This window comes from Lotus japonicus, chromosome 5 (assembly GCF_012489685.1).
Source record: "Lotus japonicus ecotype B-129 chromosome 5, LjGifu_v1.2".
NCBI classification, from domain to species: domain Eukaryota; kingdom Viridiplantae; phylum Streptophyta; class Magnoliopsida; order Fabales; family Fabaceae; genus Lotus; species Lotus japonicus.
This window is the reverse complement of record NC_080045.1, coordinates 22,105,394-22,166,341: the sequence shown is the minus strand read 5'-3', so window position 1 is coordinate 22,166,341 and position 60,948 is coordinate 22,105,394. Positions and strand designations below refer to the sequence as shown.

Below are 60,948 nucleotides of genomic sequence, written 5' to 3'. Positions count from 1 at the left end.
GAATGCATACTCAGCCATCATTCAGCTCTCTCACTTACAAATGGTCCTCATTCCTTGTTGTCAATTCTTTACTTGCTTCTAATTCCTGAAAAATCATATTTCACTGTTTTGCATTTCTCATCCTTCCCAAAAAGTTATTTAAGAATTATTACATACCTTTTCTCTGGTTCTATATCATGAATGCTGCTTGTTTGAAATCTAAGTTTCCAGTACCTCAATGCTAAGCTGCTATTGAGATATTTTGTGTAGTAAGAATTTCATGGTCTCAGTGAGAATAGATTTTGTATAAAACTACAATTGTTTGATTAAATCTGCATTTAAGGTGGGCACATCTAGAGCTTCTTAGCATATGATACATAATCAAAAGGTATGATTTCCTAATCTGCTAGCCAACGTGCTGCTAGACCCCAAACACTTGTGGCTGTTTTCTAGAACATAAGAAATAAGTAAAGAGCATGCAGTAAATTAAATAGTGGTCATACTTTTCTAATAAGTCATACTTTTATTTATTGAAACATAGTACAAAAATTTCCCCTCTTTAAAATGTATAGTTAGAAAAGAAAGTCATATGTATCAAACATTTAATAATTTTCAAATACACTGAGGATATATAACTGAATTGGAACTTCAATTCATATATATGTCACTAGAGGGGCAATATTCTCGTTCACCCACTATGTGACCTGATATATCATATTCTGTAAGAGTAAATATTAACTCAAAGATCAACATCAATATTAACTTAAAGTTCAACCACATGATGTTGTTAATATTAGGACTAACATAGATGACATTAGTGATATTCTGATTAAATGACAAAATCTTCAGACTTTAAGAAGTCCTTGTTGAATCTCTCCCAACAACTACAACTCTCCCCAAAAAGAAGTTTTTGAGCGGTCGAAGCTTAACAAAACTAAGCATTGCAATCTAATAATAAATGAATTGTAGCAGTAGAGAAACCTAAATTCAATTTTCTAACTACTTTACCATGTTCCAACATCAGCTAAGACCAAATTGACCAAGTACAATAACACTGAAAGGGATAAAGAAGTTACTTGTACTTCCTAACCTCGACCAGAACAGCCATAACCTCCGGTGAGCGGTGAAGATCGGTTGACTCCGAACCTCATCAGGCGTCTCCCAAGGAGAGAGAAAGAGAACATAACACCTTCCATTGCCTTCAAAACTCGTCCACGATCGACGGCACAAGGAAGGTTCGCGAGAGGGTTTGAAAGGACGACACAAGGGTTCGTTGACGGTGAGGGATGGAGAGGACGCAGACAGCTTCGCTGACGGAAAGGGATGGAGACGACGACCAAGAGTTTGTCGATCTGAGAGAAGAAAAGGAACGGTGGAGTGTTACGTTTGTGCGTGGGGCAGTGGGGCTGGCTTTCACGAATTGCTTCCAGTGAGTGATTGAGGGTTAGGTTAAGTTTCTGATTCTGAGTGAGTAAGGAGGTTTCTGCTTCTAAAACATAAAAAATAAAAAAAACTTCTAACTTTTTTTAAAAAATTAAAAATAATAGGCTTTGCCCACGCTTTAATTTAAAGATCCTACGGACGCGGTTGGATGAGGGTGGAAAAAAGGGTCCACGAGTGGCAAAGCGCAGTTACAATATATCCAGGGGTACCAAACCGTGGATTGTAGAGTATGGGCCACGGGTTCATATGCTAAGATTTTGAGTTATGTAAAATAATTCAACGGTTCAGAAACCGTGGCATAAACCGATTTAAAGCCACGGTTTTTTGTCTGTTGAACAAAACAGCGTCGCCTTAAGTCAAAAATGTTGTAGTGTACTCAAATCAAGACGCTAGAACATAACAGTTACTTAAAAGAGTATACTAGGATTACCTAGGTTCCCTAAGGTGGTCGCGGCACCGCCGGCGCCGTTGTGTGCGGTAGCAACCCGCCGTCCGATCTAGCCTTCCGTTTTAGCCCCTTTCTCCTTTTTCTCTGACCTTTTTGAGATCCGACGACCTTGGCTTCTGCGGCTTATGGCCTCTCGTTTTGGTTCTGCCTTCAAATAAAGCATTATTAGTCGTCCTCTATTGCTCCTCCTTCCTCTCTAGGCGGCAGTTCTCCCGGTCTGGCTTCATCTCCCCGCAGGGTTCCGTCTTTCCATGGGCAGATGTGGCGTCGTTGTGCCTTCTTCGATGCGTTGCTTCAGCAAGTTCAGTTGGAGTGCCGGCGTTCGAGATTTGGGGAGCCTGTTATGGCATCGTAGAGGTGTTCAGGGGAGGTGGCTTGGCTGGTGGTCTTAACCTGTCGCTCTTTGCTCTTCTTGTTTCGTGGGTTTCCTCGACTTCAAATGTGCCGTCAAGGGTCTCTTCTGGCTCTGTCCGTCGTTGCTGGCTCGCTTCTTCTTCACAAGTGTGGTGGATCTGGTGGTTTTGGGGTTTTGTGGTGTTTCAGGTTTTTGATCACGACGCTTGATGTTGGGTTGTTGTGCTGTTACGGTGGCAGTGCATGTGGATTGAGATTGAAGGTGGTGGCTGTTGGCGTCGGTTGGGATTTTCGCTCCTCGGTTTGTTCATCTTCGTTTGGATATGGTATTTTGGGTTCTATTGCAAGTCTTGACGGTGGTGTATCGGTGGAGTACTGGTTTGAACACTTCCTTTGCTGTGCGAGTCAAGTCAAGGGTGTTAAGCTACGGTTCCCTTCCGGCCTCAATGTTCTTCTTGCTTATGCAGCTATGGCGTTGGGTCACTTGTGGAGGTGGATTGTGTAACATCCCGATCTGACGACTGGCCTCACGGTAACAACACGAGTCTTTTCAGCGCGCTTTGTCCTCACTTACGCGCTTCCCGGGAAACTTCCCAGGAGGTCACCCATCCCAATATTTCTCCAAGTCAAGAACACTTACTATGGAATTTTTATGAGTTGGGCTCCCGAAAAGAAGATGCATCTTGTTGTTATGAGTAGTACCAATCAAATCCTTTATGCCCTCCTTGACTGTATAGTCCCATACCTATACAACCTCGGAATACCTCTTGTTCGGGTGCGAGATCGGTTCCACTACCAGAAATTCGCTGTTTAGCGACGGATTTAGCGACCGAAATATTTCAGTCACAAATAGCGACCGATTTTGCGACGGAATCCATGCTATTTTGGTCATATTTCAAAATTGACTTATTAGCGACCGAAATTTCCGTAGCAAAAAAGTAGAATAAAAATAATAAAGTAAAGTAGCGACTGTTATAGCGACGAGTTATTTAACGACTGACATATCCGTCGCTAGTAGCGACCGATTTTGCGACGGCATAATTAGCGACCGAAATTTTCGTCGCTAAGAAATAGAGTAAAAATAATAAGGCAAAGTAGTGACTGTTTTAGCGACGGGCTATTTAGCGACCGACATATCCGTCGCTAGTAGCGACTGATTTTGCGATGGAATAATTAGCGACCGTTGTTTCCGTCGCTAAGAGTAGAGTAAAACTAACGAAGCAAAGTTGCGATTGTATCAACGACGGATTACTTAGCGACCGATATATCCGTCGCTATTAGCGACTGATTTAGCGATGGATATAGTAGCGACTGAAATTTCCGTCGCTAATTCGGTCGCTAAGTTGCTTATAGTCACATAACCCTAATTTTATCAAAACTCATAATGTCAATCTAAATTCTATACCTCTGCTTCTAGACTCTCTCTCTCGCTCTCGCTCTCTTCTCTGCGCCGCGCAAGATGGTTCTTCAGTTGCACCTTGAAGTCCACCTTGAGTTGATGGGTTGAAGGATTTCCATTGTTAGGGTTCTTGCTTTCTTGGTATGACTTCAATTTGTTGCTCTCTTTACTCTCATGAATCTTTCTCCCCTCCTCTGTGTTCCTTCCTTCCCTCTCTCTCTCTCTCTCACTCCCTTTCTTTTGCGTGGGAGGTGGTGGCGTGGGAGGTGTGATTCTTGCTGCTGTGCTTTTGTACAAATCTTTCTTTGATGTCTTGGGTATTTATTTCATGTTATATGGTTTGTGAGTTGATTTTGTGGATAGTAAACCAGGTTGCACAATCTTTTAGGGGGAGTTTTTTTTTTTGTTCCAGTAAGGGGTGTTCTACTTGGTTGGGTGTTTGTCTTGGCTGGGGGTTTCGTTGGCTATTTAAAAGTGTCCTCAATTGGGTTTGGATAATGGTTGTGGCTAAATGGTTTGTTTGGAAGCTTAGTGCTCTTTAGATTCTAGTTTAATGTATCTATGGATTTTTTTCCCTAGCTGTTCTTGGAAAACTAACCATTCAAATACATTAAAGAAGTGCTAGTTTTGTTCAAGGGATGGTGACTTAAGATTTGAAAGACTGAGCTTCATTAGTTTCTTGCAGGGATGAAAAATATTTGACCCAGTATAGAGCAGTATTTGTTGTCAACTGCAAGATTAAGGATGACAAAGTTGTGAAGCAAAATATACCAAAATCAAGAAAAAGAAATAGAAGGACTGAAGGCAATGATGCACATTCGACTAACACTGAAACATTCAAGCAAGTCTGCTGCTATGTTTACTTGACAGAGGTAGGTTCCCTTGATGGAGATGAGGTTTATCATTTCTTCAATGTTCTCCCTAGTGAGTCCTGACTGATTCAGATGTATCTGCTCGGTCAAATTTGTAAGATCAAGATTTGGTCATGTGGTACAACTCTATGTTTTGATGATAACAAGTATTTATTTGTGGATGAACAACTATGATACTCTAATGTTTGTCTTGAGTGTTTTGACAAACAGGTTCTGATTCTGACACCAGAAGATATATTCGTCAGAAGATCAGAGGATCTGAAGATCAGAAGATCAGAGGATCAGAAGATCTGAGGATCAGAGGATGAGAAGATCAGAGGATCTGAAGATCAGAAGATCTGAGGATCAGAGGATCAAAAGATCAGAGGATCTGAAGATCAGAGGATCTGAGGATCAGAGGATCAGAGGATCAGAGGATCAGAAGATCAGAGGATCAGAAGATCTGAGGATCAGAAGATCTGAAGACCAGAAGCTTTGAGGGACCAGAGGCTCTGAAGGTTCAGAAGCTCTGAAGGTCCAGAAGCAGAAGTTACGAAGGTCAGAGGATCCAAGCATCCCTCTGACTCTGATCACCAAGCTTCACAAGTTCCAACACGAAGCATTCCTCTGATCAGAAGTCATTGGTTAAAGGCAAATGTCTCTATCAAGAAGTACAAGAGCAGTGTACTATTCTGAAAAGCCTACCTACCAAGGTTCAGCCACAGCAGGTTCTGGAAGTTCCAGAAATGCCCTCCAACGGTCATATTCTCTCAACAGAAATATCCTTTGCACCTTGGACTATAAAAGGCTGAAGAAAAGAAGAAAGAAGTGCAAGAGAAAAATCAAGAGCTGCAATACAAGAAAAGATTCAGCCTCTACTTTCTTCATCTGTTCTTATTTAGTTTACACTCAGCTTATTTAGAAGCAAACCTTTGTAAACACCAACCTCAAACAGTTGTTTGATTTTCCTTAAGGGACCGGGTAGGTCAGTATCCTTAAGAAGACTAAGAGAGTGAATCTTAGTGGTGATTCCTTTAGGAGATCAAGGTTGATCGGATCCTAGAGAAGACTAAGAGAGTGAATCTTAGTGATAGCTAAGTCAGTGTATTGTTAGTCACTTGTAGGTTTCAAGTGCAGTTGTAACAATTATCTGATTAATGGATTGCCTTCATTCTAAGAAGGAAGAAATCACCTTAACGGGTGGACTGGATTAGCTTGAGGGATTTATCAAGTGAACCAGGATAAAATACTTGTGTGCTTTTCTCTTCTCTCTATCTTTATCCGCTGCACCATCTATCTTAGAGAAACCGAAAAGATTTACTTTAAATCTTAAGGGGAAAGTTTTTATATTGAAAACGCTATTCAACCCCCCCCCCTTCTAGTCGTTTTTTCACACCTTCAAAATTATTTGAGTCTATCATTGTGTTGGTCTCTGATTTTTACTATCTTGCAAAATATCAAGTCAGAACTAGTTGGCCTTAGCATCTATATGTCTTAGATCCAAGAGAACACAATTTATCCACTCTGAATATTCAACAATCAGCATATATCAAAATGCATCATGTATTTCACTTGATCCTGAGTAAACTTGCCACTTATAATAACCAATAGAATTTTTACATTGATTTCTTTCTTTTAATAACCAGTAGACCTTCCTTCTTCCAGAGGTGTCTATCACAGAAATGGGAACTTGTTTTTTCGTACAACCATTCATGCAGCAACAACATTGGAGCAGAAACAACTTGATTCAGCAAAAGCCAAGCTAAAAAGTCTGAATTCCTCTTCATAGTTATATGCTAGAACTGAACTCTGGTGGTTTGGGAGTAATGCAGCATTTTCCAGTGCGTTAAGGGCAATGAATCAAGGTGACATGTTATGTCCTAGATACTCTGTATGTTATTATTAATGCATTCACACTAATGACATCATTGTAGGCTGCAAAATGAAAGTCTCATGAATACGTTGAGATTTGAGATACTTTACCAATATGAAATTTTCCTTTAATGATCAAAAAAATAACCAGTAGACCTTTTCTTTCTTTTTTTCTTTTTTTCTTTGTGTGTGTGGGTTGTATGCTGGGAGGTGTGTGATGTCCTAACAACTACATGTTCTCCACTAGACATGTTTTCCAGTGCGTTAAGGGCAATGAATCAAGGTGACATGTTATGTCCTAGATACTCTGTATGTTATTATTAATGCATTCACACTAATGACATCATTCTAGGCTGCAAAATGAAAGTCTCATGAATACTTGAGATTTGAGATACTTTACCAATATGAAATTTTCCTTTAATGATCAAAAAAATAACCAGTAGACCTTTTCTTTCTTTTTTTTCTTTTTTTCTTTGTGTGTGTGGGTTGTATGCTGGGAGGTGTGTGATGTCCTAACAACTACATGTTCTCCACTAGACTTGTGGACAACAAATCAGAGCATGTAGATGTATGATATGCTAAACTCTTCTTTAATTTAGTATACATGAATTGCATTGGACTAGTCTATAGGACAAATATTTATGGATTGGTTGGGCTCTTGTGACATTTTTAGTGTTTTTGTCTTTGTTTCTCATACAAGGTTGTGCTTGAAATTATGGTAAATGTAGGTTAGGTATTGTAAATGAGAATTCATGGTTGATTTTATTGTAACTAATTCTTGCTAACAGGGTGCATATGTGCGTGAAATGGAAGATAGGACGCAAAGAGCATCTGAGCAAAATCTTCCTCCGCCAAATGAGCTAGATGTGTGGCGTGATGTGGCTGGCATGAAAAAAGTAGAATATATGGGTTGGGATTGGAGTCCACTGTTATCAATAAACAGTATCATGGCTCATGTTCTTCATCATCTGAATGGGTAAGAAGATCATAATTTGATCAATTGAGAAACACTATTATGGAGGAGACTCAAAGAATGGTAAAACAAATGATGGAAGAAAGGATGCAACAACCACCAATGCCAACCCCAAATCAAGAGGAGTTAGAAACTGATGAGTCAGAGAATGAGGAGGATCTTGGTGCTTTTCCATGAAAACTTTGTCAAGCTTTGTTTCTATATTTAATGTAATAGACTATGTTTAATGTAATAGTAATCTACTAGACTAGTTTAAGTAGCTCATGGTTTACTTTTTGTGATGATTCAGTGATGAATTTAGGTGGATATGTTAAGATTGTGTGTTTTGTGATGATTCAATGATGATTATGGTTATATTCATATTTTTAACACTAAAAAAATTTGTCACAAAACTGATTATTTTTGTTAATTTTATATTTATTACCGTCACTGAACTCATCACTAACTTTTTAAATCTGTCGCTAATTTCGTCGCTATATTATAGCTGAAACCGTCGCTAAATTCCGTCGCTAATGCAGTCGCCAAATTCCGTCACTAATGCAGTCGCTAAATTCCGTCGCTAATGCAGTCGCTAAATTCTGTCGCTAATTCAGTCGCTAAATTCCGTCGCTACATCGGTTGCTACAAGTCCGTCGCTATATCGGTCGCTAAATCGGTCGCAACATTTAGCGACGAGTGAAATACCAACCAGCAAAAATCAGTCGCAAAATTGGCCGCTAACGGTTTTAGCGACCGATTTAGCCCATTTAGCGACCGATTTGGTCCGTCGCTAAATGACTGTTTTCTGGTAGTGTTTATTCATGTGCCCCTCCGCCTAGAAGCCTGCCAGGAGCCGCTCCTTGTCCGTGCCTCACTACACTGGCGATCACTCCCCGCCCTTGTCAGCCCCGGGTGTCACAGATCGCTGGCTTTGTCGGGGCTGCTGGCTGCTACTTGCTGTTATTTTATCTTTCCCCTTTTTTCCCTATTGGTTGTTTTGGGTCTCAGCTCTGTGACATTTGTTGGGTTTTGCAGTTGGGTGTTTTAGTCTGTTCAGCTGGATTGGGTCTTTGTTTCTCAAACGAGGACCTACCCTTGCCAGGTAGACAACAAGTTTATGGTTTGACGTTTTTGTATGGGGTTTAGTGGTTTCTTTGAGGTTTTTGTTGTAATGGCTGAGTTGGTCAGTGCACTCATATTGACTCATGTTGAGAGGAGATATTTCTCATTTTATTTAAAAAAAAAGAGTATACTAGGATTTCAAAGTTTATACAATTTTATTTAGTTTTAAAAATGATTATATGGTCCACTAGAAAGGATTAAATTAATTACATGATCAATTGAGATAATAAAGTAAAACTAAAGCTTTTTTAAAGTGTTTTAAAGAGTTCAATCATAAACATTAAAAGAGTACATACATTTATATACACCCTATTCTTATCTCTATCTTTTTTTCTTAAGAGATAAGATCATATATATCATTACTATTATTTCTCTTGTCATCACACTAGCTAGCTAGGTGTGTCCTATAGACCAAACATTTTCCATATTAATAGCCCATATTGAAGATCAAAATTCCTTCATTGAGGAATGAGGAACCACCTAAACGAAGAATCAGCTGTGTGTTGATTGTTGAAATTCTTTTTTTATTTAGAGTAGAGCTAGAAAGACAAAAGTTTATTTCTCTCGATACATGCGTTATTAGTTACAAATTATATAAACCATCAACCTATAGAAAACAACATGAAAATACTTAATTCATCCATCACAAGGCGTGCTAGCTTAAACATAAACGCTGATTTGGTTACTTCTTTTTATGGTCCTCCTCTTGTGGTTTCACAATGAGGATCGGTGCTTTTGCATGATGTGCACAATAGTCACTCACACTACCAAGAAATGTCCTGTTACACACCAAATGTATTATTAGGTTAAGAATCATCCAGGTTAAATTGAAATCAAAATGATATCAATAATATTGAAGATTACAATAAAAGTATAAAAATTGCAAAACACTAAATATATAAACGAAGAGTAGAATATTGGGCTAGAATCGTCTTAAAACCAACACAAACCTTTTGATCTTGCCAAGGCCTCGGCTACCCATGATTAAAAGATCAACTTGCATTTGCTCTACGGCCTGACAAATCATTTCCCTTGGGTCTCCATTAAGAATTACACTTTGTGCTTTTATCTGCGTTTTCATAGCATGTTCTCATTGGATGAATTTGATGGATAAGGTACAAGATTTTGATTACGATTGCTGGCAAACACTTACTTTAACACACGTACTGTTTTTCAAGACTCTGTCATTAATTAATTAAAATTTATTTGCGTATTATTAAATTGAAAGTATGACTTATATATATATTTTTCTTAGACCTAACATGAAACAACCAATCAATGAAAGATTGTTCTATAAAAAATGTTTTGCTAACTTTTTTATAAATGAAATGATGTGTACACTAAAATAGTAACGAGCACCATATCAAACTGCAATACTTTGCAAAGTTTATAAATGCAATTTATAATTTTAAAAACTGTCACAAATTGCTAGCATATAATATCCGACTTTAGTGTAAATTGACAAGTGCTGTTTTTTATAACTACTTTCTTGATAAGGTGGATATGATATAGAAGAAGTGCATAAGGAATTTACCTGCTTATCCTTGCACATATGCAATGCCCGTGAAACAATAGATACAGATTTTTCTTGTTGGGCCTTCTTCACGGAGCCCTCCACCACAGACGGAGGATAGTAAACTGTTGAAGGGGGCATATTAGAGGTCACATTTATTTAGTAGAAAGCGCATAAGCTTTACATTCTAATAACCACATTGAAAATATACATACTATACAAAGGAAAGGTTCCATTCATCACACTCAACAGGGAGTGAAAATGGAACAGAGTAATCAGAGCGGCGGACTTGAAGAATATTTTTGGGAGTGGTGAAATAAGGCTCATACATGATACATAAACTAAACTAGTTTTACCAATTCACACTTATATTCATACACAAAAAATAAAGATTAAATTATTTTACTTGCTTTTGCATCCATATAAATTTCTCAATTACTTGTTGTTTCCTTAAATAATAAGGTAAGGTTATGAAGCCCCTTATTCTCTCTGCTCCTTGCTCCTTACCATGTCCCGCCTTGGTTATTGGACAAGGACAAGTTCTTGGTTACGATAGCAAACCCGCTTGCTTTGCATAGTGAAAAATTATTATAAGTTTGATTTTTTTTAATTTATGTTTATATTCACGGAACATGATAATAATAATCATATGAGTAATTTTAAGTTGAGGTAACATAATTCTATTGATGAGACATAGAAAAACCATGAAACAGGGACACAAGATGTAGGTACATACTACATAGCACCGTATCATAAGAAGAAAGAAGGATATATTTTGATGACGTTGTAAAATCACTATGGACTTGAGTGACTCATTATTGACCCATGCCATAAGCGGAATTTTTTAAATGTTTAAATATTACTAATGTCATTAGTGAGCAGCGAAAAACATCTCAAATACTAGTTCTTAGAGGTGAATTCTTAAGTTAAGAACTTAGATCAAATTCTTAAGCATTGAAAATGGTTGATGTAGAGTTATTAATTCTTAAAAAAAAAACTAGTTCTTATATAAACAACCTTGCTTTATGAATTCTTAACATAAAAAAAATAATTTTAGTGCTAAGAAAACTCAAAGTAAATAACGTGTGATTGGTGCGAAATATGTAAAAAATACTTAAGAATTACTTAAACATATGTGGGAGTCCGAGCCACTACAAATAGTGCATAAGAACTCACTCCTAAGAATTAGTATTGGATATACTCTAAGATAAAGTGATGTTAACTCATAGTATTAATTATGAAGATTGAGACAATATTTAGAAATAAAAAATATAGCTATAATAAGGGGTAAAGATCTTCTATCCCCATTTTGTAAATAGAACCATATATCACAAGAAGAAAGAAGGATATGTACAAACCAGCTCCGGCAGATCCAATGGGATACACAGCGTGGTGGAAAACGGGCTCAATGTGAACCAGAAACACCATGCCGCCGCCACCGCCGCCTTCAATATTCTCATCTGGTGTTGCAGTAGTTGCCATGGTGTTTAAGACGTTGTCAAGAGCCCACTTAAGAGCATGGAAACTCAATTCACTTTCATCAATAGCCACCATCACCTTCATCTTCATCCTGCGCTCCCCTGCACCACCGCTCACTTGCACATCACCGCCTCCACTTGCTTCCATTATTGCTTGCAACTCGATCTTATGCTGTGTCCGTATGAAATAATGACCCTGATCAGCGTAGCTTTTATAGCTTCCATTCTTAAAAAGTAACAACACTATTTAATTTATATATAAAATGAAAACTTTAATCTTTTCTTTCATCTACATCTTATCTTATCTTAATCTTAATCACTTACATCACTTGGCATGCAGCTCGATCTTGTGCTGTGTCTATCTGATCCTCAACCTAGCTTTTATTGCTTTTATTCAAAAAAAAGTAATAACACTATTTAAAGTGAAAACTTTAGCCGACTTCAAAAAAAAAGAAAACTTTAGCCTTATCTTTCTTCCACACTACTTTTATATGTTTTCTTTTTCTGGCTTTGCACTTGGCAGCCGTAGGCGCTACGTTTTTGCATGATGAGTAAATACGTGTACACCTTTCATGTCAATATTACAAAAGGCTCATGCACAAAAGTACAAATACAAATATAAAGTATAAAAATAAATAGGTAAAACAAGTATCACATCCTTGAATTTTGAACGAGTTTTGATTTTTTCATCCATCGTCGAAAAATCTTCAAAAATACATTCTTAGACTTTGGGAAATATTTGGGATTGGTCCTCAGCGAAAAAATAAACTCGGATGGCTTGTTAGGTGTACAGCGACACTGACGTGACATGTCACATGTTTCATTGAAGGACCAAAACCATTTCTTTTAAAAGGGGACCCAACCTCAATTTATTAATAAAAAATTATATATAATAAAATTTTTTAATCTTCAATCTCTCATCATTTATGTTATTCTTTCATCTTTATTAACTCATAAAAACCAAAAGATTGTGACAACCAAACAATGCTACGAAAAGCAAAAAAAATCAAGACTAAAATACCAAAAACACAAAGTTATGATCAAATACAAGGTAAGTATGGAAGTTTCTATGTAGTATGCAACGACACAAGAATTGAGACTTAGGGCTTTGAATATTGTGTTCTTCATCTTTATTTCTCCTGCTTAGTATGGAAGTGTGGTCATTTCACCATAGACACTACCTTTTCAGAAAAACATCCACGACCACCAACAAACCCACAGCCACCAAATAGCCCTCCCTTTGGATGATCAAAGGATTGAATTTTTAGATCTGAATCTCGCGCGAGAGAAAGAAGGGAACTACTATCAATGGGTCACTATCTAGATCTTAAGTGCGGCGTCATTCAAACCCATAAACCTCCGAACTAAAAGAGGCAAAGATTGAAGCTTTTCTGCTTCTCACACTCTTTGATCCTTGCAGAGGAAGAAAGAAGGAAGAGTGATAGAAGAAGACAAGGAAAAGTACAAGAAGAAGACACAAGATCTCACATTCCATATCTTACAGAAAAAACTCATAAATAAACTACAATGAAGCTTCAAATTTGAGAGTTTTGAGAGAGAGAAGCATTTGATTTGAATTTGAGGTGGGATTTAATCAGTGATATGCATAGGTTTCCCTATCATAACTACATCCATTGTTGTCGTGATTCGTTTGCTGGGTTTTTGGGATTAAAAGGTAGAAGGAATTTTGGGATGAGAAGGTCTAAAGAATTGAATTGGGCATTTCAGAAAGTTTGAGTTTTTAACTTATTTTGGTGTTAAGTTATGTTAATTTGAGTTTTTTTTTTTATCGGCAATTAATTTGGGGTAAATTAGTGTTAGTAGTTAGTAATTGAATTGAGATGTTGAAGAAGAAGATCAATTATGTTGAAAAAATGTTGTTGAAGAATTTAGATGATAAAGTTATGGGTAATTCTGGATTGATGAAGATGATGTTGATGAACATGGGAGAGATTAACAATTAATTTTTTGATTAAAATTTTTTAAGTAAGAAACTTAGATTAGGTCCCCCATTTTTTTTTTTATAAATTTCTTTATAAAAATTGGTTTTGATCTCTGAAGGAAACATGTGGCATTCTACATCAGCACTGTCGTACACCTGGCAAGTCACCGGAGTTCGTTTTTTCGGCGAGGACCAATCTCAGCTATTTTCCAAAGTCAGAGGGTGTATTTAAGAAGATTTTCCGACGAAAGACGAAAATCAAAACTTGCTCAAAGTTCGGGGATGAAAAACTTACTGAACCCAAATATAAAACAAATGGAAGCAATTACAGAAATAGTTTTTCTTTCTTTCTCTGGTGTGGTATCCAAAATGAGTTGACTCCAATAATAAGACTTATTTGTAAGATGAGTTAGTATTAATATTATACCAATATTGTTTTTAATAATAAATTTATTTATAAATATATACTCAATATTGTTTACAAAGTGAAGATACTATCAATCTTCCCTCCCAAGTGTAACACAGTTCATAAATTCTGTTCTCCATCCCCTTCTTTAAGACCTTCATCAACGTAACGATGAAAGAACTTGGTTACATGATTAAAATAGTTGTTCTTGTTCATGATTGAAATAAGGTTTATCTATATAACTGTTGATGATTGAAACTGTCACCACCTCTACCTAAATTATCATTTAAATTAAATAAGAGACTTACAGATTAGTTTGAGTTATACGAACTAGTTGAATCAAGTTAGACGACAGAGCAGCGACGACGAAGCAGCGACAACGTCGATGAAGCACCTCCTCCTAATGTTGTCGTTCAAATAGCGTCGATGTGCCTAACAATTGAAACCTATGAACCCTAATCCTAAAAACTTCAAACACTTAAACTAAAATTGAATAATTACTCACTTATTGGTTTACTCATTTACCATGGTAGCTATTAATTTATTTTATTTTAGGCTAAAAAGCATTTTTGGCTCATGATGTTTCAAGTTTGTGCATATTCTGCCCCTACTCTATTTTTGTCGACGTTTCTACCCCTCATGTTTTCAAACAGTGCACCATCTACCCCTCCGTCAGTCACGCTTTCTCAGAAGAGTTTCCTGAGTGGATTGGAGAGATGAAGAGGAGTATATGAAGTTGATGATGATCAAGAAAATGATATAAATTAAATTTGCTTGATGTATATATCAATTATGTATGTAATTGAACTGGTTAAATGCATGTTTTGCAACTTACAGGTCTTGAGTTTGAATCTCCCATGCCTCATTTTTCCAATTTCACTTGTAATTTCCACGTGGCAGATCCAAAAAAGAAAAGCCAAATCAGCTCATTCAGTTAGTTTTTTAACGTTTGACTGACGGAGGGGTAGACAGTGCACTGTTTGAAAACATGAGGGGTACAAACATCGAAAAAAATAAATTAGGGGCAGAATTTGCACAAACTTAAAACGTCAAGGGCCAAAAGTGCTTTTTTAGCCTTTATTTTATTAAGGTCCCTAGCCTTTTAACTAAATATTTCACCAAAAAATCTCTTCGCCTCTTTAAATATGAGGCTTAATTGCACTTTTGGTCCCCCAACTATTGCCTTCCTGCGAAAATCGTCCCCAAACTTCAAAATTAGCAAAACACGTCCTCCAACTATACACCCGGTTGCAAAATTGGTTTTCCGTTAACTTCCGTCAAAAAACTAATAGAATATTCCGTTAAAAATGAATTAAAAAATAAAAGAAAAATTCTTCTTCTTCCTGTTCCAGCATCACCTTCTTCTTTCTGTTCCAACTTCTTCAATTGGGCCATGCTCTCTTCTTCTTCGTTACACCGCCAAGCTCCTGTTATGCAGGTGATGGCGGCGTTTTCCAAGCTCCTGTTTCGTCGCCATCACTGACCCCTTTCCACCATCAACTCGCCTTCTTCCTTCGATTTCGATCTGAGCTCGCCTTCTCCTTATGGAAGTTGGGGTTTTCGTTCGGTATGGATTTGGGGTTTTTGAGATTCAAACCTCACCCTCATCACCTGCAAAATCTCATATCTGAATCGTTGGGCTGGTAGCGAGATTGGTGCCTTTGTGAGGGGTGGGTTTCAGGGGTGGGTTGCGGGTGACGGTGGGGATGGGGTTGGGTTGCAGGTGAGGTGCGGTGGGTTGCGATGGGTTTTGGGTGGGGATGGGTTTCATGGGTAGGTTGCAGGTGAAAGAGGGGACGACAGAGACAGAGGGAGGAAAAGGGACAAGGATGGGATAGAATCGATGGTGATTTTTTATTTTATTTTCCAGCAATATGTTAAGTTTTGGACGGAAGTTAACGGAAAACCAATTTTGCAACCGGGTGTATAGTTGGAGGACGTGTTTTGCTAATTTTGAAGTTTGGGGACGATTTTCGCAGGAAGGTAATAGTTGGGGGACCAAAAGTGCAATTAAGCCTAAATATGAAGATTATAACTTAAATTACCACATGACAATAATCTATTGACCACATAATTCAGGTATCACACCCAAGACTAACGTTGGGTGAAAGCACTTTCATAGAAAGACTCATGTTGGGTGAAAGCAATATGAAAACACTTTTATAGAAAGACTCACGTCACCCGATACTGGTATTCTGTCATATCCCAATATGAAAGCACTTTTGTAGAAAGACTCACGTTAGGTGAAAACACTTTCAAACTGAAAACCAATCAGACACCTACAAGTTCTCCCATACAACCACCACCCTCCTACTACCCCCACATTCATTTTGATCATCATTTCCTCTTGAAGCACCATGAAAAAAACCCGATTGATAGGAGGAAAAACAATCATGATGAGAAGAATTCGAATCCTGACTTGATTGTATGAATTATTCAAACTCATCAAGAACTTCATAACCTGCTGTTCCTTAGGAAAGTAATCCAAAAGTACACGACTACCGCCACCACATTGGCAATTATCCTGGGGCAGATAATTGTGAATTTCATTCCAAATAGAGTCATGCGAGTTTAAAATTGACTCATAAGAGATAAGACATGTTATCCCGATGAAGAAGGATAAGCTTCTTCTTGAGCTGAAAAATCCGTGTCCCATTAGGCTGAAGGAACCTTCAACGTAGATCTTGCAAAATTTCATGAGCAGATTGGCAAAAGATGACACTAAAAATGATATCCATGGAGACCGAATTCAAAATCCAAGACACATGACTACATGATCATTTCAAATCCAAGCCTACAAATTTGGAATTGTCATAAGCAGGTTTGGGAATTGATAGAATATTATGTCATTATGATTTTCCTGTAATTAGGCTTAGATTTCTCTGTAATTACTAGCCTAGGTCAACTCTATTGTATCTATATATACAATGCATTTTATCAATGAAAATCACCAATTGAAATTATCTTACATGGTATCAGATTTATCAAGATCCTAACCTCATTTTTTTCCGCCACAGCCGTCGCCGTGCATCCTTCCTTGCACCACCACCGCTGCCTCCTACGCCAGCCGCCGCCGTGCACAACTCCAGCACCGCCGCCGCCGTTCGCGCCCTCTCCTCCCCCGCCCAGCCGCCGCCGCCGCCTGTGCTCTTCCTTTCAGCCCACCGCCGCCGCTGGGCCCTTTCTCTCCCTCACTGCTGCTCTCTCTCCCTGTGCAAATCTACCAGGCGCCTATATCTCTAGCTCTCGCGCGTCTCCTCCTCTGCCACGATTCCTCCGCCGCGCCGCCGCACAACCAGGTGCAGCCCGCCGCCTCCAAGCCGCCCCTCCTACACTCCAGGCTCTGTCTTCTTCACGTTTGTTGTGCAGAAACCACAACCAGCAACCCGACCCGCTAGTTAGTGGATCAAGTCCCCCCGGTTCGCCCAGCCTTCAACCCGGTTTGACTAACCTGGTTGAACCGCCCAGACCCGGTTCAACAAACAGGCAGGCCAAAGTTCTCAAAAAAAAAAAAAAACAGCAGCATGTCTTCCACTTCCGATGACGGTAGCAATGCGACTCCTCCTCCTCCCAAGGCCGATCTTGCCCCACCTACTCCAACATCTGCCAAGGCGGATTTTCATCCTGCTCTTGTCGTTTCCAACATTAAGAATCACATTCCTCTTGTCCTTGATATGGAAACTGATCGCTATGGCACGTGGGCGGAACTTTTTCACATTCATGCCCGTTCTCATCGGGTTCTGCATCATATTGTTCCCTCCACAGACAAACCCCCACCAGCCGTCACTGACCCCACCTATGATCAGTGGGCTACTTTGGATTCCATCGTCCTACAGTGGATCTATTCCACCATTTCCCTTGACTTGCTGTCCACAGTCATGGAACCCAATTCCACAGCTTTGGCCGCTTGGGAGCGTTTGGCTGATATCTTCCATGACAATCAGAATGCGCGTGCAGTTGCTTTGGAGCAGGAATTCTCTAGTGTCCGTATGGAGACCTTTCCGAATGTCACTACTTACTGTCAGCGTCTGAAGACGCTTTCTGACTAGCTCCGGGATGTGGGTGCTCCTGTGAACAATCACGGTCTCGTTTTGCAACTTATTTCTGGTCTAACTGATGCCTACAAGGGCGTTGCAACATTGATCCGCCAGAGCAATCCGCTCCCCACTTTTCATCATGCTCGCTCCATGCTTACCCTAGAGGAAGCAGGTTTGGCTAAGATGAAGCCTGTTGAGCCTCCTACTGCCTATGTTACTACTCAGTCGCGTGCCTTTGATGTCTCCTCCCATAGCACTGATCGTCGGTCCTCCAACCGTTCTCGTTCCCACAATTCTAAGGGTCGTGGTGGGAATCGCGGAAACGGTGGCGGATCCCGTCGTGGCACCTCTTAGGGCTCCTCTCCTCCGATGCCACCTCAGCCACAGTACTTCCCATACCAGCATTGGGGATGGGCCCCGCCTCCATGGGCTGTGCCTCCGTGCCCATACCCAACCTCTCAGTGGACTCGTCCCTCAGCTCCTCCACGCCAACCAGGCATTCAGGGCCAGCGTCCTCAGGCTTATGCTGCTTCGGCCTCACCCGTGCCCACTGACATTGCCACTGCCATGCACACTATGACGCTTGCTCCTCCCGACAGCACATGGTATATGGACACAGGAGCATCATCTCATGTAGCAGCTTCACAAGGTAATCTCACGTCTTATTCTAATTTGAGTCATCTTAATCAGAAATTGTATGTCGGTAGCGGACAGGGTATTCCAATTCAGGGTTCTGGACACACCACCCTACCCACCTCCCAGAAACGCAAGCCTTTAAATCTTTTCCATGTCTTGCACACACCACAAATTGTTAAAAACTTGATTTCTGTGCGACAACTTACTACTGATAACAATGTTTCTGTTTGTTTTGACCCATTTGGCTTCTCGGTTAATGATTTTCAGACGGGGATTCCACTCATGAGATGTAACAGTTTTGGCGACCTATACCCAGTCACTCCGTCCTTTCCATTTGCTGGTCTAGCTCAGAGTCTCTGGCACAGTCGTCTTGGTCATCCCAGTTCTTCTGCTTTACACCCTCTTCGTAGTAATAAGTTCATTAGTTATGAGCATTTTAATTCTAGCGCAGTTTGTGAGTCTTGTGTGTATGGCAAACATGTTAGGTTGCCATTTGTGTCTTCTAATAATGTTACTGTGATGCCTTTTGACATTTTACACAGTGACTTATGGACTTCGCCTGTTTTATCTTCTGCCGGTCATCGGTACTATGTTTTATTTTTGGATGACTTTACAGATTTCTTGTGGACGTTTCCTTTAAGTAATAAATCTCAAGTTCTTGAAATGTTCACCTCTCTGTCAAATCAAATCCGCACACATTTTTCTCAATCTGTAAAATGCCTTCAATGTAATAATGGGCGAGAATTTGACAATAAATCTTTTCATGATTATTGTGCTGCTCATGGTCTTATTTTTCGCTTCTCCTGCCCGCATACATCATCTCAAAATGGTAAGGCGGAGCGCAAAATATGCACCATTAACAACATGATTCGTATTCTTCTCGCTCATGCGTCTGTTCCTCCGTCTTTTTGGCATCATGCCCTTCAAATGGCTACCTATCTCCTTAATATCATTCCTCAGAAATCTCTGTCTAATCTCTCTCCCACTCAACTTCTGTATCGTCGTGACCCGTCTTACACACATCTGCGAGTTTTTGGTTGTCTTTGTTACCCTTTAGTTCCTTCCACTACCATTAACAAATTACAACCCCGCTCCTCCTCGTGTGTCTTCCTAGGGTACCCACTTCATCACAGAGGTTATAAGGGTTTTGATTTGTCGCACAGAAAAATCATTATCTCTCGACATGTCCTCTTTGATGAGACTCAGTTTCCCTTTGCCACCATGCCTACCCCTCCTCCCTCCACATATGACTGCTTCTCCGATACTATACATCCCTCTTTTCTTCACCAGTGGACTCATCCATCCACCTTACCTGCGCCTAGCCCTACTCCTGCAGTCCCTTCTCCCGTGACCACACCCCCACCCCATACGTCCTCTTCCTCCTCTTCTGACTCCCTACCACCCTCTCCTTCACCACCTTTGCCGACTCTACCTGTACCCCCTATCCGTACCATGGCCACTCGCAACATGCGAGGTATCTACAAACCCAGAAAGCTCTTCAACCTTTCTGTCACCATTGATGATCCCACCATCTCACCTCTTCCCAAAAACCCGAAGCTAGCTCTATCAGATCCAAATTGGAAATCCTCCATGCAGTCTGAATTTGATGCTTTAATTAGAAATAATACTTGGGATTTGGTATCTCGTCCTCATGATGTTAATATCATTCGCTGCATGTGGATTTTTCGTCATAAGACGAAAGCTAATGGTTGTTTTGAGCGTTATAAAGCTCGTCTTGTAGGTGATGGTAGGTCACAGATTGCAGGTGTTGATTGTGATGAGACTTTCAGTCCTGTGGTGAAACCAGCGACCATTCGCACAGTTCTCACCATTGCCCTCTCCAGGTCTTGGCCCATTCACCAACTAGATGTTCAGAATGCCTTCCTCCATGGTGATCTACATGAGACAGTTTATATGCATCAGCCATTGGGTTTCCGTGACCGTACTCATCCTGATTCTGTGTGTCGCCTGCGGAAATCTCTTTATGGGTTGAAGCAAGCGCCTCGCGCTTGGTACCAGCGTTTTGCAGATTATGTCTCCACCATTGGGTTTCAGCATAGCACCTCTGATCACTCTCTTTTCATCTACAGACGAGGCTCTGACATGGCTTACCTCCTGCTTTATGTTGATGACATCATCCTCATCAGCTCCTCTCATGACCTTCGTAAATCTATTATGGCCCTTCTTGCCTCTGAATTTGCTATGAAGGATTTGGGACCGTTGAGCTATTTTCTGGGCATTGCCGTCACCAGACATGCAGGTGGACTTTTTCTTAGTCAGAGTACATATGCACGTGACATTATTGCTCGCGCCGGTATGGCATCGTGCAATCCTTCTGCCACTCCAGTTGACACCAAGCAGAAACTCAGTACTTCTGCTGGTACTCTGTGTGATGATCCTACTTTATATAGGAGTCTTGCTGGAGCTTTGCAGTATCTTACATTCACCCGTCCTGACATCTCTTATGCCGTTTAGCAGGTGTGTCTTCATATGCATGCCCCCCGCTCAGAGCATTTGTTTGCACTGAAGCGCATCCTACGCTATGTTCAGGGCACCTTACAGTTTGGCTTGCATCTCTATCCTTCTCCTATCGAGAAGCTTATTTCCTACACTGATACAGATTGGGGTGGTTGTTCCGACACCCGTCGGTCTACTTCTGGTTACTGTGTATTTCTCGACGACAATCTCATTTCCTGGTCGTCCAAGAGACAACCTACGCTTTCCCGGTCCAGTGCTGAAGCTGAGTATCGAGGCGTGGCTAATGTGGTTTCCGAATCTTGTTGGCTACGCAACCTACTTTTACAGCTTCACTTTCCTCTTTCTCAGGCTACCTTAGTCTACTGTGATAATGTTAGTGCCATCTACTTATCCGACAATCTTGTCCAGCATCAGTGCACTAAACACATTGAGATGGACATTCACTTTGTTCGAGAGAAGGTCGCCCGTGGTCAGGCACGCATCATTCATGTTCCTTCTCGTCACCAGATTGCAGACATCTTCACTAAAGGCCTCCCTCGAGTTCTCTTTGATGATTTTCGGTCCAGTCTCAGCGTCAGTGAACCTCCCGCTTCGACTGCGGGGGTGTGATAAAATATTATGTCATTATGATTTTCCTGTAATTAGGCTTAGATTTCTCTGTAATTACTAGCCTAGGTCAACTCTATTGTATCTATATATACAATGCATTTTATCAATGAAAATCACCCATTGAAATTATCTTACAGGAATAAAAGTACTTACAAACCTGATCTTCTTCTTGACACTTAGAGCAATCGACATGGCACGATTTCTGTTAGGAAATCGCCATAGAAAAATAAAAACAGTGACACAATCACAACACAAGGATTTAACATGGAAACTCCAGAATTGGAGAAAAACCACGGTCGTTGTCTAAACTGTCAACCAGAGAATAAACACTATGTGAAAATTGTTACAACACACAGATATTTCTCTCAACCACCCCACAACCCCAGTACACCCACACTCTCCAAAGCTATTATCTTATCAAACCTCACAACACTCTAAAACAACAAGAGTATAAGAAAAGGAGCAAATAAAAGCTTAAGTGTTTGTACTACATAATACTTCAGTTTGTTGGGATGCAAAGAACTGATGCAGCGGATGGTATTTATAGGAGTTGATGTCAGGCCAATGTGTATGCATTATGTGTGTATGCATACCACCATTCTCAACAAGAGCTGCACCGTCTTTTTACCTATGCCAATGTATTTAATTTCCTTGACTTTCCAATTCTGCAATGTTGGTGGGTGGCATACTGTAGCATAGTGATTTTGACTTACAATTTCCCACTTGAATATTGACTTCAGTCGGTCTTCACACCTCAATCATGCAGCAACCATGTTTGACAATCTCCCACTTAAAGTCACTTTTTGCGTACTTGAAAATGTTTTCCATCTTCTCAGTTCCATGCACTACAAGAAAACAGTCTTGTAGTGACCGCAAAATCGGTCACTAAATGGGTAAAATCGGTCACTAAAATATTTAGTGACCGATTTAGTAACCGAATTATATCAGTGGTTAAAATGTTGGTCGCTACGGTTAGTGACCGAAATAGTGACCGAATTAGTGACTGAATTTAGCGACCGATTTAGTGACCGAATTAGCGACTGATTTAGTGACCGAATTTAGCGACTGATTTTGCAACCGTTTTAGTGACCGAATTAGTGACTGAATTAGTAACCGATTTAGTGGCCGATTTAGTGACTGATTTAGTGACTGAATTTGTTCCATCCTCTACTACCACGGTTGCACATAAAACCGTCGTAATAGATATAATTTTTTTGTTGTTTCCAACATGGCATGCAGTCTAGTATTAGCCGGCTAGTTCAGTAGCATTGATGATATCAAATCTAATACACACTATCATTTTAGGTCCAACAACTTATCTAAGCACATAGACATGATACAATTCATGAATTATCTAAGCACCTACACATAATAGTATAATACCTTTCAAGGATCAAACTCAAACCAATCTTTCCTGTTATTCAAAGACTATCTCATGAAATTATGTCTTGTAGAAAGTATGTGATAGAACTAAATTAATCTACAAAATATAGCTAGAAACCTAACTGGTATGCTCCAAATGCCAAGCTCCATGATCACCCCTGTTGTACATCTATATCAAAAGCAAACCAAACCAAGACCTATTATAATCTTTAACTAGAAAACGTTAGTTTCCAACAGCATCCATAACAGTATCAATAAAAAGGAAACAAAATACCTTAAATTTACTTGCTTTGGATGAAATAATTTACTTCAAACAGTTTTACAACAGCTTTAATTACCTATTTCTAGAGGTATAAGACAACAGAAAACACTCACCTTTATTATTGTTAAAACAGCTTCAGCCCAGCTTGTCTTCAAGGGTTTGAGTGCTTGGTTAGGATTGAAAATACAAATGAAGTCAACACCACAGATATTTCCTCTAGGATTTTGATGACTAACCTACTGCAGATTTAGGAAAATAAAAATCCATGGAAAATAAAAATCAGTTAACCTTGTGCTTTTAATAATTTGAAAGCAAAGCATACGTACAATTTTATTTAGGAAAATAAAAATCCATGGAAAATAAAAATCAGTTAACCTTGTGCTTTTAACAATTTGAAAGCAAAGCATACGTACAATTTTATGTACTAGTGAGAATGTGAGATAATTTACCTTGTGAGCATCTGCATAATTGTCAATGTATTTATTAGCAATATCATAGGATGAATCAAACCTCTGGGACCTAAGAAACTTGTAAACATGTCCAAGCTTGCTTCCATTCCAGTCACTGCATTATATTGAAACATGGAGTTCAAACTATAAGGACATCTGATTCCAGTAGAAATTCAAATATCACTAGTAATTCAAACAATAGACTCACTCAGAGTACAATAGACATGGATTTGAACCTATTTTCTTTCTGATATGATTCCACATACTGCAATATTTGGTAAGCCTACAAGTAGACAAAGAGAGAAGAGTTTTAGGATAGAAGGCATGATGGCTACAAAAATCATAAATGAAATAAGAAGAAACAAGGTTTTTGGGGACTGATTTAGATACACTCCCTCCCAACAACTTGCTGGTATTTTAAGGGTCAAACAGAAAATTCAATCCATATCATGCAAAAAAGTAGAGATGTTATTATTTACTATATTCCTCAGAAAAGAGCAAAATATATAATCAGAGCTTCTTGTTCAGGGGAGAGTGGACCGAGATTTCTCTGCTAAAGAATCTTTACAACCTGTCCTAAAAGTATTATTGAGTTCTGATGGAGAAGTGCTCAGGACTCTTGTTATCAAAGAGGTTGTTCGTGTCACTGAAGCTTTTACTCTTAGCACAATTTCTGATTCATTCAAGTCAGTTCCTGATTTTATGAGGACTCTTGTTTTCAATGGCAATGCGAATGCACCCCTTATGATGTCAGAAGCTGAATTACAATACATGATAGAGCTTAGAGATCAAGTATTCAGGATATGGAGACTTCTGCAGTCCTCTAATGATTTTGATCCAGCACTTTTGCTACCTATACTACAGGTCCTTCAGCAACCTGAGGCACGAAGACTTGGGGGGAGTGTTATGGGTGGCATCACTCAGCGTCTTGCAGCACGCTTTCTGCAACAAGTACTTCGTGTTCCAGCAACAGCTTCTACATAAATATCGTTTCACTGTCAACAAATGTAGTCTAGATAAGGTTATTCTGAGCAGGGAAAGAGGAGTTACATTACATTCTTAACACAGAAGGAAAATTTATGAAGTTGATTCTTCCAAATTTGTATATCTCATTCCTTTTGGATCCTATAATTTGTTGCAAATGACTGTATATTATTGTATATATTATTTACCCTGTATTATTGATGCTGCTCTCATGATGATCAACATCAACAGATAAGAATAATGTAATATATAAAATGGAAAGGCATTTCTCTTGCAAAAAAAAAAATATATAATCAGGGATAAGGGGAAACCATTTTAACTTGTAAGACCTTCCTAAAATTACACATAAGATCTTTTAACAACCCCCTGCCCCTCTCCCCCTGCCGAAAACAAAGGTCTTTTGATCTGTTAATGAAGAAAGGAGACACAAAGGGGGGAGAGCAGCAAGAGAACCATTGCAGGTGACATAAATACGTGAAATTTGACTATAATCAATTCAGTGGGTTAAGGGAAAAAAATTTATTCTCAATTTTATAATCTCCACTTAGCCTCATTCTTCTCCTCCCCCAAACCCATTAAACTAAATAAACATAAAAACTCCACAAACTGAGTATTCAACTCTGCATCACTTAATCAAATCACATATAGCTGGGTGATAGAGCTGCTATATCACTATAAAGCAATGATTTATCACTACACAGACCATGAATAACAAAGACTTATACTATGCTCAAAACTAACTAACTACACATCTCCTAAATCTAACTAGATTCAAGGGTGGAAAACAAAATAAAAACCATGAGATTTTTGTATACCATCCACGATCTCCTTCAACGGAGACATGGTGGGGTTCCGACGAAATCGAGAAGGGGGAAAAGGGGGACTTACTTCGGCGAGATCATCGCTGAGAGAGTCTAGGGTTCCGACCCGGAGATTGGGGATGTTGAACTGCGAAATCAATGTGAAATTGTGAATCAATAAAAGTAGTGAATTGAAGAAGAAGAAGAAGATGAGGTAGTTGGTTACTCTGTAAAGAGGGGTATCGAAGGAATGCTTAGAGACATTTTGCTGCAACTGGTTCCATAACTCAGATGCAGAGTTGTGAACTGGAAGAGAGACTACCCACCACACCACCGCACCACCTAACTAACAACCAAACCCAACCAGCCACGAACCACCACGATCCTCCCTTCCTCGGCACTAGAACCCTTCCAGAACAACCCCACGAACCCAGAACCTCCAGCGAGCCACCCAGATCCAAACCATCTCCCCTCCTCCATTCGACGGAGGACGGTGCAGCCGCGGCGGAGAGCAAAGGAGCGACAGCGTTGAGTTTGAGAGAAAGAGTCGAAGATGTACTGAGAAAGAAACTATCAGGGTTCGAGTGTTTAGTAAGATTGAGGATTTTGTTTCCAGTGTTTTATAAAACACTTAACAAAAACAAACGCGTTACACAGGTTAGAAGAGATTTCAGTCCAGTTGGCAAGTGGAAGCAAGGTTAGTACACCTATTCAAAGGAGGCCAAGGATCGAATCCCCAACTGAGAGACTTTTGTATTATATTCTAATTTTACAAAGAATTTTAACGTGAATTTGTGACGGAAAAGTTGGTCACAAAAATAGCGACGAATTATCAATTGATGAATTACTTAAAATAGCGACGAAATAGTCCGTCACAAACTTTTCCGTTACAAAATCAGTCACTAATCGTTCATATTTGGAGGTAGTGAAAAAAAACCTTAATTCGGTCACAAAATCGGTCACAACTGTGACCGAATTAATTCGGTCACTAAATCAGTCACTAAACAGCGAATTTCTGGTAGTGATGCCGCTCAAGCTCAAGTGAGTCAACCCCACATCACATTGTGCTCCCACTCAACATGCATCTTCCGCTTCCATTGTCTTCATCGACAATCATTGTCTATACCGACAATCATAACTTCCATTGTCTACCCCCAATCATTATTCAAAAGAACTATCATACTCTACCATAAAGAGTATATTTCACTTGGAACTAAACCATTCAAAGAATTTCTTTATGTCGAAACCATGCTGAAAAATTATGGTGCAACTTCCATGTTGGCTTTCTCCGGAAGTTCTTTAGCAATTGACATAACTTCACCATACACCTTGTATCAATGTCAACCAATGCCTGTGTGCTATTCTGAATCTGCTAGCAATAGCACATCCTTTACCATGACAGTGCGGTAATGCCATGAGGATACACTTGTCATTTTAGAGAGCATCATCCTCTCCCAAAATGAGAGAGATATTGCTAACATTTGCCTTAGAGTCATTTTCTGATGCTGTTGCACCTGGACAATTTTTCTTTACATGCCCAGACCTTCCACATTTCCAGCATGTAATATTCCTTTCCTGGTTCTTCTTACCATAAGACCCACCTCTGACTACCAGCGCTGAGCTTGATGAAGTGCTATCTTCACATTTCACTCTTCTTTCTTCAGAAGTAATTTTGCTGACAACATCCTCAAAGCTCAAAGTTTCCTTCCCATATATCAAAAGAGGTTTGATATGCTCATAGGGAGATGGAAGAGACCATATGAGTCTTAGTGTTTTATCTTCATCATCCATATCAACTCCAATAGCTTCTAATTCGGAGATAATTCCACTTAGAGCACTAAGATGATCAGGGACTTACATATTATTCTCCATGCGTAAATTGTGGAACTGCTGTTTCAGCAGCAATCGGTTTGAAGTGCCTTTTGTCTGATATAACCCTTCGAGTTTCTCCCAAAGTTCATTGGCTAATGAAATACTCTGCACATTTGCAAGAATATTCTTAACTAAACATAGGCGGATTGCACTTGCGACTCTCAGATCTAGTTTCTCCCACTTCTCATTCTTCATGTTGGAAGTGTTTCCTTTCAATGCCTTGTGAAGTCCTACTTGTATTAACACATCATTAACTTGTATTTTCCACAAGCCAAAATTGATTCTTCCATCAAACTTCCCTATGTCACTCTTCACAGCATTTGAATAACTTGACATTGTGGCTGCGTGCGAACTGTAAATCATACACCAGGTTGGTTCCCAGGAAAGAGAGGTGAGTCACAATGGACACACTTAATTACCAAGTCTTTCCTAGCCAGAACCTTTTGAAACAACACTTTCACAGTATCACACAACACTGCAACCACAAAACATTGTAAGAATAGTCCCACCGAACCAATTGCTCTGATACCAGTTGTTAGGAAATCGTCATAGAGAAATAAAAACAGTGACACAATCACTACACAAGGATTTAACGTGGAAACTCCAGAACCAGAGAAAAACCACGACCGTTGTCTAAACTTTCAACCAGAGAATAAACACTGTGAAAATTGTTACAATACACAAATATTTCTATCAACTATCCCACAATCCCGGTACACCCACACTCTCCAAAGCTATTATCTGGTCAAACCTCACAACACTCTAAAACAACAAGAGTTTAAGAAAATGAGCAAATAAAAGCTTAAGTATTTGTACTACATGATACTTCAGTTTGTTGGGATGCAAAGAACTGATGCAGCGGATGGTATTTATAGGAGTTGATGCCAAGTCAATGTGTATGCATGCATTATGTGTGTATGCATACCACCATTCTCAACAAGAGCTGCACCGTCTTTTTACCTTGACTTTCCAATCCTGCAATGTTGGTGGGTGGCATAGTGTCGCATAGTGTCGCATAGTGAGTTTGACTTGAAATTTTAATTATCTCAAGTAAATAGTAAGTAAATGAGAGACTAATACAAGACCTGAATTATCAATAATGTAGAAAAAATAAATTTGCAAGATCCTCCATTGAAGCAGTGATGGAAGAACACGAGTGGAAGAAGAAAAAGAACTCAGATGAAAACCGAGTTCAGAGCGCAGAAGAGATAAATAATTCTAGTACCATATTCAAAGTTGACTAGCAAGAATTGGAGAAGGAAATAACTAAAATCGAGTAGTTCAGTTATAACTGCTACTTGAACCACACTAAACCAGAATGTTAACTAACTCTAACTGACAAGTAGCTAACTAACAGTTTGTAACTAATCTGCTGAACTAATTCTTAGCTAAGTAACCAAGCTTATTTACAATGTGCCTATACTTTAATACTGATTAATGCACAATAGATTACATTTTACTTACATGCATAAAAGAAAGGAAAATAACATGTATGTCTTGATTATAATGTTACACACACAAGCTATAGTTTGTCCATAATTTGTGCGGAAAAAAGCTCCTTCACCAAAAGTATCAGGTATCATGCATAGTACAATTAATTAAAACATAGCATAACCTATTGGAGCATCTACATTCATTGCTTGGAAACCATTTCTTACTTCTGACAAGCCTCTCTTTGCAACCTTAAACTCCTCTTCTGCAGCAGCTAGTTCTCCCCTCTGCTTCCTCATTTTAAGCTCCAAAGCAATCACCTTGTCAGTTAGTTTCCTCAGCTGTTGTAACTTTTTCAAATTTGCTTTCACGCCCAATGCGGATTGAACATACGGCTCCAACCAAGCCAAGTCAAATCCTGAGGACTTGACAAGTTCCTCCCATAATCCTTGAAGGTACTTGCAGTCATCTTCACTTATGTCCTTCACTTTCTTCGTCTTAAGGAAATGTAGAACTCGGCCCAAAGATGTGAATGCCCATTGTCTGAACAAACGAGAGCTCTTCGTCTGGCTCTGAATCAGGGAAGGGCGCCGTTTGCATACCCCTTCCAACAGTGGGAAAAGGGCTTGTTCTTCTGGCTTTAAACTCTCCAAATCCATTAGTTCTGTTAGTGTTGCCAAATCTGAACTACCTTGAATTTCCCCTTCCCTTCGACTAGATCCTGATGAGGTTTTGGGACTAGGTGTGGTGTCCCTCTCATCCGAGGGACGTTGATTTGTTGCTTGATCAAATTTGGAACCATTGGTTGGAGTTGAATTTGGAAGATTCAGGGAGTAGATGTCTTGAATCTTAGTAAATCCAAAAGCAGAGACACAAATATTAACTTCAATAATGCATGTGTCACTCACAAGATACCCTTGTTTACGGTCATACAAGTCATCCAGATTCAGGAAAAATGAACCCCAGCAACGATGTCCTCCATTGAACTTCTGTTTAGTCTCTGAAAAAGTATACATATATGAGATTAATGGATATGCATTTTTAATATAAAGAAGTTTTACTGGGACATTCAATCATTATGCCCAGCAGAAATGCATGTGTAAAAGAAGTATACATTGACAGGGGTGCATCAACCATTGAAGAAAATGAACTCCAAATATACATATCAAGAATCTTAGTACCATTTTATGTTAAAATTTGGATTTGACTAATTCTATGTCAAACATTTATATATGAGAGTTGCTCTACTAATCATAAGACTTGATCATATTAATAGTTAATGTGAGACTTCGCAACATACTCAAACAACAAAAACGATACAGAGAAAAGTAAGATCTGGTTGGAACCTTTCACAATGGAGTTCTTCCTGTCCACCTGATTAATTAGAACTAAATTGAAAAACGTGTTTCTGCTCCATCCAAACGGGGGCAAAGAATCAACAACCATCAAGTACAATGAAAAATGCTTCACATCCCTCCTGAGTGGACACACGAGGATCCTCCTGGGACAACAAACAACATCATCAGTTAAAGTACTTACAATAATGAACAAATACACCAGATTGGGGAAATTTGGTTTCTCAGAAGTGCATATACTCCTTTTTCTTTTATCAGCTGCACAATTTATCAGGATTTGCTATCCGAAAATAAACAAATTCTTCATGAATATAAACTCATATTTTCAGTTAAGTACCATGTGTAACCGCGGATTACGAATTTCTTGGAGCTCAATTTCAAGGTATCCTGTTTTGAGAAATCTTCAATCCTCCATGTGAATTTCTCAAAATTAACATCCGTAGCCAGCTCATTCACCATTCTTTTATGAACATCTATCTGGCGCACAACCATGAAGAAAAGAAAAGAAAAGAGAGAAAAGAGAGAAAATAAATTATCTCTCCAATATAATAATAAATCAAAATAACAAGCATGTAATGGAATCAATGTGTTTATACCAGTCCAAATGTGCTGTTTGCAGCCGCCAAGGAGAGAAAGATAGGCTCTAAAAGAGCATAGAATGGAAGTAAAACAGAGAGAGTAATGAATATGGAAGTAAAGTCAAGTCAAGAAGATTCATTTGGAATGACATCAAAGCAAGCTAGTATATTTAATGATCAGTGGAAAATGTCAAACTGATGATATACCTGTGTTAGGCAATTGCAAGGAAAGAAACTTGCGCAGGTTTTGGATGTGAGGTAATTACTTGCAACAAAAGTAGTCTTTAACGGTTTATTCCTCCTTTGAAAAAAAAAACTTGCCTAGTTTTATATAACTTAGTTCAGAGCATGAATCGTGCAAAAGAATATTAAATTAAAACTAGTAAAATTTAATTAGTTCAGGGAAGTGACAACTGAGTGTAGGTGATCTCAGAGTTTTTGTGCTGTCTCCATCGCATGAAGTATATGCATGTTGATGATATGATTTTTTAGAAAGATGTCAACGTGTTTTGCAAGCAAACTATCCAATTTCAGTAATTTGTGATTTGGAAACAGATACGACTATTCATTCAATGGACATTTCATATTGGTATTTAATCAAGTATGACCGGCCAACATGGTTGGTGGGGTGGGTTCGATTTAGACAAAATGTGAACTTGTCAACTTATCAAAAAAATTTCTTTGACACCTCTCCACTTCCACCTCGTGCAGAGAGACAAGGAAGAAAGGAGAGAGCATTGAGATATATGACATGTGATGTGATAGAAAAAAAAAAGATAGAATAAGAATATAAATGAGAATGAGATAGGAAAGAATATGAGCATATCATAACTCCTCGACTTATGTAGAGTTCTTTTCATTTGTCTTAGTTTGAATTGAGAGATTTAATGGATTTTTAAAATAAATTCGACAAAAGGCACAAATTTTTTAAAAAGGGACACAAGAGGTCGTGGCAAAGGGAGGGTTGGTTTCAGACCAAAAGGAAATTATCAGGTGCCGAAGAGCATAAATCGACAAGTTTCAATCGGTGAAGATGCCTCGGCGCTAGGTAAACATGAGTAATCCAAATCATGCTAAGTGTTGGCACCGGAAAATGTCTGCACTAGCGTGAAAAATCTAAGCCATAAAGAAGTTTCACCAAGATCTTTCATCTCAAAATTCTTATCTAGAAATCTCTTGGTTTCATGCAATAAACTTATATTGATACTAGCAAACCAAGCAAGATCTCATATGTTGTTCCATTGTCTTGGATTGTCTACATTTTAGCTAAGTGTTTATGTGGCAAGATGTGGGACACGATGTTGCAGCATCTTGGATGTAACATTTGTCCTTGTGGGCCTGCTGTGTGTGGTTAAGTGTTTTATCTCAGAAGCGTTGGATTGATCAAGTGGTCAACAAGCTAGGGTTGTTATAAGGCTTCTGCGTGTTGTATAATGGATATGCTAAGTGTGATCAAATTGATTCCAGCAGATTTGATCTAACGGTTGTTTGTGGAAGGTTTATCTTTTGTTAAAATCTTAGTAATTAGAGCTTTGTTGCTGCTTTAAAAAGATAGACTTCATGTTTGTGTTATGGACTCTTTGTTGCTCAAGCCCATCAAAGACAAGGCCTGAGGAACTGCTATATATGAAGACCAAGACCTAGCTGATAGGTCACGAATTTTGAAGCAGAGAAAAGATTACGTTTTCTTGTGAGTTCATACTGTGTACTTTGTTGTAACTCTCTTAGCAGCGTTTACTGAATCTGGTTAGACTGAGAGTGGTGTGTGTGGTATGTCTGATCGTGTGATCTGTATTTACTCTGATTGTAAGGAATCAATTAATGTGGTAGTGATTGTGTGAGAAAGTGAGAGGGGCTCTCATACACAGGGGGAGGACTAAGTAATAAGACACTATAGAAATAGGAAAAGGGGCTATGAATATGCGATATTCATCTAAGACCTTGTGTACTTGATTATTTGATATAGTGGATTATCTTTCTCGGGTGAAAACCCTTCAGACGTAAGTGATTTTGCACCGAACTGGGTTAACAATTATGTGTGTTCTTTTGCAGTTAAATTACATTCTGTCAAATTTGTTTTTCTGATTGTAATATGTTATACAAGATGTCTTAGACATTGTGTAAAACATTTGTCCTTACGTGTGCCAGAATTTCATCATCGACATATGAAACCTTAAAAATATGCTAACTCCAACAGAACTTGTGGTATATATAATCATCAATAATATTGATCTCAAAGGCAAACGAGATCACTTGAAAAAAAATTGAAATACCATAGTCGAGATGCTTGTTTGAGCCCATAGATGGATCTCTTAAGTTTACAATCCAAAATCTCTAAGTCTCTTCACACAAAGTTATCTAGTTGTGCCATTGATTTGATAAGTGCCGAATTTACGTGATTTTCCATATTAGAATCGTCACTTATTTGATCTTAACATATGATTTATTCCCCAAACTATCTCTCATTTGCATAAGTTGTAAATATTTAGATTTTAGTAGTATTTTGTCTTAAATATAATCTTAACTATAATTAAACTTACTTTTTGATTTTAGGAGAAATATTGATGAAGAACCAAGCAATTAAGTGAAAGTTGAAGATCTAGAAAAAGGGTGGCACTTAGCCCCATTTCTGGCGCTTAGCACCATTTGGACAGGGGAAAACCCATCTTTGAAGGTAGCCTGCGCTTAGCGCCATTTAAGGTGGTTCAGATTATTTTAAAGTGGCGCTTAGCACCAAAAGTGGCGCTTGGCGTCAATTGCTCGATCTGCTTCATTTAAAAGCTCGAATTGAACAGAGAAAAAGGACCTTTTGCCATTCTTCAGATTTCAAGAGAGGGAACTCGACCAGAACAGAGAAGAGACTTAGGTGCACAGGTTCTTGATCATCCGACGAGCTAGGAATGGTTCTAGGACGTCACGGGTCACCGCTTTCACTTTAGTTTCCCTCTGGTAATCTTTGTAAGCAATCCATGGCTATGGGTTGCTAAGTTTCGTTTGTTGGATTTGGATGTAGCCTTTCACTATGATGTGTTCCTCTTGATTTCTACATGTAATATAGTTTCTATCACATGATTCAATGGTTGTCTCTTGTTCTTAATGTTACTAGGATTTATCCCGTGCGATGCACGGTCGCCCGATTTTTATTTTGTTAACATACATTAAACAAATTCATGAATGGCTTATTTATAGATGGGGTCAACAACGTTAGGGGTCTTACGCATCTAAAAATAATGAAATCAGCTTGCGGTTTATTTAGTGGATTCATTGTGATCTGCTATATCTACAAATATTTGCATCCTTTTAGTGAGCACATAATCTACAACTTGTGTGGAAAATATATCAAGCTTAAATTGTCTATGCTTCTTATTTAGTGATTTTCTACTCTGTCACGTAAATTTTGTTGTGGTGAGCTCTAGCAACAATGATTTTGTTGTAATTAATCACATTATCTAAATTTTTTCAAAGCTTGGAGTATAAATTTTTTCCAGCACTCTTTTAACTGAGGTTAGGCATATGGGTATGTACAATTTCAATAAGGTAGAAGGTTGAGGTCTATATTAGGCATACAACATAATGTAAAAGACGACATTATTGACTGAAATTTAAGTAAATCCGCCAAATCTAAACACAACTTTATGACTAATAAGCTGGGTGGACAACATGTTGTGCATAATTGCATTTGTTTATGGAGTAACATGTTGTGTATGATTTCAAAGAAAAAACGAAACCTGGTGGAAACTCGGCCATTGAATGAGTTGCAGTTTGAATCGAGCCTTGGTCAGACAACTGCCATTGAACCACTGGTGCATTTCAAAGACAAAAAATCACTTTCAGCTGGAACATGTATGTGATCAATAAGATAAGAGAAAAAAAACTCACTGGAATCAACTCTTCTGCGCGATTGTTTTCCCTTCAATTGGGTATGTGGACCAGTAGCTCGATCCCTCTTTCTTGTTCTTCCAGCTATACCAATATGAGATGAAGATATAATAATTGAATTGAATGCTAATTACATAGACACTTAATGACACTAACCTTGCTTCATGTTAGATAGCCGACCATGGGAGAAATCCAATCGGTTAGTGACATCTGTAAGAAAAGTAAAGAACTATTATATAGATAAGTTCTGGAAGAATCTAGCTGAACTATTATATGTGATGTGTCTCTGTAGTAATAAATTGACATTACCTACCTATGAGTGCATAAGTATACTTTACCGGCTATATTATAATAGACTACAATCTATTCTAATTGTATAGGGTATATTTTATTATTTTAGTAATGAATAGACTGATTTGGATCAATTCAATGGACTTTTAATATTTAACAATGATGATAAGGATTTGAGATTCTCATTAAAATTAGGCTATTATCTTATGCATTTCTGTGATAAGTTAATAGATGAATACATAGATATATATATAGTATTTTTCGCAGCAATAAGTGATACCAAGTTGCTTGAAAAAGCAAGCATAACTCAGCTATCCTGACGGAGCAAAATCAGTTGTGATTATAACATGAAAAAGCATATCTACCATGCCAAATCAGTCCATTTATTGTATTCAATTTGTTTGTATTATCAATAATGCATAATCAGTTAATAAAGGATCTTCACAAAGTAAGGAAATCTGAATGATAGGGGTAGCATATTTGAATTATCAGTTAATAAATGATCTTCACAAAGCTTATCATATTTGAGAATAATGAAGAACCCCACGTTGAACCAATGTGCACTGGATTGTCATTCTACAATGACAATTTCACATCCCTCAATTCATTCACATATATAAATAACTGTATAAAAGCTTGAGTGAAACCACTTGAAGCGAACTGATTAAACCCAGCAAAAGGTGATAGAAAAGATTGGACAAGTTCCATTACACATAACACATAACATAATTATATAGATAGTCAAACAGGTTCAGAACATAGCATCTGCTGGTACCACCAGTTACATGACAAAGATGCCCATGGATTACATCAGGAATATAGCAGACTTAAAACAACATTAGATTGGAGTGTGTAATTGTACTCAGAGAACAGTGACAGTTTACAATCCATGCAACAAAAAGACATAATTGACTTAGACAATCCTATATATAAAATATAACATTATCAAAAAAGTTTGGCTGATGTTCTATATGACATTCTTCATCATTTGTATGCTCAACAGGTCACATAGAGTCTGCAACATCCTCTTATATTGACTGACAAGTACCTCAGTCAGATGAAACTTCATCATCGGACAACACAATTATTTCATTACCATCCACCACTTTGTCCATTTCATTCACATCACCACTGATATGAACATCAACCTTGACCTCTCTATTGATTCCACATATATCCAAATTATCATCCATGTCTTCATCTGCAGAAGAATGCATGACTTCCACCACAGCGCTGATGTCTTCCTCATAATTTACAGCGCTGATGTCTTCACCAATGATATCTAAAGCACCCATCTTGTCATCCTCAACATCAGCAGTCGTATTCTTTCCATTCCCTGCCTTGGAGAGGTGTGCTGAGGCAACAATCTTATCAGTTTTCTTAGCATTTGCTTCATCAGCAGCCACTAATTCAGAATCTTCAACATCTATGACAAACTGGTCAGCAACAGGTTCATTCAAATTCTGCTTTAAATCACCCAGCACATATTATAGTCCTAGCCACAATCACTAATGGCTGGCTTTCAACAATAAACTATATGTTGTGTGAGTAAGCCAAGCAATGTAAAGAATTATTGAACACACTCCTCTAGAAATTTACTTAGCTGAGAAGTATACAATTTTGGATCATTTCTAAAGTGGTCAACATGGGGTGAGGACACAAAATTGCATGCCCTCACATCATGTCCAGCCCTATGCTGTGCCTCCACAAATGATTCCACTGAAACAGCGGGTATAACTATGTCTGCGAAACTATACGTGTATAACTGCAGACAACTTGGTTGCTTTGTTGATAACATGCTCAAAAATTTAGAGAGCCTCCTACACTTGAATAAGATCATTCAAGTTAGGAGCATAGATTTCAAATGATAAATTACTACAAAATGAATAGTTTTCTTTATAATAAAGCCAACCATATATGTATACATAAATTGAATATTTATGTATGATCTCCATTATGAAATTTCTATACCAAATTTCTCAATGACTGGCCATATCCTGAGAACCAACACAAGAGATAGCTAATGCAACAAACTATTCTATTATAGGTGAAAAGAGCAATTGCAACATCTTTTCAGTTGTAGATTTCACTAAATCTTAAATTTATAACATTCCCCTTCAGAAACAACATTGCAAGAGAACATATTTCCATAGTAACTCTTATTCAAGCTTCATTCCAGAGTTTTAACAACAATACAACCACTTAATAGGCTTATAAGCTCCTGTGCTCTCACATTTGAATCTCTATTGTTAATTGCTACCCATTGAAGTATGATGGTAGTTTGTTATCAACTTAGTCTTATCAACAATGGTCTAATACCCACATAATCTAGAAGAAAAATGATTCGAGTCATCACCTATTCACAGTTGGGAGATACATAATAACCTCAAAAAATTTCTTTAGTATCAATATCGAATCTGCTTTTGTTGCTGCAGTTTTGGGTCATGCAGCTGCATCACTGCTAATTGATACTTTAATGCCGGATTAATCACAGAATACACGTCCTTTTGTAGAGACCCTATTCTTGTTGAGAAACGCTGCAGAGAAACCAATTGCCTAGACCTGATAAGATAATCAGATAATTAACATCAATCCCAACTATTATTCATCATTTCAAGATAGGAAAGTAAGGAACATATTATCAGTGGACAGAAATGCTCAATTACAATGCATGAGATGGACAAAAATGCTCAATTATTTTCATGAGAGGCAAATGAGGAGATTTCTAGATATTTTCAGGCATTTGAACATCATAATGCCATTTTCTGAGGCATTGGAGCAAATTCCCACATATGACAAGTACATAAAAGAGCTTTTGAAGAAAAAGGACAAATTGAAAGCAATATAGGAAGATGAGGTGATCTGGATCAATGGACGTTGTAGTGCAATTCTGCAACGCTTACCACCTCCAAAGCATAGAAGTTCTAAGAGTCTTATCTTGCCCGTTAAACTTGATAATAATCAATCATGTAATGCACTGATAGACTCTGGGGCTACCATCAATTTAATGCCCCTTTCTTTGTTGAAGAGGTTGGGAGATGTGGAAGTAGAGCCTACAAGGATGATGCTGCAACTAGCTGACAAGTTAGTCAAATTACGTCATGGAGTTGCAAAGAATTTGACTGTAATGGTAGAGCAGCTGAATTTCCCAATAGACTTTGTGGTTGTAGATGTTACTGAAGACAAGAAGATCCCAATCATCTCAGGTATGCCATTCATTATAGCTGCTAGGACATCGTTTTATTTGGATACTAGGATCCTGAAGGTGAGACAAGGCGAAGATGAGGTACATTTTACAGTTTTTAGTGATAATCATCACTAACAAAGCAAAGGTATGGTTTCTTTAAGGCTTAATTGCACTTTTGGTCCTTGATGTAACACGATTGTGCAAAAGTGATCCCACATGTTTAAAACGAGCGGTCAACGTCCCTAACGTTTGTGTCGTGAACAATTTAAGTCCCTCAGTCCAATTCCGTTAGTTGACTAACGGAATGTGCTGATGTGTGCTTCATTAATTGATGTGGCATATTGTGTCACCACGCCATATAGATAAATTATTAGTAAAACATTTTCTAAAATAATTTTTTTCCAACCTCTTCGTCATCCTAGAAAATCACTCTTTGACTCTTCATCCTCATACTCATCTTCAGAAAGAAAAAAAAACCCAAAAATGCTAATCACGCTATTTTCGTCATCCTCTTACTCTAACACAACCATGGTCACACCACCTCCATCCCACCTCTCAGCAATCCCACTAATAACACCAATTTGGGTGACAGTGAGAGGGAAGAAGAACCCAACCCCACCACTGCAACCCCATAAGTCAAGAACCCAACCCATAACCCCTAACCCCAACAACGGCAGCAGCGTCAACAACAACGACATAAGAGGAGAATAATGAAGTTGCAGATCCATCAGTTTGAGAGGAAGAACTCGTCCTTAGAGGAGAGGACAGCGTCTTGACGAAATCGAAGGTGGAGGATAATGGTGTTGCAGATCCATTATCTGATTTGATTTTCTCGAAGCTCAAAATTATAGCAATTTCCCATCGCACACCATATCGAACCCTAAATTACTGGATTACGAGCCCTAGCCCTAACATGAGGTGAATCGCCCAAAATCAATCACACCCAGTCAACACCGCACTAATCGGGCAGCTTTGTCATGCCGCTTCCAACTGTTGTTGCTACAGTGTTTGTGTTGTTGTTGTTATTATGGTCGTGGGGTTGGGCTTCTCTGCTTCTAGGTTGCGGGCTGTTGCGATGTGTAGTTGTTGTGGCTAGGGTGGTAGGGGTGGGGGTAGGGATACTACTTTGGTTAGCAAATTGGAAATTTTCTTGTTAGATTGCAGCTATATGTAACTTTCTCTACAAAAATAAAATGAAGAGGATATGTTGCAAATAACCGTTCTGAAATTTTGTTACGTAACAAATTTATAGATCTCTTTTTAAATTGGAAGTGTCATTTTGTTTTTTGTTTTTTGTTTTTGTTTTTTCTGTTAAAGGAAGTGTCTTTTTAAATTGGATTTGCTAACCAGATTTCTAGTTCCAGATATGAGAAAAAGAACAATTCTTTCAAAGTTGTAATAATGGGTTTGGTTTCGATTTTAGTCTAAGTTTTGATTTGTGGGTTTGGTTGAAGAAGATGAAAGATGAAGATGGAAAATGATTTTCTTCTTGAAGAACATTGAAGAGGCAAGTTGAAGATGATTTTGTGCAAGATGAAGGTTGTTGATAAGTTTTCTAGGTTTTGGTTGAAGTAGATGAATGTTGAAGATGATTTTCAAGTTGAAGAAGAAGAGAGATAAAGATTGAGAATGAAGTTTTTAATTTTGGGGAAAAATGTTTTATTCATTTTTTTTATCTACATGGCGTGGTGAGACAATATGCCACATCAATTAATGAAGCACACATCAGCACATTCCGTTAGTCAACTAACATAATTGGACTTAAATTGTTCACGGCACAAACGTTAGGGACGCTGACCGCTCGTTTTAAACATGTGGGATCACTTTTGCACAATCGTGTTATATTAGGGACTAAAAGTGCAATTAAGCCTTTCTTTATTTAAAAGTGTTGGTTTTGATTTGGAAAAATTATGTGATGAGCACGATCCATCATCATCTTCAATTGATGCATCAAATCACTTGTCTGAGCTTGAAAATGCAAAAACTAAACATTCTGAACTTATAAACTGTGATTTTGATCCTAAAGAGGATGTGAAGGATGGATTAGGGAAGAAAAGAAGGATAAGAAAGAAGAAAAAGTTTTCTAAGGTGTGGAAGGTTGTTACTACTTGTGAAAAGTGCTTTAAAGAACTTCTGAAAAAGGAGAAGGAGCCAAAGAGGAAGAAGGGAACCATTCTTCCCTCTTGTCTTCGGTCTCCTTGACAAATTGAATTTCAAAGCGTTAAGCTATTGACGTTAAAGAAGCGCTTCCTGGGAGGCAACCTAGTGTTTTGATGTGATTTTCTTGTTTTTATGTGTTTTAGTAAGTTTTTGTGTAAATCTTAGAAGTTGTACTTAAATATGTGTATTTATGTTCTTCAAAAGTTTAAATTAGTGTGTTGAGTGTGCTCAAAGGCTTTGGAAGCAATGGAATTGATGAACTTTGAATTCGAGGGAATGACTTGTGAGAATGCACGAAATTTTAGTGACACTTGGGTCTTGAGAGATTTCTGTGCAAAATCTGAGTTTAAGGATTGTTACAGGTCCAATTTAGTGTTTATCATGCATAGGGATAAATAATGTGCAAAATTTGTGTGTTTAGCAAAATTGGAGGTGATGAGTTGTGAGATAGTATAAATTGGACTTTGAATGGAACCTAAGGTGACTTTTGTTCTACATATGCTTAAAATGTCACTTTTAAGCATTGCACAAGTTTATTATGGCATTTGTATATGTTTGGATTGATTGACATGTAATAGAAGTGACCATATCAAAATTTAGCCAATTAAGTTATGAAAGTACTTGAAACTTATCTTTGGAAGCCTTAGACTTTGAATATTTGGTTAATTGTCCTTGATTGTTGAATTTGCGCCTTAGACATGTTTCAAATGATGAATAAGGGTGAATGAACCTACTGATATGCTTTAAAAATTAAAAGCTTATGATTTGACATGTCTACTTGTGAATTGAAGAGAATTGAGTTTTTGAAGTAGATATCAACTTGATGCTTGAATGATAAATTTGTGAGTAGAAGATTGTGCTTGGAATTGATGTGAGCAAGTTTTGATAAATATTTTAAGAGTTCTGATGGAAGAGATTAGTGTTAGTCCTACCTAAGACAAAAAGTAGGTGAGGGACTTGTGAAAAACAGAGTTTTTACCGTCAAAATTAATGCATACCATTTTTGTGAAAATAGCGCTCAATGCATGATATATGGCCACTCATCCTTCTCCTTCTCCTTGTTTCTAACTTTTTTTCTCTCCTTCTTCCCACGTGGTTCATGGTTTAAGAAAGTTTCTCCCTTCTATTTTCAATTCCACGAATTTAAACTTTCAGATTTAGGGATTCTTAAATTTCTGGTTGTGAAGTGATATTGAACTGTTTAAGCATGAATTTCTCATGTGGATTTCAATCCTTAATAAATGGCATGGACCCTAGGATGTTTAATTGATTTATCTTATGAACCCTAGAACTGAATTGGGGATTTGTGATTCTTTGGGTTCAATGGTTAATTGAATGTTTTATTATGAAATTGACACTACATTGTAGAAGGATTGTCTAATTTGGTGAAGAAACTCACGTCTTTTGTGTCAAAATTCAATGAACCATTGTAGTGCACACTAGGTGTTTGATGATTTGTGTAAGTGAAACATGTTTTGAAATTTCTTGAGGATAATTAGGGGATTAAATTCTGAAATTTGAGACTTGAGAACCTAATATTTTCTATCATGTTCTAGTGAGTTTGGTATATAATTGTTCTGTCCAAGAACATAGAGATGAGGTACGGTACCCATAGTGAGAGGATCGTGATGTGAGAATCTAGAGAGAGTAAGAGCGTAACCGCTTAGAGAGAGAAAGTAACTGAATTTCAAGTTTGTATTTCTCAAATGAGCTAAGAGTCCCTTATAATTGGTATCCGCTCCCTATTTATAGATTCGGGGATTGGGCTTGGCGCCCTTGAGTTCTCATAATAGGCCAGTTGAGCCTCCCGGGAAAAAGCCCAACTCACTGGCTTCGCACGTCGCCCCATGCTGGCGCGCCTGGGCGAGGGACCCTAGGGTCTCGCCCAGTCCACAAGTCCACAAGACACCGAGCTCGAAGCATGAGAGCTGAGTGTGTATTTTAAAGAAAAAGTAGATACAAGGCGGCAATCACAAGTAAGTTACCTAATGTTAAAACCTAACGACTTAAAATGATTGCCAACATGGCTTGATAACTAGAGCCTAGGACTAATTCTTTGATTTTCCCGACGAACTCCTTTGATCCCATGAGTCCACAAGTTGGCTTGTGGGGCGACAGTGCTCGGATCCCTCGCCTCGTTCCAGCAATGATCGCCGTGGATCACGATGAAGCGACGCGTGTAAGCCACATGTAACGCATTAGGATAGCCCAAGGTCCAACGAATCTTTACAAAATCTTAACTGCTATCTCCAATATGTCCCTTCAAATCACAATAAAGCCTGCCAATTTGAATTTAAACCAATGAACTTCAGCGGTTGCAACTTTCACTTATTGTCGTTCCCGTTCCCCCAAAAACTGCGTCACGTTCTCCTAGTGTAATCATTCCACCTTACCACGATGGGACACGATTTCCCAACTGCTACCCACTTTAACTTTTAAATCCCCCTTGTTTCATCATTCACCACTTCTGAGATCCTTACATCCAGCAAAAAACTTTTACCCTAGCACCTTACCCTATCTTCACTCCATTCTTCTCCTTCGGCGATAATGACTACCCCACGTCGTGCTAAAAAATCTTCTCGATCCCGAAGCATGGCCTCTACGCCTCCGCCTCTAGTTGACCTTCCTCCCTGCGGAGGACTTCCCCTGGGCGAGGGGGAGATCACCGCTTTCTGGCGCCGGGTGTTTGCCACCCTCCCAGAGTCCGCGGATAAAACCCCCGTCCAAAAGGCCATTTGCCAAACTTCTGAATTGTCCTCTGATGAGTCTGTTACTGAGATGGCCCGCCAGGCTTTTGGGTTTTGCTATGAGAAATCTCTCGAAGAGGTTCTTGTCACCGGGAGATGCTTATCGATCCGCCGGCCCTGGTAGCACCGTGCGGTCGATCATGGAGTGGAGAGACCCCACTTCTTTTATGTCTACGAATATCTGTTCCTTGATCTAGGAATCAAACTGCCCTTCTCCCCTTTTATTCGCCAAGTTATGAAGGAAATCAACGTGGCCCCCTGCCAACTAAATCAGAACGCCTGGGCCTTCGCTCGTTGTTTTGAGATTATCTGCGATGTCGTTGGCCTTGAACCAAAAACCGCCCACTTCTTTTACTTCTACGTTGTGGAGCCGAAGTCCCTAGGGTGGGTTTCCCTGAAATCACGCACAGGCCGCCAGCGTCTCCACCCCTACAAGAGCAACGTTAAGATGGGACCCGGGGCGCCGATACTTATGTATAACTGTGCATCCCACTTATCCTGAGGCTTTCACCCTTCGGGACGAGACTGCCCTGTTTCCCTTCTACTGGACCAAGAGCCCTCGCGATGTTCCGCCGCCGTCAGATGCGTCGCTGAGTGATGGAGATAAAATCATCCTTAACTTTCTCGCTGGGCTGGCGGTCCTTGAGTGCTCCCAATTGCTCGAGGTCGCTCGCAATAACACCCTTGGTTCATTCCTGGGAGGAATTAATTTTACTAAAACCGAACAGGAGCGTGCCCTGGCCGCCGAAATCTTCGAATTTCCTCCCGTCTTCAACACGAACGGAAGTAAGAGGAAACGCACTGCCGCGGATGCCGACACCGAGACCACCGCCCTCTCCCCAAGGAAACGGGTACGCGGATTTGCATCAGTTGAGCCTGTGCTGCCCTCTCCTGTGGCCGGCGGGGCAATGCCACACACTGCAGTTCCTAGGTCTAGCGAACCCACGCCTGATGTTGTCATTCCTCCGGAGGCTGACGTGCCGGCGCCGGGTTTTACCATCAACACCACTCTTCCCTCTTTGGCGGAAGATTCCCACAAATCCAAAGAAGCTGACCTTGGCACAGACGGAGAAACTATAGCTGCCCCCCCTCTGCTGAAGAAGAGAAAAAAGAGAACCAAGGGGGTCAAAACTGCCAAAACCGACAAGTCATCTGTTCCTCACCAGGATGTGGCGGGCGAGGATGTATTGAACCCTAAAGGCAGTGAGGCGGAAACCTCGTCCCTTCTTAAGGAGACTCCCATTGGACAAGGCGTCTCCAAGAACGCCCCTTCTCACCATGCATCCCAACAAGCTGAGGTAAGCTCTCCCAGAGCTTCCCAACCCATGAAACGGCTCGTAACGACAAGGATCAAGCTCCTGCTGTCTTGCCCTCTCTTCGCCCCTGTTCTCCTGCTGTCAGTCATCCGAACGTTGTCGAGGAAGAAAACTCCCCTCCAAACCAGAAACCTACTCCCGTCGACTTCATGTTGTCTGATCCCTTCTTTGATAATATGAAAGGAGCTGAGAATTCCGACCTTGATGGCGTGGCAGAAGAAGCCATCTCAAGCCTTCTACGCGCGGGGTGTCTCTTTGCCCAGTTATCCCAAGATTCAGCCTTTGCGACTGAAGTTGAAGAGCTCCACCAGAAGGCTGAAAGTTATCGTCTCGCCACACTTGAGGCGTACGGAGAGCGTGACAGGTTGCTGACTCAGGTGGCGGCCCAAATAACTAAGCTGACCAACTTGGGAATCGAGATGAACGGTCTCGAGGCCGACTTATCCGCCTGTGAAGAGAGAATAGAGGACTTAAAGGATGAGCGGGACGATTTGCAGAAGGAGTTGGAGGCGAAGACCGAGGCAATCGCCGTGAGTAGGGCCGCCTGTATCGCCAAAGATTAGGAGATAGCGGCCCTGCGCAGCGAATTGGCGTTGTCGAATGAGACTCTCGCCGAAGTGAAGAATCAACTCGCGACAAAAATCAAAGCTGTTGCGGAAATGGAAACATGGGCGGTCTCTGAAGCCAAAACCCTTCGAGCGAGGTTGGAGGTCGAAGCTGCTATTGAGGCTGTAGACGGGCGCGGTCACGGTTTCTTCCTCGCCAAAGCCCAGGTCCAGTACCTTTATGAGGGAATAGATCTCAGCGGAATGGGAGGCTTCAAGAAGATTACCCCTGAGGGTTTGGTCGGCCCTGACGATCCTCCAGGCTTCGACGCCGCATACTTTGCGGCTGCTGAAAACGCAGGGAAAACGGAGAATGTTAATATAACTTAAATATTCTGTATTGATTTTTCCTTACCCCTTTGTACCTAATGTTGTTTTGCGTTTAATGAACAGAATTTCGCTATAGTTTCGCTTGTCTTATTTTATTCATCGCGCTGCCGTGTTTCCTTCATTCGTTCGTTTCATGCCTTTGGATTTAGTCGTCGGGTAGCGATTTTGAGTGTGTACCAAAGAAAGCTAGGACTTTCGCTCAGTTTTGAACCGAGGCTTTATTCACACCGTATTTCCCGTACGATCAGGTGCGGCCTTGCCAGTTTTGTCCTGGCAAGGACTTATGACTGCTTGGGACTCAATGGCCATATGGGTTGCCCGAGACTTAGCCTAGCTTTGGGTTCTCGCTCATATTTCGTGGAGGTTTTGCTCGCCCATGTTTCGGTGAGACCTTTGGGATAAGTAACGTATCCGCACACATCGCCAACGAGTGATCAGCGATTCGCGCTGGACTTTTCGGAGCAATCCTTAGACATCAAGGTAGTGTTGGGATCGCCACCTTCAGGGAATTTTTCCCACCAGACGACCGTGACATTTTGGCTGAGTTGCTAATCGTGTAGCAGCGGTTCGTGTCGGACTTTCCGGAGCGATCCCCAGACATCAAGGTCGTGTTGGGATCGCCACCTTCAGGGAATTTTTCCCACCGGGCGACCGTGATAATTAGGTCGAGCTAGGAGTATTGCTGGGAATATCCTTTTGTATTTGATCGTAGAATGAGATTTTACATTTATTGAGAGATGCCTCATTAAAAAACTCCCGCGATGGAGAAAAAGAGTGCATCTTTATTTTTATCCTAGTTTTGCAGTCCTCCCGCCGCATCCTTGCTCCTGTCCTTGGCTTTTTTCCCCAAATCAAATCACCACGCCAATCACCTCGTCCTTCGTCTCCAACGTGCTCGCCTCCCAATCGTTGTCATAGCAGGGCTGGTCCATCCTCCAGCTCGCCCCAGAGTAGCGCGGGATCTCGCATATCTTACCTTTCCTCTTGTCGCGCTTAGTTGCCCTTGGTTTAACAATTGTCGCCCCCACGGGTTTCCAATACCCCGCTTTTCCTTTTCCCTTATCCTCGCGGCGGCAAGTCGGGCTCCTTTTCCCTACCTTTGGCTCTTCTCGAGGTTGCTCGAGCACCTCGTGACCATTTCGCTCGCCGCCCGCGCGCTGAAAACCCTGTTGCTTCGTCATTTGCTCCACTGCCCCTTTTTCATTTCTTTCTTTTTGGCCTGTCCCCAAGAGAGTTGGCTTCCTAAATCTCGACAGCCCCCAAAACGTCGCGTCCTTCTGACTCCAACTGAAGAGGTTAAAATTGTCCTCTACCAGCTTTTCCAGGCGCCTTTCCTGATTGGTCATGAGCCTGGGCTCGATTGCGAGCACACCTTTGCTGAACTTATACTCCTCCAAACCTGCTATTACATTTTCCCAGCGCTCCTCCGCATGTGCATCCGTGAACTGTTCGTCCCTTCCTGTCATGTCCCCTGGCCTTCTTTGACCTTGGTTGTTCCTCAGCCTTTCTATCTTCCGATCGATCATTTGCTCTAGCCTTCCTAGTTCGTCTTCCCCCTGATCCTGCACGCCCGGACCATCTTGTTTGCCCTCCAAAAGCTCAATCTCGTGGCACTTGTGTCCCTCGCCGGCTCCCTTTTTTCCATACAAACTAAGACAGTTGTTATAACACTCCCTTGCTCTCCTCTGATCAACCGCGATTTTTCCCACCTTTCCACAGATCAGAGGATACTTCACCGCCAAGTGAGCCGTTGAAATTACCGCCCAAAGACGGTTGAGCGTGTTCCGTCCAATAATGACATTGTAGGATGCCACGACCCGCAATACCAAATACCGAACGCGCAGAAGCTTGGCGTTTTCATCAACACCAAAAACCGTATCCAAATCCAAGTAACCGCGCACCCAGACCTGCTCTCCTGAAAAACCTACCAAAGTTCCAGTATATGGCATCAAGTCCTTGTCTGTCAAACCCAACTGATCAAACGCATCACCGTAGATAATGTCTGCAGAACTTCCCTGGTCTAAAAGAACCCTTCGCACATTAAAGTTGTTGATTCTTACCATTACTACCACAGGATCGTCTTTATGCGTCTTGATTCCCTCAAAATCTGCTGATGATATCACGATATCTGGGTGATGAAAACAAAATGGGGCTTCATACTCTCTTACTAATGTCACCGCCCTTACATGCCTTCGTCTCGCCGAGGCTGTGTCGCCACCTCCACCAAAGCCACCTCGATCGTATTTATTGTCCCAACTGGTGGCTAGAGATCCTTGTTGAAGGTCTCTTCCGCCCCCTTCTTCCTTGTTGCCAGCGTTTCTTTATTGTCAGAAGTCGGCGTTCGACGGCGATCATCCCGCCTGCGATTATCTTGCTGGCGGTCCCCTTTGTATCGATTCCCTTGTTGTCGTTCGCCGCGCCAACGGTCAACGCGGTCGTTTAACTGCGAGCGTCCCGCCCGAATTAGCCTTTCAATCTCGTTCTTTAAAGTGAAACAGTCTCTAGTGTCATGACCCGCCGAGTGGTGGTACTCGCACCACTTTGTTTTGTCCACCGCCACTCGAGGCGGGTCAGTCTCCTTCTCACCCGCCTCGACCGCATGCGTCGCCTTGACCTTCCGAAGTAGTTCTGTCAAATGCGCGTTTAGACTCTTCCCTGACTACTCACGCCTGCGGGAGTCGGTCTGATGCCACGGGCGACGGCGTTCGAAGCTTTTCTTCCTAGGGTACAACAGTTCCTTCGCAGTCCTTTCCCCTGACTTTATCTTCTTATCTCGCCGCCTACCACCTTCTCCTCTCTCTTTACTTGGTTTGCCTTCCGACGATGCATCTCTCTGATCGCCCTCCTTTTGTGTTTTTTGCACGTTTACGTTTGAAAGCATCATCCTCCTCGTCCAAAATGTAAGTGTTTGCCCGCGCGCGGATCTCCGCCATCGACCGAGTCGGCTTTCGACTCAACTTACTGTTCAGCTTTCCTGGTTGTAACTCGTTCTTGAAAGCACGTGCACAAGCATGCAGTTCTGACTCCTCAATGTTAACAGACGCCGTGTTGAATCGTTTCATGTATTGCTTCAGAGTTTCCCCATCCGACTGGCACATGTTGTATAAGTCCTCTATCATAACCTGCTTGCTCTTGCTCGCAGAAAACTGAACAAGGAACTTGGACGAGAAATCGCGGAAGTTCGTGATAGATCCGCGAGGCAAGGTCGTGAACTACGCCATCGCTGTGCCTTTAAAAGTTGACGGGAACATTCTGCATTTCACCGCGTCATAAGCTGCACTTATCACCATCTTCGTGTTGAAATACAGCAGGTGCTCCTTGGGATCGGCCTTGCCGCTATATGCATCCAGAACGAGGTTCTTCATGTTATCCGGAATAGCCACCTCCCTTACCGCTGCCGAGAACGGCTCAAACTCCGCCACGACTTCGGTTTCCCGCTCTCCTTCATCTTGTTGCTCGACTCGATAATACTCCAACTGCTCTTGTTGGTAATCGTTCCGCTGCCGAATGTCATCGACACTTCGGATCAGACGTTGCCAATCTCGACCGGTGATCGGAGCTTGTTGCGGCGGTGTTTCTCCCCGTGAGGCTCCTGGCGAGTGTGTTGGTGACCTCTGTTGCTCCGGTGAGGACGGCGGAGAAGGCAAAGGGGGTGTTGGAGAAGGAGGAGGTGGAGGCGGTGAAGGAGTCAATTGCTGGGACTCGTCACGGCGGACCTGTTCCCGTCGTGGCCTGCCTCTCACGCGACGCGACGGAGAACCGCGTCGCTGCTCCTGCTCTCCGTCGCGTCTCCGACGACGTGTGTCTCCATCAGACTTCACAGGCGAACCAAGAATTAAACCAAAATTCCAGAAAACTGAAGAGAATTGCATGGAAAATCGAACTTCTCTCAACCAAATCACAATCCACATGTCCGGGAATCGAAATCTACTGATCCCCACAGACGACGCCAAATGTTCTATCTTAGAACATAGAGATGAGGTACGGTACCCATAGTGAGAGGATCGTGATGTGAGAATCTAGAGAGAGTAAGAGCGTAACCGCTTAGAGAGATAAAGTAACTGAATTTCAAGTTTGTATTTCTCAAATGAGCTAAGAGTCCCTTACAATTGGTATCCGCTCCCTATTTATAGATTCGGGGATTGGGCTTGGCGCCCTTGACTTCTCATAATGGGCCGTTGGGCCTCCCGGGAAAAGGCCCAACTCCCTGGCTTCGCATGTCGCCTCATGCTGGCGCGCCTGGGCGAGGGACCCTAGGGTCTCGCCCAGTCCAATAATTAAATGTCACTTGTTGAAAACTATTGAGTTGACATGAGCGACATGATTCCTCAATGTTGTTTGTTGGTTTCTAATTAAGGATTGATGTGTTACTTTGGTTGAAATCATTGATGATATGAATCTTGCTTAAACCGAATTGGTTTCTTGTTTCCTTTGTGTTTGGTTTCTAAGATTATTTTGCCTTGATTTGTTTAAAGAGCTTTGATTACTGTAAAATGAAAACTTGTTCTCTTGCATATGACATGACTTACAAATGCCTTGAATTAAAATGAGAAATGAAGTCGTAAGTGATTCTTGCATCTGTTTTTTGCTTGTACATTCTAATTTCTGAGAATTACTCTTCTTGTGTTTTTTAGGATGGCAAGACTAAAAGTGTGGGGGCGAAAAGGACAATCATGTCAAACACCTACCGAGGATTCACCGCCACTGGTTCCGTTGCCATACGATAGACACACATTCAGATCACAAGCTCACTATCATAGATACCAAGATATATGTGCTCAAGATTTCACTGAAGAGAGGAATGTGGTGCTTCAGCCAAATAGTTACATGCAGTTCTAAGATGAGTTATATAGGAGAAAATGGGAAAAGTTGGTAAATCTACCTTACCCTTTCAATCCGAAGATGGTGAAATAATTCTACGCAAATTCCTTGCCACTTTCAGAGGAACCTCAGGAAGCACAGAGGATATCCTACATCCAGGAAAGGCAAATTTATTATGAAAGAGATACTATCAATGCCTTATTAGATGAACCTCTAGTTCTGGAAGGGGACGAGATGTGTGACTACTTTAAAAAAAACAAAGAATGCGAAGGGTTTGATGATCATGAGGTTGCAAGAGAATTATGCTTACTAGGAAAGTCTTTCACCACTAGAAAAAAAATCAAGGCAAATCAAGAAGGCTGACATGACCGTCCTTGCTCAGATTTGGACAACTTTTTTGCTGTCCAATATTACCCCAGTAACGCACTAATATAACCTCCCCATGGAGCATGCTTACATCATTTACTGTATTCTGAGAGGTTACACAATGGACGTGGCCAAAATAATTTCAGAAAGAATACTTAAAGTGGTTGTAGCTGAGCGAAAGGCATTGCTGGTTTTTCCACCCTTGATTAATGAATTGTGCAAATATCATGGAGTGCAGGTACCTGGTCTCAATTCAGCTGAAATCAACCGTCCCATCAATGAGAAATATATTGAAACAAATTTTAAGGAAGGAGGCAAGAGAGGCACTCAGCCAAAGCAACAACAAGCAGCATCACCACCACCTCAGGCACCATCTCAGCTAGATGCAGTTATAGAGGAACTCGGACAGATCCGTACGGAGCTGGGTAGTGTCCAATCTAAACAGGATCAGATTCTCACACGCCTAGATCATATTCAGTTAGAGCATAGAGAGATGCGTTCCAATGTGCGTTTTCTCTCCAGACAGGAGCGTGATTGTTACACAGCCACTACCACACATCATCGGGATGTCAGGAATGCAGCTCTACACCAAGGCTCTCAACCATATGCTTGGCCCTCTTATGAGGAGTACTTGGATGCTACTGGTTGGCCTGGGGACATGCACACATTCACAGGAGGGGAGAGAGTTGATGCTGATTTTGGAGCAGGAACAAGAGCCACCACTAGTGGAGTAGCTGGTCATGACTTGGGATTGGGTGATTACATGTTTGAGGATGATGAAGACATTGAGGATTGAGCTGCACATCATCACAAGTTTTTCATTTACACTTCTGTTATTTATTTTCAAAATACTTTATGGTTTTTAGCACTTTATTGCTTTTTGTTGGATTCAGAGTTGATTTTTGTCTTGGTTTGAATTGCAATTGCTGGTTTGGTTTTGGCTAAAGCATGATGAATGAACTCTCAAAATGATTGCATAACTTTGATTGGATCAAAGTGATTGCATGACCTTGAAGGATTATGTGTTTGCGCTCATAGGTTCCATGGTAAGAATACTTGCATTTCTCACATGAGATCAATGACATCAGTTTGAAAATGTTTTGAGATCAAGGAATGCAACCTAAAACCGAGTGAGGGAGTGTTCCTAAACAATTGAAAGCATGAGAGAGTCGCCATTTGTATTGCACAATTGAATTTCTTGAGTCTCTTATATTGGTATTGATTGCATGAGAATGATAGGAAAGGATCAAGGCAATTTTGTTCATTAGTGTATATAACTACTTGGCCATTAGCCTACCCTTGTATAGGAATATCTTTTGTTGAGCCAAAAATTTGAAAAATTTCTTGTTTCTTGTATATGATCCTAAGCTCAAAAGAAAAATAATGTCTCTTCCTTACTTTCTAAGTTAAGAGAGCATGTATGATTTGATAAGTGCCGAGTTTACATGATTTTTCATATTAGAATTGTCACTTATTTGATCTTAACATGTGATTTATTCCCCAAACTATCTCTCATTTGCATAAGTTGTAAATATTTAGATTTTAGTAGTATTTTGTCTTAAATATAATCTTAATTATAATTAAACTTTACTTTTTGATTTTAGGAGAAATATTGATGAAGAACCAAGCAATTAAGTGAAAGTTGAAGATCTAGAAAGAGGGTGGCGCCTAGCCCCATTTCTGGCGCTTAGCACCATTTGGACAGGGGGGAACCCATCTTTGAAGGAAGCATGACGCTTATCACCATTTAAGGCGGTTCAGATTATTTTAAAGTGGCGCTTAGCGTCAAATGCTCGATCTGCTTCATTTAAAAGCTCGAATTGAACATAGAAAATGAATCTTTTTCCATTTTCTTCAGATTTCAAGAGAGGAAAGTGGGGTGTTACAAACACCATCTATGGAGGGATTGACCAACATCTCACCCTTCAAAGTTGCTGACCATAGAAGAAGATGCCTCAATTCATCGTCTGGCGGTCCCCCGAAGGTCCAACCATATACTTACAAACAATGCGTGCAAGGGTCAATTTCCAGAATATAGGTATATAGGCAATATATATTATATGTATGTCATGCGATAAGGTATATTATCAATTATAAATTCAAATTTCGCTTACGCGACTTATTTTGTCAATAGAGAAAATGAAGGGATTAGGTACAACAAGAATCAAGGCAATGAATCAAAAGTAATTGGGTCAAAAACTGATCCATCGACGGACAAAAGAGCAAAAAACAATTGAGAAATGGTGGGGAAAAAGTGATCTATTAAGCGGGGAAGCTATGGAGTCTAGAAGCTTGGGAATAGTTCCTGCGCGGTTGGTCGAAACAACGTTGTACCAAGTGGAAAGTCACAAAGTGCTACCTGCTTAGCGGATTACTCAGCGAAGCTAAAGTAGCAAGTAAGCTTGAGGCCTGTGGACTGGGAAGAGGTATCGCCCAATAGTTAAAGACACATTACGCTCTCATACTTCAAGCTTGGTGTCTTGTGGACTGTGCGAGAATATCACGCCCAACGAGATTCCGCGATTAAATTTTAAGGCTTACAGACACATTGTGCTCTCATACTCCAAGCTCAGTGTCATGTGGACTGGGCGAGACCTCTAGCCCCTAAAGAGGTTCTGCCTAGCGCGCTCTAGAGAAGGAAAGACCCCTAAGCCTAGGGCGACAAGGAATGACCATCTTGATTAGCATAAGAAGACATTGCGACCTCCATAGGGTTGTCATGTGTATGAAAGGAAGTTGGGTCGAGGATAGCAAGGTTCAGATAGCCCAATTAGCTTAGGTATTAGAGTTTCTATGTACTCACCCAATAAAAGGGAATTCTTGTACCTTGAAAGGGGGATTTTGGCATTTATCTAAAATCAGCTATGTTATTACATATCCTTGCTTCTGTTAGGGTTTTAGGCTTATACCCGTTCTTAGTGTTTAGTCTGGAACGGGTCACGATGTCTTGTGAACTTCGCGAGCCCCCTCATCATAATAGGGGACCCGCCTAGGAAGAATGTGGTTCGCAGGGACATTTTGAGGGACTAGGAGAGGGGATGCATGGGGACCCGTGAAGATGGAAAAGGAAACGTGTTCTGATTGGCGAGAGGAGCTATTGTAAGCCAAAGCTTGGCAATAGTCCTTGCACGATAGGTCGAAACTGCCAGCCGAAGGACGCAGTACTAGGTGATGAATTGTAGTGGGCCTCTCACTTGAAGACACCCGTAGTCTTTGTCAGATGATGCGACAAAGACTTTTACTTAAAGGCACACTATGATCCATGAAGACACTACTAGGAGCAAAGGCGAGGCGTGACTAGCGGCCATTACCTTGCGACTGACTCAACTACTTGGCGTGTGACTCTGTCACCTGGTGAGGCGTGACTAGCGGCCACACAATTTATGTATTTCTCACGCCATGTTGGCAGTTCATACATTATTTACGCCATGTTCGCCATCTATACGCTTTATAAGCTTAGGCGACCTGCCCCTCTGTGGGCGGGTTATGTTTGTATTGGCCTTTTAGCACAAGGTCCAAATTCATGTGACTAGGTTTACTCTCCAATCCCTATAAATGGGAAAAGAACGTCTTGTAATCTTCATGTTCATCTATATGCTAAATATGTTTCTATACCAGAATACTTCATTACTAAATAGTAATGAAACTATTAATATTTTTAGTTAAAAGTGATAAATATTATATTAGTCTCAGAAAAATATAATCATAAAAAATAAGTGAAATATGAAACACTAAAACTACTTTTAATAATAAAATATTAATGAATCATACAATTGATCACTTCAATTAAAAATTATATACACTTTAAATTATATTAACATAAATAATAATTAATTGACTTACATATATAAATTAATATAATATTTTTGTTTGTGAAAATAAATACTTTAAGTATCTTAAAATAACTTGATGAAGTTTTCAGACGTAACAAAAAAAATTGATGAATAATATATTAATATATTAAAATTAATTATGAATATATCAAAATATTTTGGTATTAAAATTATATACATTTAATATATTAATATAATATATGTAATTAATTTTATAAAATAATTAATTTTATTAAAGTAAATTAGTATTAGTAATAAATAGTAATTAATGAATATGTTTAACCGATATACTAAATACATTAATTTTTTAAGTTAATGTATAGTTAAATATTATATTATATTATATTTTATGAATACTTTCTTATTATTTAATATTTTAAAATAAATTTTTTGTTAGTATAATTTTTTAAACATATATATATATATTATTTATTAAGAAACATCACTTATGGTGGAGGAAAACTATGGTTACAAACAGACAAAATTAGCCAGCCAAGACAAACCAAACTCGACCAAACACTAGAGAGATATGAGATAGAAGAGATCTATACAACTCGAACAGGAAAGTGTACCCATTTTATCCTAACATTTAGGTTCATTTAATAATTATTTAATATACAAAAATATTAACATATTATTGAAATTATATAGTAAATAATAATTATTAATATTTTTTAATTAATGAATATATTTAAATTAAAAATAACTAGTTAAATAATTTAGAAGTAAATATTGAATAATATATTAAATTCATTTATTTATGATAAAAAATTAATATATTAACTAATAAATATATATATATATATATATATGAGTCAGAGAAGCACTGCCAAGTAGAGACAGTGATAGTGATAGGGGGAGAGAGACTCATGAACATTGTTGTTTCAATGCAATTGAGGTCAATGAGGACTTGTTCTTGCATCTACTGTTTTTGAGGTTTTCACATAAAAATATTTTCTCATTTTTGATTATTTTTAAAAGGGAAACTCACATGAAATTTGAGTAGATTTTCTCCCTTTTTAATTTTGTTGGTGTCTCTTCGATTGCTTTCTTTCTTGATTTTTTTGCTGAGTTCATTCAATTTTTCTAGATATCTTTAGGGTTTTTGGAGGGTTCCCCCCAATTGTTTAGTTACCATGTCGAAGAAACAACCTACAAGTAGAAGACAACACCCATTGCCAGTGTCCAGTCTGGTGAGAAAATTGCGGGTAATTTACAATGACCCTGATGCAACTGATTCATCATCTGAAGATGAGTATGAGCCAGAGCCAGAGTCAGAGCCGACTGTGAAGCCCAAAAAAATTAAGAGATGCATCACTGAGATCTCACTTCCTCTTCTTGATCCTACAATTTTTGCCTCTGTTGAAAGTAGCTCTTTTGCTGAGAAGAGAACCAACAAGAGCAACTGCTTTGAGCTTCACAATAAATTTCCTGCATCAGTAAAAATTTCTACTACTTCTGATGACTCTATTAGCATATTACCACAACCATCACCTTCCCCTATGCTTGATGTGGATTCTTTAGCTTCCAATTTGACTAAGAATAATCAAAATTCAAGTTGTGGAGGGCAATGATATAGTGGCTGAATTGGATAGGATAGAGATATGGATCTGAGTCTTCTAAATTTTCCTCCTCCATCTGCTGTTGTTGTTTCATCTAGGTCTGAGACACAGTGGGTTTGATTTTGATTGGTTATCTTTCGATGATTATGCAGGACATGAATTTGATGATAACCTTTGTGGCTTGGAGGATATTCCAATTGTTGGGTTTGATGATGGTAAGCCTAGTCAGCTTCTTCATGAGCATATGAATAAAGATAATTGTAATAAATAACTATAAGTTTAAGTTATGTTGCTTCTATTGTAGTTTTATGAGATTTTAGGAATGGCGAAATCAGTTTTTGAGTGAGTAGTGGCCAATTTATATTTATTTTGTTTGTTGAGGGAGTCGTTAATGTTATATCAGTGCGATGTATTGGTGAACCCTTTAGGTTTTCTCTTGTTATTAGTTTCGTCAAAGGATTCAACCAGTATAATACTCTCTTGTAGTTTTTTAAGTTATTCGATTTCAGAGTATGGAATGGAATGGCCTTCAAGTTTTTCTTGCAAGAAAAAAGTATGTCTCAAGAAAACACATAATTTTCATCTTCTTCATCTATCATCTTCAAACCCAAAACCCCAAAACCCCAAATTCAAAAACCCCAAATCCAAAAAGCCCTAATCCACTTCCATATTGAACACTACATATTGAAACATCTAATCACGTATTTCTATTTGACCTAATTATTTGTATAATCCACCAAACTCACAACATTGTATACTGTATTTTCAAAAGAACAATTGTCATTATTTGATTATGTGAACTTGTCGATCATACCTTACATATAGGCTTAATTTCACATTTGATCCGCCACTTATACTCTTTGTGCGAATGTGTGATCCCTAACAAAAATTAATTGCATTTTCGGTCCCTGACTTATACTCCCGCTCTTTCGGTTTTCCGTCTAAATTTTGTCAAAAAACTAACGGTTCCTGGGTTTTCCCGAAAATTCACCCTCTTCTTCATCTTCAAACACATTCATCATATTCTTCATCTTAAAATCATAGAAATTTAGCACAACTCCCTTTCAGTGTCAACAGTTTCACATTCATCTTTTTATTTTATACCAAAAACCAAAGGAAATTATTACCAAATTCTAAAGCCCCAAATCCAAAAAACCAAACCAAAATTGCCCAAATCCAAATTTGAAGAGTATGAAAATACCAACATGAAAAACAAAGCTAATCTGAACCCAAAAAGGAAAAGGTACACACGTAAGAGCAAAGTAATAGTCGTGTGACTGAATTTGTGGGTAGGGGAATCAATAGATTTTTGTCCTTTCTGATTGAAACAAACAACAACCATGGATTCATTCTGTGTCTCGAGCGATTCAGCTTTTGGCACCAATTAGCCTCTTCTTTGTGTGTCCTAATTTTTCCTCAACTATTTGTTTGTGGGGTGGGACTGATTCTGTTAATTCGATGTTCCTGCTACGTGGTATGCTTCAAAATAGCTGCTTGAGCTCGGTTAAGATTTCAATGTTTTCGATGATTGCTTTTTGTTGCATAAAATTTTGTGGATATATTTGATATAAAAGAGTTTTTCCAGTTATGTCAAATCGAGAATTATTATGGTTTAAGTCCTTCGTTGTTATGTTGATTTTGAAATTGATATTCTAAATTTGACCTTTAAGGTTGATGTTGTGTGGGATTACGAGCAAAATTGTTAAAGTCAAACGCCTTCATCGTCTATCTAGTTTTGAATGATAACAATTTTCAAGAGTTCTCCAAAAGTCTATTAATGATAGTCTTGTAATCTTGTTGTCTACTTTTCAGAAGCTACATAAAAGGTTATTTACTTGTTATGTCTTGGAACTTCATATGAATTGAACTTCAAGATAAATAAGCACAATCAAAGAACTAAGAACTTATGATCTACTTGTTTATTATGGAATTCCATATGCATTGGAACTCGGGGCAAACAAGGAAAGTCTATGTAAATAGTCACTTGCTCTAATCAGACGGTCTGATTGCAAAGAAGAAAAGTCATATATGCAAAGACTGTCTATACGAGAAAAAGACAAAGCTTGAAAAAGCACATTCTATTGTCTGACTCAATGATGACAAGGAAGATCAAGAAGAAAGTTGAAGATCGTCTCGTCAGAAGAAACTGCGACAACAAGATATATGATTCTTCAACGGGAAGATTCTTAGCAAAGCTGAAAGGAAGACAAGACAACACACATCAGAAAGATAATTGAAGAAAGAGCTGTCAGCAGAAGATCAGAAGACTTCCAGAAGAAGAGCAGGATCGTCTCGAGGAGAAAGAACTATCGTCTACAAAATAAATATAAGGACAACTTGAAAAGGAGAATCAAGTGTCCAACAAGAAGAAACTATGTTCAGAGAAAGCAGACATCACGTCAATATGGAAAAGATCTCTGACAACACATAAGAGAGAGAGAGAGGTCAAAGTGCTAATTTAAGATAGATGAAAAAAACTAGCAAAATCTTGAAAATCAAAATAAAAACTCATAAAATCCTAAAATAATTAAAAATCCGAAAATTATATAAAAATATCATAAAAACTAATTAAAACTCAGAAAATTAATTAAAAATAAAATAACAGACCCACAAAAATACTCTTATATTCCTGGGTTATCAAATACTCGGGAGTCTGGAGAGACGTTAAGAATACGCAATGCCTGGAGAGGCAATGACCAAATAATACTCAACTTCCTGGAGAGGCAGAGACAAATAATATTTGTGCCTTGAGAGGCTTGTACAAGAATACTTGTTCTGTCTGGAGAGGCAGAGACAAAAAATACTCAATGTTTGGAGATGCAGTTCTGAAATAATACTTGCCTGGAGAGGCTATAATACTCAATGGCTGGAGAGACAGTGCTAAATAATACTCTTGCCTAAGGAGGCAAACTGAAGAATACCTGTAAGGAGGAGTCCTTGGAACTCACCCTTAGTGAAATCTCAGTTAACGCCGAGGACTGGATGTAACCCTATCGTTCTAGGGGTGAACCAGTATAAAAGCTTGTAAGTCATTTTCTCTTTCATTTACTCTTGCTTATATGATGCACCAAACGATTAAGTTCATCGTCTTTCATCAACAATCGTTTGGATCTTAAAGTTTTTGAAGGGCACAATTCAAACCCCCCATTTCTTTTGCATTTCTTGGATCAACAAAAATAACCTAAACTAGCTCGTAAATGGAAATTTGGTCTTAGCTTAGCTTTGTTTTAAATGTTTGTATTGTCATGCTCTAAAAATCTAGATTTGGAGATTTTGGGTTAGGTTTTGTGAATTTGAGCTTTTTGGAATTGGTTTTTATTTTATTTTATTTTTCTTTGTTTTTGTTTCTTGATTAAAAAAAGGCTTAATTGCACTTTTGGTCCCCCAACTATGGCCTTCCTGCGAAAATCGTCCCTAAACTTCAAAATTAGCAAAACTCGTCCCCCAACTATACACACAGTTGCAATTTTGGTATTCCGTTAGCATTCCGTCAGAAATCTAACGTGAGAAGCTTACGTGGCTTACTCACGCGTTTCTCACGTGATCATTCAGGAGAGAGAGTGATGAGTGGACAAACATGTGATTCTCACTTTTGAGAATCACATGTTTGTCCACTCATCACTCTCTCTCCTGAATGATCACGTGAGAAACGCGTGAGTAAGCCACGTAAGCTTCTCACGTTAGATTTCTGACGGAATGCTAACGGAATACCAAAATTGCAACTGTGTGTATAGTTGGGGGACGAGTTTTGCTAATTTTGAAGTTTAGGGACGATTTTCGCAGGAAGGCCATAGTTGGGGGACCAAAAGTGCAATTAAGCCTTAAAAAAAAAAGGATGAATATGGAATTGTTGAGATTGAAAGGGGTTGTTCTGAATTATTCAAATTTGAGGACGAAGAACATGATGAATGTGTTTAGAGGAGATGAAATTTTTCTTGAAAACTTTGAAATTTTAGTTTTTTGACAAAATTTAGACAGAAAACCAAAAGTGCTAATAGAGCTATATGTTACGGACCAAAAGTGCACAACTGCCACAAAATACTGCTGCAAAAAATTGACCGGAATTTGTGGCAGATAGCAACATTTTGTGGCGGTTTAGAAACCACAAAAAATGTCAACTGGAGAAAAATTGAGAGAAATCTGCCGGAGAGAATCTTAGCCCATCAAATGTGCAATTAAGCTGTACTATTTCCATTTTCTATTAAAAAAACTACTCTAATATCCATAAATAAACCAAAATAAAAAGGACAAAAGAGAAATTGATGGATGTTGCTGCCCCAAAGTCTGACACTGACAGAGAGAAGGAAAGGTCTCATCAGAGCAGGGAAGGCGCAAGGTCTCAATGAAGTGATTGCCATCACACAATCATATCAAATCCAATCAATGAAAGAAAAAAAGAAAAGGGAGCCTTAGGAGAAGGAGTGGTTTCTTCTTTTCATTTGGAGAGTATTTTCCGTGTTCTGTAGCCATAGGAGAAGAGAACGCATTTTTCTCACCTAGTTTAGAGGTATGTCTTTTTAAGATTGTTTTGTCCATTATACTTGATCTCTTTGTATTTGTCATTCATGTATGAAGGCATGTTAATGGGGTCATATTATTTATCATGAATCTTCAATTGTTTTGAATAGTTGGTGCTCATTTTATGCATTCTGACACTGGTAACAATTTATTGTGTGTGATTTTGCTGTTTGTTTTTGCTTTCCCTGTATCCTCATCTGGTATTTTAGTTATTTTTGAATTCTTCTACCCTAAATAGTCGCAATGGGGCGCCAACAGTGGTGCAACAATGGGGCAGCGAGAGAGGGAGAGGAAGATGGTGAGGGTGGCGGAGGAGCAGGTAGGCGGAATGGACAGGTAGCTTTGCGGGAGAGAGGGTGAGGGCCGCCAGAAGAAAGGTGACAGTCGCAGAGGAGGAGGGATGGGGGCAACTGATAGCGGCACAAGAGGGTGCGGGGGAGGGGCGCTGGTGGTAAGGGTGAGTGTGATGGTGCAGGGGCAAGGGGAGGCAGACAAGGCGGAGGGCCCAGACCAGAGAGAGGCGGAGGAAGTGAAGAGAAAAAGTAGGGTTTATGATTCATAAGCTTGGGCTGAGAAGTCTACGGCTTTTAACGTTGGTTTGACTGATGCTAAATTTCTCACCCATGAAGTGGGTCCTACACACGCGGAGTTAGCCTCGGTTTGCATTGATGCTTATCCGACCGTTGAATGTTTCGTTAGT

General features: G+C 39.6%; 4 protein-coding genes, 2 long non-coding RNA genes and 1 pseudogene across 14 annotated transcripts in view; 4 read left to right on the top strand and 3 right to left on the bottom strand.

Moving 5' to 3' along the window:
* Positions 1-3,622: 3,622 nt before the first annotated feature.
* Positions 3,623-6,340, top strand: LOC130718615 (uncharacterized). 2 transcript variants are annotated; one of them, XR_009012727.1, is made up of 3 exons: positions 3,623-3,764; positions 4,309-4,495; positions 6,140-6,340. It is a non-coding gene; the product is annotated as an uncharacterized LOC130718615 (long non-coding RNA). The 2 variants fall into 2 exon arrangements; XR_009012726.1 differs by lacking the exon at positions 6,140-6,340 and adding an exon at positions 4,706-5,721.
* A 529-nt stretch (positions 6,341-6,869) lies between these two features.
* On the top strand, positions 6,870-7,578 carry LOC130719313 (uncharacterized; annotated as a pseudogene).
* Positions 7,579-8,923: 1,345 nt separating this feature from the next.
* LOC130718613 (universal stress protein A-like protein) lies at positions 8,924-11,612 on the bottom strand. The gene is made up of 4 exons (XM_057569230.1): positions 11,292-11,612; positions 9,955-10,058; positions 9,371-9,489; positions 8,924-9,199 (listed from the first exon to the last, which is right to left on the bottom strand). The coding sequence occupies exons 1-4, from the start codon at positions 11,557-11,559 to the stop codon at positions 9,103-9,105; spliced, it is 588 nt and encodes a 195-aa protein (XP_057425213.1). The 5' UTR covers positions 11,560-11,612; the 3' UTR covers positions 8,924-9,102.
* Positions 11,613-17,283: 5,671 nt separating this feature from the next.
* On the top strand, positions 17,284-17,808 carry LOC130719312 (uncharacterized). The gene has a single exon (XM_057569936.1). The coding sequence runs from the start codon at positions 17,284-17,286 to the stop codon at positions 17,806-17,808; it is 525 nt and encodes a 174-aa protein (XP_057425919.1).
* Positions 17,809-22,936: 5,128 nt separating this feature from the next.
* LOC130716686 (uncharacterized) lies at positions 22,937-25,862 on the bottom strand. The gene is made up of 6 exons (XR_009012120.1): positions 25,624-25,862; positions 25,486-25,545; positions 23,850-24,608; positions 23,614-23,728; positions 23,278-23,403; positions 22,937-23,071 (listed from the first exon to the last, which is right to left on the bottom strand). It is a non-coding gene; the product is annotated as an uncharacterized LOC130716686 (long non-coding RNA).
* Positions 25,863-28,707: 2,845 nt separating this feature from the next.
* LOC130718224 (MATH domain and coiled-coil domain-containing protein At3g58210-like) lies at positions 28,708-34,693 on the bottom strand. 7 transcript variants are annotated; one of them, XM_057568747.1, is made up of 7 exons: positions 34,669-34,693; positions 34,513-34,596; positions 34,362-34,433; positions 30,652-30,698; positions 30,393-30,532; positions 30,047-30,201; positions 28,708-29,700 (listed from the first exon to the last, which is right to left on the bottom strand). In XM_057568747.1, the coding sequence occupies exons 1-7, from the start codon at positions 34,676-34,678 to the stop codon at positions 28,868-28,870; spliced, it is 1,341 nt and encodes a 446-aa protein (XP_057424730.1). In that variant the 5' UTR covers positions 34,679-34,693; the 3' UTR covers positions 28,708-28,867. The 7 variants fall into 7 exon arrangements, with proteins under 7 accessions (XP_057424730.1, XP_057424731.1, XP_057424733.1 ...); XM_057568748.1 differs by lacking the exon at positions 30,652-30,698 and having other exon boundaries at positions 30,393-30,528; XM_057568750.1 differs by lacking the exons at positions 30,652-30,698; positions 34,669-34,693 and having other exon boundaries at positions 34,513-34,591.
* A 25,278-nt stretch (positions 34,694-59,971) lies between these two features.
* The window catches only part of LOC130718429 (MATH domain and coiled-coil domain-containing protein At3g58210-like), a 3,705-nt gene continuing 2,728 nt past the window's right edge, over positions 59,972-60,948 (top strand). The window contains exon 1 of one of the 2 annotated variants that reach the window (XM_057569018.1): positions 59,972-60,237. The gene's annotated coding sequence lies outside the window, so the exon portion shown is untranslated. The remainder of the gene's footprint in view (positions 60,238-60,948) is intronic. The other variant, XM_057569017.1, reaches the window with a different exon arrangement.

Excerpts from the sequence above, each read along its gene's own strand:
- LOC130718613 (XM_057569230.1), bottom strand. The coding sequence starts at position 11,559 with ATGGAAGCAAGTGGAGGCGGTGATGTGCAAGTGAGCGGTGGTGCAGGG. Across the intron at positions 9,490-9,954 it reads ATATGTGCAAGGATAAGCAG|ATAAAAGCACAAAGTGTAAT; the intron begins GTAAATTCCTTA and ends ATGAAAACGCAG. Across the intron at positions 9,200-9,370 it reads GGCCTTGGCAAGATCAAAAG|GACATTTCTTGGTAGTGTGA; the intron begins GTTTGTGTTGGT and ends GGTGTGTAACAG.
- LOC130718224 (XM_057568747.1), bottom strand. Across the intron at positions 30,533-30,651 it reads CAAACAGCACATTTGGACTG|ATAGATGTTCATAAAAGAAT; the intron begins GTATAAACACAT and ends GTTGTGCGCCAG. Across the intron at positions 29,701-30,046 it reads GAAGAACTCCATTGTGAAAG|AGACTAAACAGAAGTTCAAT; the intron begins GTTCCAACCAGA and ends ATACTTTTTCAG.
- LOC130719312 (XM_057569936.1), top strand. The coding sequence starts at position 17,284 with ATGTCTTCCACTTCCGATGACGGTAGCAATGCGACTCCTCCTCCTCCC.